At 47.5% G+C, this 71,150-nt stretch overlaps 1 protein-coding gene and 1 long non-coding RNA gene across 3 annotated transcripts; both read right to left on the bottom strand.

Moving 5' to 3' along the window:
• Positions 1–28,194: 28,194 nt before the first annotated feature.
• Positions 28,195–36,772, bottom strand: LOC148592472 (nuclear receptor subfamily 2 group F member 1-A). 2 transcript variants are annotated; one of them, XM_088534671.1, is made up of 4 exons: positions 36,264–36,772; positions 33,066–33,593; positions 28,500–28,687; positions 28,195–28,415 (listed from the first exon to the last, which is right to left on the bottom strand). In XM_088534671.1, the coding sequence occupies exons 1-4, from the start codon at positions 36,709–36,711 to the stop codon at positions 28,407–28,409; spliced, it is 1,173 nt and encodes a 390-aa protein (XP_088390797.1). In that variant the 5' UTR covers positions 36,712–36,772; the 3' UTR covers positions 28,195–28,406. The 2 variants fall into 2 exon arrangements, with proteins under 2 accessions (XP_088390797.1, XP_088390796.1); XM_088534670.1 differs by having other exon boundaries at positions 28,195–28,687.
• Positions 36,773–37,647: 875 nt separating this feature from the next.
• On the bottom strand, positions 37,648–38,027 carry LOC148592471 (uncharacterized). Its single transcript, XR_015913928.1, has 2 exons — positions 37,986–38,027; positions 37,648–37,822 (listed from the first exon to the last, which is right to left on the bottom strand). It is a non-coding gene; the product is annotated as an uncharacterized LOC148592471 (long non-coding RNA).
• Between the last annotated feature and the right edge of the window lie 33,123 nt (positions 38,028–71,150).

Raw genomic sequence — 71,150 nt, 5'->3', positions numbered from 1 at the left:
TTCAAGAGTCTGACTATTATCCTCTAGTATTGTTTCATGTGGGCGCTAATGATGCCATGGGGAAAATGAGGGATGTCAAGCAAGACTTCAGAGCCCTAGGGATGGCCATCAAAGGTACAGGTGCCCAGGTAGTGTTCTCCTCTATTCTGTCAACGAGGGGAATGGATTCAAGGAGGAGAAGGCGAATATGGCAGCTTAACAACTGGCTGCGCCGCTGGGCTTGGCAACAGGGTTTTGGCTTCTATGACCTGGGACTCTGGGCAACAGGGTTTTGGCTTCTATGACCTGGGACTCTGTTTGACGACCACCAGCTAGTGGGGAATGATGGGACCCATCTTAGCAAGAGGGGCACACATTTCTTTGCCAAAAGGCTGGCCAACCTGGTTAGGAGGGCTTTAAACTAGGCAAGAAGGGGGAAGGGGAGTGGCACACTGACACGGCAAGCAGTACCGCACAGCCCAGGTCAGATGGTGTCCAGCGGGAGTATGTTAGTGGGGAAGTGAGGATAGGAAATGATCACGGAGGGTCCTCTTCCACCCCTCCTGGGAAACCTGTGGCCTCTGTTGCTTCCCTGAAATGCCTGTACACCAATGCGCGAAGCATGGGGAATAAGCAGGATGAACTGGAGATCTGTGTGCGATCCCAGCGTCATGATCTCATTGGAATCACAGAGACATGGTGGGATAGCTCGCACGACTGGAGCGCTGCCATGGAAGGCTATGTGCTCTTTAGGAAGGACAGGCTGGGAAGGCGAGGTGGTGGAGTTGCTCTTTATGTGAGAGAGCAACTGGAATGCATGGAACTCAACCTGGGAGTGGAGGATGAGCGAGTTGAGAGCTTGTGGGTAAGGATTAGAGGGCAGGCTAATGTGGGAGACACTGTGGTAGGTGTCTGCTACAGGCCACCTGGCCAAGACAAGGAGGTTGATGAGGCCTTCTATAGGCAGCTGGATATTGCCTCACGGTCACAGGCCCTGGTTCTCATGGGGGACTTCAACTACCCCGACATCAACTGGGAGGACAACACAGCCAGGCACAAACAGTCCTGGAGGTTCCTGCAGAGCGTCGACGATAACTTTTTGACGCAGGTTGTGGAGGAGCCGACGAGGAGAGGTGGGCTATTGGACCTCGTGCTATCAAATAGGGAGGGCCTAGTAGGAGATGTGAAGGTGGGGGGTAGCCTCGGCTGCAGTGACCATGAGCTGGTGGAGTTCAGGATTCAACAAGGAGGAGGCAGGGCTATAAGTAGCCTTGCGACGATGGACTTCAGGAGGGCCAACTTTAGCCTCTTCAGAGACCTCCTCGGTAGAATCCCATGGGCTAGTGCTCTAGAAGGAAGGGGGGCCCAAGAGAGCTGGTTAGTTTTCAAGCAGCACTTCCTCCACGCCCAGCAACAGTGCATCCCTGTGTGTAAGAAGTCAGGCAGAGGGGGCAGGAGACCTGCATGGATGAGCAGGGAGCTTGTGGCAATGCTCAAGCAGAAGGCAGCGGTATACAGAAAGTGAAAAAAAGGACAGGTCCCCTGGGAGAAATACAGGAACATAGTCAGGGAATGCAGAGATGAGACAAGGAAAGCTAAGGTACAGCTGGAAGGCAATCTGGCAAGGGACGTTAAAAATAACAAAAAAAATTTCTTCAAATACATCAACAGCAAAAGGAAAATCAGGGAAAACGTGGGTCTGCTGGCCGACGAGATGGGCACCCTGGTTACAAATAACACAGAAAAAGCAGAGTTGCTCAATGCCTTCTTTGCTTCGATGTTTACCAAGGGCAGCCCTTTAGAGCCCCAGGCCCTAGAGACAAGAGAAGAAGCGGGTGGAGAGGAAGACTTGCCCTGGGTAGAGGAAGATTGGGTCAGAGAGCACCTAAGGAACCTCGATACCCACAAATCCATGGGCCCTGATGGGATGCACCCCAGAGTGCTGCGTGAGCTGGCAGATGCCATAGCTAAGCCGTTCTCCATCATCTTTGAAAGATCCTGGAGAACGGGGGAGGTGCCGGAAGACTGGAAGAAGGCCAATGTCACGCCAGTCTTCAAAAAAGGCAAGAAGGAGGACCCAGGCAACTACAGGCCAGTCAGCCTCACCTCCGTCCCCGGAAAAGTGATGGAACGGCTCATACTGGCCGTTGTCTCCAGGCACATGGAGGACAAGAAGGTGCTCAAGAGTAGTCAGCATGGATTCACCAAGGGGAAATCTTGCCTGACTAACCTGATAGCCTTCTATGATAGAATGACCGGCTGGATAGATGAGGGGAGAGCGGTGGATGTCGTCTATCTCGACTTCACCAAGCCTTTTGACACCGTCCCTCACAACATCCTCCTGGTCAAGCTCTGGAAGTGTGGGATAGATGAGTGGACAGTGAGGTGGATTAGGAACTGGCTGGATGGCAGGGCCCAGAGAGTGGTGATCAGCGGTGCAGAGTCTAGTTGGAGGCCTGTAGCTAGCAGGGTCCCCCAGGGGTCAGTCCTTGGTCCAGTCCTGTTCAATTTATTCATCAATGACCTGGATGAAGGCACAGAGTGCTCCCTCAGCAAGTTTGCTGATGATACCAAACTGGGAGGAGTAGCCGATACCCCCAGAGGGCTGCGCTGCCATCCAGAGGGACCTGGACAGACTGGACAACTGGGCGGTGAAAAACCTCATGCAATTCAACAAGGCCAAGTGCAAGGTCCTGCACCTGGGGAGGAATAACCCCAGACACCAGTACAGGCTGGGGACCGACCTTCTGGAGAGCAGCTCTGCAGAGAGGGACCTGGGTGTCATGGTGGACGACAAGTTGACCATGAGGCAGCAGTGTGCTCTTGTGGCCAAGAAGGCCAATGGAATCCTGGGCTGCATTAAGAAGAGCGTCTCCAGCAGGTCGAGGGAGGTGATGCCCCTCTACTCAGCCCTAGTGAGGCCGCATCTGGAGTATTGTGTCCAGTTCTGGTCTCCACAGTATAAGAGGGATGTGGAGCTGCTGGAGAGAGTCCAGCACAGGGCCACAAGGATGGTCAGGGGCCTGGAATATCTGCCCTATGAGGAGAGGCTGAGGGAGCTGGGCCTGTTCAGCCTGGAGAAGAGAAGGCTGAGAGGGGAACTAATCAGTGTATATAAATACCTCAAGGGAGGGAGTGCAGAGGACGTTGCTGGTCTCTCTTCAGTGGTGGCCACTGATAGGACTAGAGGAAATGGCCGGAAACTGAAGCACCAAAAATTCCATAGGAACTTAAGGAAAAATTTCTTAACAGTGAGGGTGACAGAGCACTGCAACAGGCTGCCCAGAGAGGTTGTGGAGTCTCCTTCTCTGGAGATCTTCAAAACCCGCTTGGATGCAGTCCTGTGCCACATGCTTTAGGTGACCCTGCGTATGCAGGGGGGTTGGACTAGATGATCTCTAGAGGTCCCTTCCAACCCTAATCATTCTATGATTCTATGATTCTGTGAAAATTGGCAGGTATTCACCCATTGTGCTTTTGGCCTTTCCCTGTAGGAGTTGCTAATCTTCATTTTTGCTTAGATCTTTACAAGATCCAAAAAAGTTCTCTCATGTTTTAACTGTTTCTGAGTAAGTTTTCAAGCTGAAAAAATTGTTAAGTATATCTTAGGATTCAGAAAAAAAGTATTGTCCTCCTTATTGCTGAAATGTATAGCATTGGCATATAACTCCTTAATAAATAAACTGGAAGATATCATATAAGAGTGGCATAGTGGAAAAAATTACAGGCAGAGTGGCTGGAGAGGCAGTAAAGGATCTGAATATGAGCCAGAAATGTGCCCAGATGGCCAAGAAGTCCAAAAGCATCCTGCCTTGCCTCAGGAATAGGGTAGCCAGCACAACTAGGGAAGGGATCGTGAGCACTCAGTGCTGGTGAGGCCATTCCTCGAATTCTATGTTCAGTTTTGGTCCTCTCCCTACCAGAGGGACAGTGAGGTGCTGGAGCATGTCCAAAGAAGGGCAATGAAGCTGCTGAAGGGCCTGGAGCACAGAGCTTATGAGCAGCAGCTGAGGGAGCTGAGGTTATTTAGTCTGGAGAAGAGAAGGTCCGGGGGAGTCCCTCTCTACAGCCACTTGAAAGGAGGCTGTAGTGAGACGGGCATTGATCTTTTCTCCAAAACAACTACAGGACAAGAAGACAAGACCTCAAGTTGCACCAGGGGAGGTGCAGACTAGATATTAGCAAGAATTTCTACTCGGAAAGAGTGGTCAAGTGTGGGAACAGGCTGACCAAGGATGTGGTGGAGTCACTGTCCCTGGCAGTGTTCAAGAAATGTGTAGATGTGGCCCTTTAGGGACATGGTTTAACAGGTATGTTGTTGAGGAGCTGACAGTTGGGCTCGATGATATCAAAAGTCCTTTCACAGAATCACAGACTGGTTGAGGTTGGAAGGGACCTCTAGAGATCATCTAGTCCAACCCCCCTGCTCCAGCAGGGACACCTAGAGCACGTGGCACACGGTGGCATCCAGGCAGACAGTCTAGCTTAGATGAACCTACATTTTAAGTGTTTGTCCTCAGAATCATAATTATCCTTTGCACATTATCCTATTTCATTTTCTTCCAAGCATATCTTAAACTGAGAATGTCCACTTCTTCCGAATAGCTTATTTTCTTGTAAATATCCTTGTAAATTCAATGAAAATAGAATCATCCCTATGTATCAACCCTTTTTTTTTTTCTTTATCAAAGCAAATTCTAGTGCCAAAATGATGTAACAGGGCTTCTGTTCTCAGCATAGGGCAGCTGTGGTAGCAATATGTCCTTGGTTCCAAAAAATGAAACAAAACTGCACAGCTTTCAGTGCCACCATATCTAACAGTGTCAGCTTCTTTCTAGCATATACCTGAGGTAAAGTTAGAGACTTTTCTATTTTCACTTTCTTTTCTTTTTTTAATCTTTTTTTTTTCTCACTGTCTTTTATACTTTTAGCTAAATCTGCCCGATATATATATGTACAATTACTGGGTAGAACAGAATTTTGAAAAGTAGATTTATTTCTTTTTCTTTTTATTTTTTTTTCTTTCCAGCCATAATGATTCTTTGATTCTATGATTCTATGAGTGACAATAACTGAATGCCACTGAGAACTAAAGAATTAGTTTAAGTACAATATTGTTGATTCTACTCAGCATTTACAATTTATTGAGTGGGAAAGTAATGTCTCCCTTTTCTATATTATTGTTTTGTAGAACATTTTTTCTCTTCTGCTTTTCAAAAGGATGAAGTTCTGTCTTTTACAGTTTCTTTCATATAGATTTTTTTCATGCCTTTAAGCACTTCTATCTCTTTCTGTTGGATCTTCTAGATTTCTGCTACATACTTTTTAAGAAAGGATGGCAAAATCTATTGTTTTCTCTTGTTGCTTTTTTTCTTATGCTCCCATCACTCCCTGCACCATCAGCATACTCCTTGATATATGATCAGTACGTGTATTTAATTATATTCTTGGTATGCGAATTCAGCACCTTTCATTGTTGTCATTTTATCATGATGAAATAAATAAAAGTCATTGCATAAGCCATATATGTTGTCAGTATTTGGATTTTAATTGCTAGACTCCCTATATTTTACACAGAACTGTGCAAGAGTTCCACAGGAACTTAAGGAAAAATTTCTTGACAGTGAGGGTGATAAGAGTACTGGAACAGGTTGAGAGATTGTGGAATCTCCTTCTTTGGGGATATTCAAAGCTCGCTTGGACACAGTCCTATGTAACATGCTCTAAGTGACCCTGCATGTGCAAAGGGGTTAAACTAGATGATCTCCAAAGGTCTCTTCCAACCCTAATGATTCTGTGATTCTATAGCTTACTCTTGGTTGGATATTTAGGACTAATGAAACATGATTTTTTCCTCCTTGCAAAAGCTATTGTGGTTAGACACTATGTAGATCAAATGTGTGGATCTCTGCCATTATATTTGTAATTTCTTCATTTAGTTTACCACAGAAAAGTGGTGGAAACTTCTGTCCTGCACAACTGTTAGTATCTAAATGCAAAATATCTACATTTTTTCTATATTGCAGGACTGTGCCATCTTCACTTTCGTTCAGCCATTGCAGGACCACTCTTCTGAATGTATTCCTGTATTCCTCCAGTGTGAATCTGCACAGAAAATGCAATAGAATAACCTTTAACCCAGCAGATGTTGTCTGTGAGACATGCCCCCTTAAAAACTACTTGTACAACAGCTGCTGTACCATACAACACTTGTTACAGAAAGGGAGCAGGCCAGTAACTATATGGTCTCATAATTCTAATAAGTGAAAAGAAAAATAGAGTCATCATGGCCATGCTCCCATATGCTAAAAGCCGAACAGACCTTTAAGGAACCATTGAAGAAACTAACAAAAAACAAAACAAACAAAAAAGACAAAAAGCACTTTTCTCCCTACACACTATGTCCTAAGGAATCCAGATGGGTCCCTCCCTTTTGATCTAAACACAGTACGTATAGAAGTTGGCCTGAGATCTGCTGCTAAGGGAGTTTTGAGACTCCATTTGCAAAGTGTGGGATGAAATATTTGCAGAGAGAAAAGAACAAGTGAAGTAGTCCACTGTTTGGTACTTACAATTATAGCCCTACCAAATTTTTACTTCTGTTTCACCAAGTTTGACATGAAATTAAATCATTTTAACCAAATGGTAATTCAGATCCAAACCTTGCATATTTATGGTGCTCTTTATCTATCTAAATTTAGATTGGAATCCACATCAACCTTTGAGAAAGCATAAATTGAAAGAAAAGACATCAGGTGCTGAACAGAGCTAAAAGAAAAGATGTCTATTTAAAATCTGTCTGCAATCACTTTGAGTGATTAATAGTGATTGTTCTTTTTCTTTTCTTTTTTTTCCTTCTTTTCTTAAATAACAGGCTTCTGGGACTGCTAGGGGAATTGGTGACAAGATGATGGATCACTTTCACCATGTTGGCTTGTTGATCCAGCATAACTAAAGTGGATATTGGCATTTGTCATTCAGCATTAGACCCCCACAGACTCCTCCTGCTGATTAGTCAAATACTTCACCTCTTTGTAATTATTATTTCAACAGCAGAGTCTTCAAGAAACTCTCAGGGGAATGAACTTCTACAACATAACTGCAGAGTGCTACTTGGTACTAGCTGTGTGAGAAGAAATGAGCATATGGGAAAAGGGGAGAAATCAATGGCAGTGTTTTAACAGCTTGAAGCTGTTGGCTCATGCATATTAATAAATTACTTACACCTCACTTATACAGTAGGAAGAAATTAGTGTGATTACCATTTTCTCTTTATTGACTATGAATCACAAATTGGAAAGACGGCTTATGCATTTTTGCGTATCTTCCAATTCCATGCATCTCACACAATTGCTATCTTTGCAGCTGTCCAAAGGTGATGTAAAGATTTGGCATTCCTTGCAGCTTGACACCTGGATGGTTGCATGCTTTTTTGGAAGTGCAGTTGGGCCTCCTTCCCTGCTGGCCCTGCCTATGTTGTGTCAGAGCGGCCTGAGGCTGGGGATACCTTGCTCTCCCTGCACTTGTCCCTTGGCTTCACAGCTTTTGCTGTGGATTTACACAGTACAAAATGGATGTGGAGCTGCTGGAGAGAGTCCAGCGCAGGGCTACAAGGAAGATCAGGGGCCTGGAACATCTGCCCTGTGAGGAGAGGCTGAGTGAGCTGGGCCTGTTCAGCCTGGAGAAGGCTGAGAGGGGATCTAATCAGTGTATATAAGTACCTCAAGGGAGGCAGTGAGGAGGATGGTGCTGGCCTCTATTCACTGGTGGCCACTGGCAGAACTAGAGGTAATGGCCACAAACTGAAGCACTGAAAGTGCCACAGGAACTTAAGGAAAAATTTCTTAACAGTGAGGGTGACAGAGCACTGGAACAGGCTGCCCAGAGAGGTTGTGGAGTCTCCTTCTCTGGAGATCTTCAAACCCTGCTTGGACGCAGTCCTGTGCCACGTGCTCTACGTGACCCTGCGTGTGCAGGGGGGTTGGACTAGATGACCTCTAGAGGTCCCTTCCAGCCTTAAGTATTCTATGATTCTATGATTTAGCTCCTCTGTGAAAAGTTGCCCAGTGTGAACCTCTGATCCAGAGCCATTCCCTTCAAGGTCTCCCACTGAATCTCCCAAAACATCCTTTTGTGGCTGTTAACATAAGTATCTGCAATTTACAGAGTTACATCATATATCCTGAATCTCCTCAGTCCTCCCCCATACACTTCTGTAGCCTGCTTCTGTTTTACTATAAATACCTTTGTTTCTTTTGCCTTACTCTTCCTTTCACACATGAGCTGCTTGGGGCATTTGCTTGCTAACCTCATTTTATGTATGTAGTTTGACTTTGTAGTTATTAGAATTATTTTTCTAGAGAGTTAAGATTTCATACTGAGACTTTTTTTTTGTAAAAAACTAATTGAATTGACTAGCAGACAACAATGTCCAGAGTTTTATATGATGATATATATTTGAGTGTTTGGAAAAAGAGCTACGAAGATACTGTTGTATGTGCTTCTTCCTTCTCTCTCTCTTTGTACTTCTTTCAAACCACACAAAACACCAGTGGGGTGGTGCAAGAGACTGTTGTGGATTGTTTGTCTCGATATTGTTGCCGCACCATTTACCTCAGAATCCTGTCCCTGGGAAGACCGTGATATCAGCTTGAGACCCGAACAATGATGTTCTCAGTGCCTACTAACCTGTGCTTACACTTGAGTCACATGAAGAGGAGTACCAGAGCACGCAGCATTATGGGTGCAATCTTTAAGGACTGGGACATAAAAAGGATTCAGTATTCCTCCCCTCTGCCCCATGTTCACTACTTCTTCCCCGGAATTCTCCTTCAAGAGATCATCACCTGCACTGATGTGGACCTAACGAAACCTAGCTGGAGTGGTGGTGGTGGTAATTAATTTTGCTGCATCTCTCCTGCTTATCTTTCTTTTTACCTTCTTCTCTCTGCCCCATCATGATTATGAGAATAGAGGCTATAAGGTTATATGGCATTGGACCCCATGTGTGTCTTATTCTCGCTCTTGGGGTCGTATTAAAACCTTCCCCAACAATGGATCAGGACAAGCAGATTGGTTGGGAGTGAGGTGTCAGCATCATAGTCACCTTGGAGGAGTTGCGGAGAAAGGGAGGCAGCTACTTCCTTGGCAAGCCCCTTCCTTGATGGTTGCTCTCAGAGGAAAAGAGGGATTGTCCTGTTCAGTGTATCCTGAAGAGCCTGCAAGTGCTCTAGCGTGTGGGAGGTGGCTGTGCCAGAACACACCCACTTGCTTCCATGGTTGCTGCAGAGCCATGATGCAGTGCAAGAAGAAGGGCTGGCTGGTTTGGTGATCATAATCCCCAAGATCTGCCAGGCTCCAGCTTCTGGTGAAAGAGGCTGGGGGAGAATCCAATGCCAAAGCACAAAGAAGAAAGAGAGGGGACTGGAGCAATGTCTCTGTATAGCAAATTATGGAAACGGAGGAAAGTGGAAAGATTGAAGAACTGCCCAATCAGTGCATGAAAGGAAGCAATTTGCTGCTTATGAGAACATCCACAAAATGCTGTGATCCAGACCTAAAGTCAACAGCCACACTACTCTTTCTTTTCTTTTATTCTTTTCAATACAAGTTGTCAACATTAATGTGGTGCTCTTCTTCCATACACCTGTACTTGATAAATGCAGGTGAAGTCTGGATTTCCCCAGTTACTCTCAACATCAACCTGTATGTATTGAAACGCTTTGCGAAATTCACTCTGCAAACAAGAAGGTGAAGGTGGGCAAAAGAAACAGCATTACTGGGATGTCAAGACCAACAAGAACAAGCAGCATAGTCCCTTTTTAAACACTGATCATGCTCAGGAAGTGAGGTCAGACCTCCCTCTCTCTTTACCCTCCTTTCATCAGGCTTGCAAGCATTCCGCTGCAGTTCAAAAGCAAACCCCTGCTCACTGGCAGGTGGCAAGAGCAGTTGTGGAAACCTGACACTCAGTAATGCTGCCTGCTGTTTTTAGCCATCAGACACCTACATTTCTGGACACAGCACAGGCTCCCTGCGCATGAAGCACCATGGGCACAGCTGGCTCTGCCAAAAGTGATGGGCACAGCTGAGGAGCTCTGGGGATGTGGGTGCCCATGCCTTGGCCCTGTACTCTGTTTTCCCTAACACAACTGGCCTCTGCTCAGCTCTCAAACTGCCACGTGTCTTCCTCAGCCGGGGCTCAGGATGCTCTGCCCCTTCAGCCACCCAGTGTGGGCACTCGCTGTGCCACAGACTGGCCCACACACCTGCCTTCCTCCCCAGCGTTGTCCGCCTGCCCTCACCGTACCTTCAATGGGAAGAGCTGAAGAACCTCTCTTTCAATGTCATAGACAAAGGTGCCGAGCAGAACGGCGTCTCCTTCGTCATCCAGTCCCTGTGAGACAAGCAGAAGGGCAGCAGGTGAGGCACGACGCCAGCACGGGCAAAGGCACTGCATGCTCAGGACCCCTTATGCCTCCGGCCCTACCCTTGCCCTCACTTGCAGCAGCAGCCTGCCGATGGGCTGTGGTGCAGCTGCCTCTCCTGCAGGACTTCTCCCCTCCAGCCCTCCCCTCAGAGGCGTGTCTCCAAAGCACTGCACCCACCCTCAGAGGGTGAATGGCAGCACAGGGATTGGAAAGTGCCCTTAGGGCAGTGCGGGCTCAGCAAGGAGCAGCACACCACCCCTAGCAGGTGGACAGGGACAAGACAGGCCCTGCTCAGGCTTCTCCCCACAACCAGCTGGCGGGTGGCTCTGCACAACGGGCACTTACCGAGACAGCGATATCTTTGGGGGCACTGCTGACACTGCCAGATGGTGATTCTGCTTTCGAGATGTGCTGCACAGTGAGTGCAGTCGGCCAGACCGGTGCAGGCAGCTTAATCACCACGTGGCCCTGAGAGCCTTGGAAAGGCCAGCACTGCCCTGGAGTGAGTTCTGTCTGAAAGCCAAAGGCAATAGCAGTGAAAGTTGAAGGAGTGATGGCGAGAGCACCACTACTCCTGTGAGCAGCAAGATGAGCAGCCCTTTGCCACTGGCTTGTATTGGTGCACCTCGATGGAGATGCAAATGGGAGGCAAGGGGCAGAAGCAGGAGGCCTTTCTCCCCACCTACTGAGGGCACTCTCAGCGTTGCTTATAGCAGGAAGCTGAGTAGGGCATGGAAAAGGGGCCAGTGCGCAGTTGACCCTGGGCCCATGCACAGAAATGTCCTCCAAGGCACTGTTACAGAGCAGGTAGCCAAGTGAGCAATGTAGGGAGAAACTGCTTCCCGCAGCTGTGAGCCAGGGCCATGAGGCTTGTGGGCACACTGCAGCCACACAGATGAGTTCATGTGAGCCCCACGGCAGAGGGGAGCACTGCTTTCCAGCAAGTCAGTCTTGAGGTGACAGGAGCACGAGCAATGGCAGGGAGTCGAGCAGGAGTGCTACACGGAGGGCCAAGGCCTTGGGCTTTGCCTCCTTCCACTTCAGAGGAAGTAACTCACGCAGCAAGGATGTGGTTTTCTGCTACAGTACCTTTAGAATAGTCTCAGGAGGATTGGTGGTGCAGAAGAGCCAAAATATGCTGCAGAGCCAATTGTCTGCCAGTACAGCGCTGCTGGAGGTTCTCTGCATATCGATCGTGGCACCTGAAAGGAGACTCATGTGCTCACTGCGAGACAGCGCACGCCTGGTGCTTAAGAGGTGTTTGTGAGCCTGTGTGCCAGCTGTGCCTGTCACTGTTACATGCAGTTACATCCCTTGTGAGGGGCTCTGCTGCCTAGGAGAAGGGGGATTCCTTGAGAGCAGCCTCGGCTTCTCTCCCACAGAGCCAGGAAAAGAGAGCTCCTGCAGGTGGGGGAAGACAGCAAGCGTTCACCCCGTTGAGAAGGAGAGGAGAGCAAAGCGCACGGCCTGCTGTACGGACAGCAGAGGCTAGGGCAGCCCTTGTCTCTTAATCGCCAGAGAAATGCTGTGAAAAGCAGGAGAGCCTCTGTCAGCGCAGAAATGTGGTATGGCGGTGCCAGAGGCACCAGCAAAGAGCGCGAAGGCAGCATGGGGCGGCAATCCCAGAAAGCTTGTCGCCCTCCACCTGTCTCTTCAGCCCCTTCCCATGGGTCATGGCATCGGGCAGGCATTGCTGAGCAGACCCTCCAGCATAGTCTCCTCTGGCAAGTGCTGTACACAAGCACAGCCCCAGCACGCTTGCCTTCCTGGCTCCATACCTGACGTTTGCAGGGCCCAGTCTGCCATCTGCAAGCAGTCTTCTGCAGGCCCATCAACCATGGCCTCCCTCATCTGGCGAATTTCCTGGAAAGACAGACACGGACACTGGAAAAGCGGTCCTAGATGACTCCCGAGTCGTACCACAGAGGCGAGGGGAGAGCCTGCGTCCACAAAGCCAACACAGACCTTGCGGCAAGAGCCCAAAGGCCCAGCACTTTTCCCCTTGGTCCTGGGAAGAAACCTGTATCTCCACACTGCATCTGGAGCCAGGACACAGTTCTGAGAGGCCCAACATCGCAAGAAAAGGATGTCAGGAGTCGTCTGCTCCCTGAAGGGGACTAACTAGGCCTGCCTCAGACACGGGGCTTTGCACCAGAGAAACTCCATCACATGCTGGGAAAAGAGTGTGTGTGCGGGGACAAGCAAAGTAGTTTGGGAGGGCTAACAAGAAAACTCCACCAGCAGGCTGCCAAAATCTCCTCTCGGTGGCTCTGCTTATCCAAGCCTTCTTGCACAAAACATAGCATCACCTGCTTCATACGAATAAGATCCACAGAGAGAAGAGACACCTCCTTCCTAAGCAGTTTCATCCTCCTGACTTGCTCCTCCAGTACACTCAGCAAGTCCCTGCAGATAGGAGCGGCACGTGTTAAAGAGGTGCATAGACCCTTCCGGAAGCCTCCAAGCGCAGACCAGACGGGCGTGTTTGGGCCCCTTTGTCTCCGTCCAATGTAGCGGGACTCCCCTCCACCCTCTCTCCAGCCTCAGCAAAAGGCAGAGACAAGGAGCCCTGGCGAAGGCTCTGCTGACACCACTTTATCCCATCAGTCCTATGCCAGTAAGTGTCTCACAGTTTGACATTCATGTCCGGTGTAAGGCCTTTCAGGATGCCCTGCAAGGCAAAAGGTCTCTGTTAGCTGAGTCACTGGAAGACCTCCCAGTAGAGAGCCTTCAGGAGGAGGGAACAGCAGAAGGTGCTACGTGCCTTTGGCAGAGGGAAGCTTTGCCAAGCTTCACTCTGCAGGCCCCTGGCGCACTTGGGCCTTGAGGCCACCCCTGCCGGCAAGGAGCCTCTGCAGGAGGTGCCAGTCCTGCAAGAGAAGGCACTGACCTGTGACATGTCCTTGGCCCATCGTGTCCATCTGTTCACACTCTCCGGACTCATTAGACAATAACCAGCCACTGCAATTCACAGCACCAAGAAACAACTGTGTTACTTGGCTTTCTAATGGCCCCTAGAGGGCTGGCGCTTCCCACTAGGCCTGCTCGCCAACAGCATTGCTGAGGCAGTAGGGAAATGCTGCAGAGAGAGGCACAGTGGCACCCAGGGCTCCCAGCCCTGCCACTGAGAATCTCCTTTCACATGCTTGCAGACAAAGCAAGTGGTTTGCTCTGCTGGCAGCAGAAGCATGGCTGGCAGATGAGCAGTCTGGCACTGATTCAAACACACTCAGGGAGCCTTTGGGCCATGGGAACTCCTACACACGCTGCGCAGAAGGGGTAAGCTGTAAAGGAGGAAGCAGCTCTGTGCCAAAGCTCCTCTGCTTAGGAAGGTCCCCTTCCTAACTGTGACTGCTTGTAGAGCATGTCCTAGGCCAGCTGCAACCTACTGGCATGTGGAGAGCGCCAAAAAGCTAAGCTACCATGTGCCCTGTGGACACTGCACTGCCTCTGCCTCTGGTGGCATCCAGCTCCTTGGTGCTATTGCTCTCTTCTGTTTGCTCACCAAGACTCACCAAGAGCGACGCAGCTCAGGCACATGACCACTAGCAAGATCTTCATTATCTTCAGGACCAAGTTTTTCCTAGAAAGGGGGAATCCTCTTGTTACTCAAATTTCATGGTCTGTGTCAACACAAGCGTGTGTATTCTTCAAAGCTGAAAAGCTGCTCTAGCAAAACTTTGAAAGTCCTGTGGGCAAGCCAAACTTGCATCTACCATGTGTAAAGAGTCTTGGAGCTGTGCTTGCTTTCCCTTTCACTATGAAAGCTGACTTGTTTCTCCCTGAAATCAAATGCTTTGGTTTTCTGGGCAAGGAGGTAGAAGCAGTACTCACAAGGCAGAGATTCCACTGATGAAACAGCTCCACAGGAACATACAAATGTGCATAGGGAGCCAGAAGATCAGTCCTGAGACAAGAAACGAGCGGAAAGTGAGGTCTGGCTGCTAAGGTCCCCTTGGCAATTCATTTGCCCACACTGGGTCAGCACTGCGCTAGTTCCACCAGACCCCACAACCACATGGCCATTGTGGGTATCAGCTGGTGGCTCTAGAAACCTCACTCTGAACGTGACTGTGTGGTTGGCAGGACTGCTAAGCCCAAGCAAGGCATGCTGAGTTGGCCCACATGGGGAGCCTCTCCACAGAGGTTGTGAAGCTGCAGTATAGCCGAGTGGGGCCTGAGGGAGCACAGCACTCGAATTGCACTTGAGAGACTTGGAAGAGACTCTGCCATGCAGCGCTTACCTGCAGTGGCCCTGTTCTCTTGGCTGAAAGACTCTGGTAGGTCTTCCATCACTGGGCAGAAATGAGTAACTCCCAGATTCCTTGCTCCTTGGGATCCCTTGCCAGTTGGGCAAAAAGACACCAAACAGAAAGCACAGGAGCACGTCTGCTAAGGTTAACGAGCTGTGAGGCCACAGCCAGTTCCCTGCAGCAGACCGAGAGAAAGTGTGGCCATGTGGGCTGATAAAGGGCGTCTGGCTGTGTGCTCACAAAAGCCTGTGAGGTGGCATCATTCCTGGTGAGATGTCACACTGGGACATAGCCACCCCGTGCTGGTGCCTGCAGTCCCATGTCCACCAGCCTGCATGAGGGCCCCCAACCAAATGGTCCCACTTCTAAGCCCATCACTTCTCTATTTCTTGTCAGAGGACTTGTTCTCAATGGTTGTAGAGGTTTCTTCTTGTCTTTTGGAGATTACTGCATGAGCTTGACTATCTCCTGGCTGAGCAAGGAAACACTGTATTTTCTGCTTTGCGTGTCCTCCCTTTTCAAGCTTATAGGGAGCTTCCCCTTCATCATTTTGCTCTTTATGCTTGCACTGCTCAAGTCATACCATTTTTGACAGCAAGAACTGCTGCACAAGGCAGCAGTGTCTTAAGAAACAGCTGCTGTCACTCCCTTTGCAGGGAGCCTTCTTGGAGATTTCACCACTGGCAGAGTCAAATCAGGAATGATCCGTAGGAAGGTTTTTATTGTTCTCTTCTTGTGTCTCTCTCTTGCCTAGTATTTACCTGCTGCTCTGGCTTCTCTTGTCTGTGTGCAGCCACAAAAGCTGCATAAGTTTTATTCTCTTTGCCTTGACATGCAGAAACATCCAGAGTCAAGGTCCTGACAATTCTGGATCTCCTTCCCTTCAGTCCTCTGTCGGGTGTGTGTTGTGTCAATATAAAGAGATGTATATGTCTGCTTCCCAAAGTATTTCTGAAAAGTATCTTCTTCATCAAACTAAGCATAAGAGGTACAAATATCTATGTGCAAAATCAGCAATCAGCTGTCCTGATGGACTGCCTCATTTCTGTCATCTCCAAAGATCATTTGCATTATAACTAGATTCTTCTCTGCCAATGAGGTTTCTTTTTCATTTTTTTCCTCCTTCTGCATTTTATCTTATTACATGTGTGTGCAATGTCAAGAACCGAATGTCCAAGAAGGACAGAGGGGAGTCCTAATATCCTATAATGATTCAGATAAAGGGAGAGTCCCCCAGGGCACCCCTGTGGGGTATCTCAGATTGCTGGGAAGGTATCCTCATTTTATCCTAGTTTTAAACCCAGGTACACCTTCTTCTTTTGCCCATTGGCCAAGGTACTCAGAAGTTTGCGGCCTGCCTATACTGAACTCCCTGCCTCCCTCCTTTTGTCGCCTGAAGTCAGCTGACTCCTTTGTCCCCCTTACCAAAGAATGGGGAGCAACTTCCTCATTTGTAAAGGCACCAACTCTTGGCTCTGCTCAGTCTGCCCTCCTGCATTTACTCCTTTTGCCACTCATCAGCCAAAGAATGTGGGGTAACTTTCTTATTTGTAAGGACACAAACTTGTTTGTTCTGCTCACCTGAAAAGGCGTCTCATGGTGGAAAGCATTTCCATTCACCTGGCAATTCAGAGTTTTCTCCAGGCTCCAGTGTGTATTGCACTGCATTTATTACTGGGGTCCTTTGCTTACTGGTAGAATTTTATGGATGGAAGCAGGCGTAAATTAAACTTCTTTAATAATGTCAGTCTCTGGTACTTCAGCAGAATAATAGTGGACCATCCAGACTGTTTCTGTTTTCAGTCATCTCCAGAGTGGAGGCTTGTGCTGGGGGACCTTTCCTCGAGGAGCAAAACCATGGCAAAAGCTGCAAAGCACAAAACGCAGGGAGCGAAAGGCAGCCCCAGCGCCTCTCCTACTGCCAGGCCAGCAGGCAGTGCAGACCCCGCAGGAGATTGGCCTCTGAGGCAGTGTGGCTGGGATCAGCAGTGACAACCGGCCAAGGCCGGTGTGTACAAGAGCAGCCCTCCCCTGACAAACAGCCAAGGCCGGTGTGTACAAGAGCAGCCCTCCCCTGAAAGGGAACGCTATGGACCAGGAGAATGGCCATTAGCAGGGCTATTAAGCCTGGAGCAGTCCAAGGAATGCAGGCAAAGTTCCCACTCCCTTCTGTTTTCAGGGAGAGATACTGAGAGGAACAAGAAGTGCCACCTGTTCAATACATGGCTAAGCGGATGGTGTCCTCATACTTGTGCAGCCCTGCCTGAGTGAACTGGGTCTCTCCTCCATAATCCAGGCACATGTTGGACACTAACAACCTGTCCCCATCTCTGCTGCCTTCCTGCTTGGAGAATTGCACACCTCTCGGCAAGGGGTTCCTGCAGCAACACTCACAGAGGCAAATGCAGGGTCTAGCCTATGCAAGGCACAGGTGCAGCATCTGCATATCATTTCTGAAGGAGAGAGGGATCTTTTTCACCGTTAGACACCCATGTTTCTGGACGGCACACAGGCTGCGTGCACCATGAGCACAGCTGTCTCTGCAGTTGTTTTTGCTATTTTAGATGTTTCTTCTTGTCTTGCAGAAATTGGTCCATGAACTTGACTATCACCTCTTGGAGCAAGGGAACGCTTTATTTTCTGCTTTTCCGGAAGTTTTTAGAGATTGCATCGTCCATTGTATTGTTAGAGGAGAAATGAAATCTTTCACCTAATTATTAACAATTGTTATTGATGACAATCGTCTCTCAAAAGGAGCTTTCTTTTGCCAGTATGAACATTTATATTTGAGTAGGATACAGTCCTGAAGTAAAGGAAGCCCTTCTCTGGGAAAGTGATATTTTTTATTTTGAAGTTGTAGGCATTTGAACCTTTGCCAGTTTATCCATTTCTAAAAAGAACCAGACAATTGGTGCTGTCCTTTCTTTCAGGGTTATGTGACTCAAGGCCATGAGGCAGGTTAGCTCAGAACTAATTTGAGTAACAAGCATTCCTTCTGAGTCAGATTTGCCTGCTTCTGTCTAAAGCCCCATGTTTTTCTTGTACAGAGCACCATATTTGCACATCAGCAGGACAGGAAATATCCCGGTTTCCTCTCTCTCATCTCTCCAGCCCTGAATTAATACTCTGCCCCTTCACCTCTCCTCTCTTTATGCTTGCCCTGCTCAAGCCCAGCTCCTCTTCACAGCAACAACAGCCCAGGCGGCACGTGAAGGGAAGCAACGTACCCCTTTGAAGAGCACCTAGCAAATGCCGTGCTCTTTCCAAACACAATAGACACGCCACTCCTTCTTTTCTTCTTTTCTTTCTTTTATTCTTTTGAAGAAAAGCTGGCAGCATTAGTGCTGCGATGCTCTGCTTCCATGCACCTGCACTCAATAGATGCAGGTGTGGTCAAGGTTTCCCCAGTTGCTATACACTGCAGCTCAAAAGCAAATTCCTGCTCTCAGGAAGGCGGCAAGATCACCTGTGGAAACCTGAAGCTCAGTGACTCTGCGTGCTGCTTTCAGTTGTCAGGCACCCATGTTTCTGAACAGAGCACAGGCTTCCTGCGGGTGCCTCACTTCCTCCACCCTGTATGACAGCCCCCAACCGAACTGTCCCCCTTGTAAGTGCATGGCTCCTCTGTTTCTTGGCAGAGGACTTGTTCTCGAAGGCTGGAGAGGTTACTTCTTGTATTTTAGACACTGCTGCATGGGATTGATTATCTCCTGGGCGAGCAAGGAAACACTGCATTTTCTCCTCAGGAAGGTGGAAAGCTGTGGAAACCTGAAGTGCAGTGACGCTGCTCGCTCCTTTTGCCTGTCAGGCACCCATGTTTCTGCCCTGGCTTCCTGTGGGTGAAGCAGCTGGCCTCTGCTCAGCCCTCAAAAAGCCACATGTCTCTCTCGTCCGAGGCTCAGCATGCTCTGCCCCTACAGCCACCCAGTGTGGGCCCTCGCTCTGCCACAGACTTGCCCACACACCCACCTTCCTCCCACGCGTTGTGTGCACGCTCCTAGCGTACCTTCAGCGGGAGGATCCCTTGCCCTCGCTGCAGCAGCCTGCGAGTAGGCTTTGATGCAGCTGCCTCTCCTGTGGAATTTCTTCCCTCCGGCTCTCCCCTCAGAAGCTTCTCAGCAGAACACTGGAGCCATCTTGAGAGGCCGAAACGCAGCACAGGGCTTGAAGGGTGCACGTAGGGCAGTGCCGGGCTCAGCAGGGAGCAGCAGTCCTATCCTAGAAGGTGGGCAGGGACTAGACAGGCCCTGCTCAGGCCTTTCTCCACAGCCACGTGGCAGGTGGCTCTGCACAACAGGCACTTACAAAGACAACGATGTCTTTGGGGGCACTGCTGACACTGCCAGATGGTGAATCTGCTTCTGAGATGTGCTGCACAGTGTGAGCAGTGGGCCAGATTGGTGCAGGCAGCTTAATGGCCACGTGGCCCTGAGAGCCTTGGAAATGCCAGCACTGTCCTGCAGTGAGTTCTGCCTGAAAGCAGAAAGCAACAGCAATGAATGGCGAAGAAGTGACGGCAAGAGCACCTGCTCCTACTCTTGTGAGCAGGAATGGGGGCAGCCCTTTGTCGCTGGCACATGTTGTTGCAACTCAGGGAAGATGCGGTGGGCAGGCAAGCGGCAGAAGCAGGAGGCCTTTTTCCCCACCTACTGAAGTGCTGCATGGAGCGCCAACACCCTGGGCTTTGCACCTCCCCACTCCTGAGGAAGCAACTTGTGCACCAAGGATGCTGTTTTCTGCTACAGTACCTTTAGAACAGTCTTGGGACCGCTGGTGCTGCAGAGGAGCCAAAGAGCTCTACAGTGCCAATCACGTCCCCCTGCGTAGCTGCTCTGCACATCAATTGTGGCACCTGAAAGGAGACTTGTGTTCACTGCGAGACAGCACACACCTGATGCTTAAGGTTTCTTTTTGAGATGGTGTGACAGCTGTGCTTGTCACTTGTACTCATCAACACCCTGTGTTTCTCTAGGCTGGGCTCTATTGCCCAGGAAGAGGAGGACTCCCTGTGGGCAGCCGCGGCTTCTCTCCCACAGAGCCAGAAAAAGAGAGCTCTGCAGGTGGGGGAAGACATCAAGCACTCACCCCAGTGAGAAGGAGAGCAGAGCAAAGCGCAGGGTGCCTGCTGTGTGGACAGCAGAGGCTAGGGCAGCCCTTCTGCCTTGGACCCCAGGGAAATGCCGCGAAAAGCAGGAGAGCCTCTGTCAGCACAGAAATGTTGTACAGCAGTGCGAGATGCACCAGCAAAGGGCGCAAAGGTGTCACGGGGCGGTGCGCCTGGAGAGCTGGTTGTGCACCCTCTGTGCCTTCAGCCCCTTCCTGTGGGTCATGGTATTGCGGTGGGCGCTGCTGAGCAGAGCATACAGCACAGTCCCCTTTGGCAAGTGCCGTACACAAGCACAGCCCCAGCACATTTACCTTCCTACCTCCATACCTGAGGTTTGCAGGGCCCAGTCTGCCATCTGCAAGTAGTCTTCTGCAGGCCCATCAACCATGACCTCCCTCATTTGGCGAACTTTCTGGAAAGACAGAAATGAATATGGAAAAGGCAGTGCTGGATCACTCCTGAGTCATAGCACAGAGGCGAGGGGAGAGTCTCTATCCACAAAGCCAACACAAACCTTGTGGCAAGATACCAAAGACCCAGCGCTTCTTCCTGTAGGTCCTGGGAAGAAACATGTATCTCCGCATTGCATCTGGAGTCAAGACAGAGTCCCGAGGGGCCGGACATCCCAAGAAAAGGATGTCAGGAGTTCTCGGCCCCCTGAAGGGGACTGACTAGACCTGCCTAAGGCAAGGGGATCTGCATCAGAGAAACTCCCCCAGGTGTTGGGAAAAAAAGTGTGTGGGGGTGTGACAAGCAAAGAAATTCATTTGGGACAGGCAAGTAAGAAAACAGCACCAGCAGGCTGAGAGAGTCTCTTCTGAGGGGCTCTGCTTATCCAAGCCTTCTTGCACAAAATGTAGCATTACCTGCTTTACACAAATGAGATCCATGGAGAGGAGACACCACCTTCCTGAGCAGTTTAACCCTCCTGACTTCTCCTCCACTCCAGTATCCTCAGCAAGTCCCCGCAGACAGGGTGAGCACGTGTTAGAGAGGTGCCCAGACCCTCCCGGGAGCCTCCAAGCACAGACAAGACGGGCATGTGTGGGCCCCTTTGTCTCCGTGGCAATTTAATGAACCTTGCAATACTGCAACTTTTCCGGGTTTTAGGTGGCCCGTCCACCTCGTCAAATCCGGTTAATAAGACGCGTCATATGGGACGAGATGTTAACTCCCACTGTCTCTACCCACTACCCAGCGGGGAACGGTGCAAGGACCAGAGCCAACAGTTCCAAGAGATCAAAGAATGATTTGATCCCCTGGAAGGTGGGTCTGGTCGTTGCAAGCAGACCAGATGTTATTGGTCGGGGAAAGAGGTTAATAACTTTAGTACGGAGCCAGGGCGGAAAGGTGTTAATTAGGGGAGAATGCCAATTATATATGCCAATTCTCACCCCCCCGCGCAGGCAGATGATTACATCTGCCTGGCCCGGCTCGCGAAAATATGTATTATATCCACAGAGGATAGGAGGGCCCTTTGAGAAAGAATCCTCGCTATCCTCCTCAAGCAGCTAGGGGAGAGCCCAAGGTCGGTCAAGAGTTTCTCATTGCCATTATACCACTTCCCGCGTGCTCCTAGCGGGAAACCCACAAATTCTATCTCCGAGACAGATGTTAAAGCTCGGACCTCCTCAACTGGATGTTTATATTTGCCCACCTTTTCTGCCGCTGCGTCATTCAAAGTTGATAACCCGCTTTCGTAACGGACTGTAACGTCCACTACGATCGCACGGATCCCCTTAACCAAAACCAAATCAGGCTTAAAGAGCTCGTTGGATTTATCCCTGAGGTGGGGCTCTAAATATACCACCCACCCCAGTCCTTGAGCCTCTTTAGCCAACAAACTACAAAGGATGTTATGCCTCTTGATCCGTGCCTCTTGAACCGCAGGGCAGTATCCAATTATGTGGGCACAAGTCTCCAATTCAGCAGGACAATGCCTGCACCCTCTTACCGCACCCTCACCCAATCCACGGGCCAAAAACTCCCGAGTAGGGTATACATTAGCCCGCAGTTGGATGGCTGTTATTAGTTTGCGATGTGGGATACCTTTATAATGAATTAACCAATCATTACTAATTTGATCCTTCTCGAAGTTCTTAATTCCGCGGCCCTGAGATTTTAGATTGGTCCAATTCTCAAATTCTCTTTTCCTCCATCTGCAGGGAACGGGATAGATGACTCTTGGAGCAATCTTCTCCCACTCGGACGAGGGCTCGCCGGTCGTCGAGGACTCCGCAGCCGCCGTTGGGAATTCCTCCGTCACTGCTGGTACTTTGTCAGGACGCCCGCCCGCCATGATCCAAACCTTCCTCACCTCCTCTTGGATCCCTTCCTGGCGGACTACATTCCGAATGATGGTATCTTCGGAGTGGGCAATCCGTAACAATCTGCGAGCCTGGATGTTAGGAATTTGGCTCGCCAGACGGGGGAGTCCCAGTCCACCATCCTTATACCCCACATAAAGGATGGCGTCACACGTACTCGGTGGCAGATGTAACCATCCTTTGACGGCCGATCTAATTTCCTGGTCTAGGGAATGGAGGTATGTGACGTTCATTCCGGCATGATCGGCACTATACAGCAGCCTTGGGATCGCATAAATCCTCAAGATATCCACCTTCTGAAGTGGCTTTAGTGGGGCTCCCCCGATGTTTCCAATCCAGTGGGTCAGTGTCCCTCGTAGTTCGGGCTTGGATATTCCCACCCAGGGGTCTATCCCTAGGCCTAAATATTTCTCCGAACTACCCAGATCTATCATATCCAATTGCATTTCCGCAATTGACCATGGGTTACAGTTATTGATGGTATAAGAGTCTTTAGTAGGCCTAATAAGAAACCCATGGCATTTAGGGGCCTGTACCCGCAGCCCGGTAAGCTGGCAAAATTCTTCAACCACTTCGATATTTTGTCTCATGCCGTCCCAAGAGTCACTGAGAAGTGCCAAATCGTCGGTGAACGCTAGTGATGTCACCACCTGGTCACCATACTTAAAGCCCACTCCTCTACTTTCCAGACCACACAACAGAGGGTCTAAAGCCAAATTGAAGAGCACTGGGGACAGTGGATCACCCTGCTTCACTCCCCCGAGAATCTTAATCCTTTCCGTACACCGGCCTCCCACCTCCACTCTGGTTCCACAGTTGGTGTATAAGTCCTTCAGTAAGTCGATAATGTGTTTATCGACCCCCTTTTGGGCCAAGACCCGGAAGATGTGTTGGTGGTTAACTGTGTCGAAAGCCTTAGCTAAATCGACAAACACGACCCCAAGAGTCCTATGGTCTTTCTTGGCACTTTTAATCAGTGCCTGAAGGAGTTTAAGATTTTCCGAGCAGCCCGGAGCTGCTATGAAACCCCTTTGTCGCGCATTAATTGGGCATGCCCGCCGGAGCCTATTGCTCAATGTCCGGGAGAACAGCCTTAAAATGACGGACCCGATGGTAATGGGCCGCCAGTTGTTAATGTCCTCCATCTTAGTGGGATCCGCCGATTTCGGTATTAAAACCGTTCTAGCTGCCTTTAGCTCGTCAGGGACTTTTCCGGCCAACAGCCAGAGGTTGAACACCTCCGCTAACCGGCTGCCCTGGGGGTCAATATTAAGAACGTCCCCCAGGGAGAGGCCGTCTGGTCCCGGGGCGGAGCGCTTGGACATCTCCGCCACGTTCTTCCGGATCTCACCCGCGGAGATCATTAGCCTAAAGGCAGTATTGTCGGCCCTTCCCACACTACGGAATGAACATAAGCCGGAAAAGGAGGCCACCTCTTCCCATCTCTCCCTATAGAAGGCGTAAACGTCTTCAGTCGGGAGAGGGCATTTCACTGCCTCGATGTTATCGAGAATGATACCAGCAAGCTTCTTCCTATCCAAAGCGAAGAGCCGCTGATATCGGAGGTATTGACCCCTTTCAACCGCCCTGCGTTTCATCCACCTTCTCTCCTTCTTCGCAGGCCCGGCCTCGGCAGGATGTTTCTGACGGTACTTGGCTCTTTTAACGGCGAGCTTCCCTTGCGCGAGGGTTTCCAGCTCCTTCAAAGGACAGCTGACACACTCGGGGACGTTTTCCACACCTTCCAAGATCCCGCGGAACCTTCCCGGAGCAGTTGGAGAACCGTCTTGGAGCCATTCACCAACAACCCTTCTATACTCCTTCTGGATGTTTCTCACCTCTTCCATCTCGGGGGAGGCGTCCTTTTCGCGCGCCGCAGTTGCTTTCATGGGCGACGATGTTTTAGTCGCGGCCGCCAACTGCCTTCGCTTATCGCTGATCTGTTTCGCCGTTTTCGTGGGCAAATTCTCCGCGATCAGCTTATTAATAAAGCGCGCACCCTGAAACCATCTCTCCAATTCGACCAGTTGTGTGGTTTCCTCATCTGTCCAGGTGCTCTTATGCATACCTCTCAGTCCCTTTCCCTTTGGGCGAGCTTCTTCAATCCGCTCCACGTTCCGAACAGATGGATGCATAGCTCTTTTATGCTGAGAGAGGTCGCTTTTTGTCTTAAAGGCCTGATCACATTCCCCACATCGCCATTCAGGTGCATCAGAGGGACCCTCTACAACTACCTCTGTGGGTTTCCCCTTGCACTTTGGGAAGTGGCACGCAATGCTATGATGTTTATCACCAGTCTTCCCGCATCGGGAACACTGGTAAAGCACTCTTTTCCGACCATGCGCCCTCCTCAGGTGTTCATGCAAAGCCGAAATTTTTCCTACCCTGGCGCCACAGCATGGACATGCAGGATGGTCTTGGAGGATCTTCACGACCGGGGTCGAAACCTCAGTCGCTCCTCCCACGGCTGCCAGGGTAGGGGTTGCCAATTCAGTTTGGATTGTTTCGCCAGGGGGAGATGGTCGTTCTGGTGTCCACGCCTCCTCCTCCATCACCTTTTGAGGCGTGGCAACCGTCACCAGCATCTCATACACCTCCGGGAGATCTTTCAAACAATCCAAGTCAGCAGGGGTAGCAGGGATATCCCTCCCCCAATCGCCATAGTCCGAATTATAAAATGTCAAATTTCCGGTAAGGTGGACCTCAGACTCAGGGATAGATGGCAATCGAACAGGACTTAACCTGGCCCTCTCAGTAGAGGTTTCTCCCGTTTGAGTCGCCACCGAGACATAGTACACGTATGTGTGTGCGTGTGTATATATATATATATATATATATATATATATATATTCTTTAAGACACCACATAACTGCCCAGGAGCTGGGAGTGTGACAAAGGAGAACATCCACGAACACGACAAAGACCAGCGACTGGATATTTGACACTTCAGAACACGATACCATCTTATAAGCAAAGTTTAATAAGGGATTGAAACACTTCTTTCTAGGCACATACATGGAAATAAGTGCATGTCGTACACCGCCTCTACACCTGCAAGTTTCTTGGCAATCGGTGGGTAATTATTCATAAATATGAAAATTAATTGAAAAAATACGTTTCTGACTTACGAAAAAAAAAAGTTTATCTGTTTTCATCAGTGGGATAACGCTGTAATGAATATATTTACATCTCATTGGAAGAAACCGAGAGCTTTTTATTTTTATATATTTTTTTATTTTCTTTTGACCCCTTTCCCACCCCAATTTTCCCGCCACGGGTCCCCAGCTCCCTGTCCCACCCAAGAGCATTGCCCAGAAGCTAATTCAGCACCTCCGAGTGCTGAGCAGCGCCGGGGACCTCCGCGCCCATGTGAGGGACAAGACTGTCGCCTATAGCGTCCGTTGGAGCAGCAAAGGGAAGGGAGGGGGGGGGTGTCCTCGTGTGCCCAGGTTTGAAGCCTCTGCTCCCCGTGCCCCCCCTCTACCTGCCATACAGCGCCTATGGATAGAGATACAGGCCGCGTCTCCATATAGTAAGACGGCCTCTACCCCCATGGAGGCTCTGCCCGCGATGTTGATAATCCAGCTATAAGTGCCTACTGCATAGAGTCGCTCTCGCCTCTGATCTGCTGCGCCCAAAATATTAAAAACCCCAAGCGGGTTGGATTGAAGGATCTTGTTAATGAAAAAAAAAAATCTGGAGAGTATGGAGGACAGCAAAATAAAAGGAAAACATTGCCAATGACTCCACGAATTGAAAAGTCGGCCTCAACTGGGTTTGTTTGGAGGGCGTGGGACGTGTCTGCATGTGGGGGGGAATGTTATTTTTAAATAACCAGCTTTATTAGTACGTTAAGAAAGAGCTCCCTTGGTAGTATGTGTTCTTACAGCTCTGTCTCAGAGCCTATAAAACATTAATGCACTGAAAGCTGTTACAGAGATCTGCACCACCAGCTAGCAGCATTGTGAAGCCTTCACCTTCAAAGGAGCTCCATTACAGCAGCGATTTTTAATTTTCTTTAAAAAAAAAAAAAAAAAAAAAAGCGGCGGGGGGAGGGGGGAGATAAAAAGGGAAGGGAAACAAACCCAAACGACCCCGGACTTTCTGCACCCATCGCCGGCCCCGCTGCAACCCTCCGCGTGGGCTGCGCGCACCTAGAGCTGCCACGCGTTTTGCACACTCAGGTTACCCGCGCTCGCTGCCCATGCCGCGGGCAGCCCCCCCGGCAGCTTTCTGCAGGCAGGGACCCGGGAGACCCTCCGTACATGGCCCGGGGTGGCCGGGGCGCGGCGACACCCACGAGTGGCCCCTCGAGTCCCTAGGGAAAGAAACAACAAAAAAAGCACAATCAGGCAAACAAAAAAAGCACCTCCAAGCCTGTAGGAAAAGGATAATGTGGGTCTCAAGGTGCCGTGTTTTGTATCGCTCCACACAGCCACTTCAACCTACACCTGAGAACGCAAGGTGTGAACTCAGCAGCAACTCCGGCTGACGGGAGAGGGGGGAACAAAATGGGGGGAAAATAGGTGTTTGGAAATTCGCAGGCCGGGGGCAATCTGCACGTAAGCACGTTGGCCCAAACTCTCCCGTACAACCTCGGTTCAGCCAGGGCACTGCGCTCTGCCTGGGCCTGGCAGGTCAGGCCGGGAACAGCACGTGAGTTATAGAGCTTGGCTACCCCTTGCACGTGTTTTTAACTTCTTCCTTCTCACACCAGTACATAAGTTAAAAATGGAGGGAGTACTTTTTTTTTCCTTTTTGCTTTCAGTGAACTGTTGGCATGTTTCAAGCAACAAGACTCAGGGGTTGTAGGGGGGGTGAGTTGATTATTTTCTGATTAATTCTTTTATTTTTGTTTAAATTCTCACTTCAATTTTAATTCTTGAAGAACAACTGTATTGGAGATGGAAATTTCTGTGATCTGTAGAGTCATAAAAATCTCCTGTGAGAAGAAGAGGCCAGACCTTGGGAAAGATGTTTGCCTCCCTAGGCTGAGCGATAAGGAGCAGGGATGCAGTTGCTCAGCCCGGTTCACAGGCAGCCCCCTTGGAAACCTGTTGAAGCCGGCCGCTCGGCTGGGCTTGTAGTCAACTTAACCGCAGACGTCCTCCAAACTAGCTTTGGAGGTCAAACACCCGGAAATGAGGAAGAAGAGGAGGAAGGCAGGACCCTCAAATTGAGGGCTGGGACCCCCGACTGGCATGTGCACCTGCGCACCCGGGGGGGGGAAGAGTTGCGCAACTAGAGGCGGAGTTTGTCCACCCCCCGGCCTGCCTCCTGGGTCGTACTGACCCTATGTGCCAGGATGCACCGGGCATAGAGAGGACAGTGCGGAGAGAGCCGGGGGAGAAGAAACTCCTCACTCTGAGGCCTGTGCTGTCTCCGCGGGAGCCGGTCAGCAACTCTCTCTGATCTGCCAGCTCGAGAGGATGTTCGGGTCCAATATCCCGCCGGCAGGTATCACCTCGTGAGTAGTTATCCATACTTTGCTTCTTTTATGTGCTTTCACCTGAATAAATGCTTGATGTAGTCACCTCGTTCTGCGTGATTATTGCCGAATCCCGAGCCCATCCGGAACAACAACTTCGACAACATATATCGCACTCATAAGAAGCAAAGGGTTATATCAAAAATTATTAGCATAGGATCACAGAAAACCTGGTTTGGAACCAGAAAAAAATACAAAACAGATATAGATACATAGACACAGGACATTTTTTATCATTATTTGGAAAATGTAATTTTCCCCTAATTTTTGTTTCTTTTTTTATGCGCATAAGATGCTTTAAGTTTTACAAAAAATGAAAATAAAGACTAATATTTTACAGAATAAGTAACAATGTTCGTGGTAAGTGTTTGCGTGTGGGGTTCCTTTCTTGTTTGCTTTTTTTTCTCTCTCTCTCTACACAAGGTTCAGTTCAGCTCCAGCGCTTTTGTTTGTCTGATTGTTTCTGTACAGAATATATCCACAGTTCACAATAAATTCTGGAAGATCCATTATTTTCCTCCTTCTGTTTTTATTAAAATTACCTCTCGGTCCTTTTTCTTACTTTCTTTTTGTCTTTTTTTTTTCCTCCTCCTCGCTCTCTCCTCCCCTCTCCACCTCCCCCCCCCCCCAAAAAAAAAAATCTCCACAGACACAAGGTCCTTTATTTCTCTGCCTCCCAAACGCGGCCACGCATCTGACCCTCCTCGGGGCCGTCGTTTGTGTCCTGCCCGTGGCCGGGCCCCGTTGCAGCCCAGCTCGCTCTCTGTGCGTGCGCTCCCGCCCGCGCTCCGCAGTGTCTGTACCGGGGGTGCGCGCCACCCTCTAGGAGCACTGGATGGACATGTAAGGCCAGTTGAAGCTGCTCCCGGACAGCAACATATCCCGGATGAGCGTTTCAATGGGCGTTTTACCTACCAAGCGGACGAAGAAGAGCTGCTCGATGACGGAGGAGGAGACGGTGCGCAGCGAGGGCAGCCGCAGCAGCAGTTTGCCGAAGCGGCTTGGCTGGTTCGGGTACTGGCACCGCACGTACTCCTCGAGCGCGCACTGCGACTTCTCCTGCAGGCTCTCGATGTGCGCAGAGTCCGACAGGCCGCACGCGTCTGCTCGGGCCGCGCAGCGCGGCGCGGGGCCGGGCGGAGAGCAGCGGAGAGCAGCGGAGCGGGAAGACGAGTCAAGGGAAGGGAAGGCAAGGGGGGCAAGCGGTTAGTGGCGGCAAAGCGGCGGGAGCGCTCCTCCCCGCCGGCAGCCCCGACCTCCCGCCAGCAGGTAAATAGCCATAAAAGTGCATAAATAACGATAAATAATTAAAAATAGACAAGTTTGGGGGGAGGGAAAGCAGGGAAAACACCGAGAGTCGCGCTGCGCACCCGTCCCCCCGCTGCGCACGACGCCGCGCCGGGCGCGCTGTTGACATGGAGATGAAGGCGCGGGGCGCTTTGCGGAGCAAGGGGCGCGGAGGGGGCAGTACCCCTGAGACCGGCTCGTGTCCCCGGAGTCGCCCGCATCCCGGCGGCTGCATCGCCATACGGCGGGATGCGGCAGCTCCACACAAAGCTGGAGGCGCCTGCGATGGGGGACGCTGCGCGAGGTGGGGGGCAGAGATGCACCCCTCGATCAGCGGGTAGCTCGGTACACACGGATGAAAACAGAAATCTACCCCTCACACCTTGCAGACTGCGAGCAGTCGGGCACATGCGTGCGAACCTGAACCCTGCAAATCCAGGCGTTTAGCTATTTGCACGTCTCCGTGTACATGTGTGCATATACACACACACACATACATATACGTACATATAGATAGGGCTCTGCATGTCTACACACACCCCTATCTGTGTGTAGGTATCACCCCAATAGAGGAAAATTGTGCAGGCTGCTCAGTGAGCGGCTTGCACAGCATCCTGCAGTCAGAGCAACGTGGTGCGTTTGCCTCCATGGTTCATATATATCATCTACATTGTTTCGCAGATTAGTATTTAAAAAAAAAAAAAAAGCATAAGGATCACAGGGAAGCAGTCAGCTGGCAGTGCGGTTTACTATAGATCAAAGTCAGACTTTGCTAATGTATAGATCTGTATATGAATTAATGCATGTTAATGGCCCCAAAAGGACATTACAAAATTGGGAATGTAAAATTATGACCTTGGAAAGACACAACAAATTATTCAGATCAAAAATCTGTAGCAACCACATTTTTTGAAGTTGAAGCCTTTCTGTATCAAGAACCATCTTTACAAAGATTTCTGAACACCTTCATCTACAATACTATGTCCTCGAGCGAAAATAAAAATAAAACAAGCCATAATTCAATAACTTTTAAAGAAAGGACCCTTTGACCTGTACTGCGGACTTGGCATCCTTCAGATATACAATTATCTGAGTCAGGCTGCTCTGCTAATCCATACCGTGCCTTTAATGCAACATCTAAAGCACCAGGCTGCAACATATATATGTATCAAAAGCATAGGCCTGCTCTTGTTTCCAATATATATCAGAACCACAGGCTTGTTCATATGCTGATTGCCACAAATCACACTCCATATTTACATATATCTTGCTATTTTACATGCGTTATCTGCTCATTATGCATTAGGATCCTATTCAACTTCCAAACAATGCAATATGAAAGGGACTTATCGACACCTTAGCAAGGCTTTTTTTTTTCTTTTTTTTTTAATGCCCCATATGTCATACCCTTAAGGTTAGTAAAATATTTATCAGATATTTACGATAGGAACCATCTCTACTGCAGGTCACTGGACAGTGCAGATGAGCAGGTTACTTGCTGCAAAGATGACAGCGAGGGAGAGAAAAATGAGTGTTGGGTTTTGTGTTAGATCTCCAAACGCTTAGGATTTTCTCACATCGATAATATCTACTGAGCTTTAATTATTTCAAATGTTCTGGCATATGCGCTTATTTGGATTTTATTTCGCATCCTTAAAGATGGCTGGGAGGGGGAAAGGAGACTTAATTCTCCATTTAAAACGGGATTAAAATAATAATTGAAGGATGAAAAGGTCGAGTGAATTATTCAGCCCAGAGAGGTGGTATCTGTGGAAGGGATCCATGGAATAATAAATAAATAAATAAATAAATAAAGCAATACGTGTTTACCAAAGGTGAATTATTACCCCATCTAAGAAAGTGGGCTAATGCGAAAATCCTGTGCGCCTCACTTTTTATATGGCAGTGTTTCAATAAGGGAAAGCTCTATATTTCTTCCTGCAAGCTATGGAAAAGAAATTATTTAAATAAATATCCATTACTGTTCAGCACACTCCAGACTTCCCCCTTGTAGTAGTGGTGGGAATGTATTTCATGTTACAAGTTCAGAAGAGTTTAGTGTTCAGGAAATATAGGTGTAATCAGCTGGCACCTAACTAGAAATCAAAGTTCTTATTGCACTGCAAATAGATTTATTGGATTTGCATTACCTAGCCACAAGGGGAGAAACCCATGCCAGCTTTAAATACTTAGTCCTCAGCGAAGGACTTAGGACAATATGCTTAAAAATGTCTTTTCCATCAGTCAAAGTTTGTTTAAAAGTTGGATGACTGAGTTGGATGACTTTGAGAAAGGCTTCCCATGAATCCCCGTCTGGCTAAGCAATCAAAACAAGTTTAGTCAAAAGTGGAAATGTGTGGATGGGGGTAAGGGGTAGATTACTCCTGACAGCTGTATTTCCATTTTCTGATATGCCCCACGCGATTCGGCTTCAAAATATTATTGTTCTCTTCCTAAACTCCATTCAGGCTCCACTCAATTGTTGGAGGAGGCTTCTCCCCTCGCAAGCATTTAATGATGACGTTTGGTTTTAAGCTATGGAAATGAAATGCTCTCCTAAAGCCACGTGCTGCGGTCCTAGCCAAGGTCGATCACGTGAGGAAGGTAAAAGAAGAGTAAGAAAAGAAGAGAAAGAGAGAGAAATCCCCCCTCCCCAAAGTGTCCCCATTTGGGGCAACCGCCTTCTTGGGACCTTTTTTTTTGGAGCAAAGGAGCTAAGACTTAGACCAGTCTCTCTGTTTAGGGGTAATCTCTCAAAGTTGGATCTGGAGAGAAAAAAATGTTAAAAAAAAGTTTAAAAAAAGAGTTAAAAAAAAAAGAGTAAGGTTGGCCTAGGTTGGCTCTATTTATTGATGAACATCCTGAAATGAATGGGCATGGAAAGTATGCAAGTTTGCACACCGGCTCTGGAGTTAAATCAGCCTGATAAATGCTGCCAGGTCTCTTTGTCACTTTTGAAAAACGTTTCCATCAGGAAGACTTATTAAGATAAAATGCATTAAAATGTCGATCTGAATATCCAGTAAATCTTCCATTTGTTTTAAGATCTGCACTTTATCCTCTGCAAAGAAATATTCCCTCCAACACTAAGACTGCATTTGCACTGGAAGTAAAAGGGGGCAGTCACAGTACATGTCTTCACCCTGCATACAAATTAGATACTCCTGTCTAAATAAATTATCTGATGTTCAAATCGATATTAATACTACATTTGCTACATTACAAGATTGTGCAAATTTAAGAATCATTTTAATACAATGTAAATACTATTTTTCATGCATGAGAGGCAACAAATATTGATGGACTATAAACTGCTTACTGTTAAACAAGGCCTTTGAATGATTTGCCATCTTTGTTCAGGAATGCTTTTAAATTTGCCTCGGCCTAGTTTTAAGTCAGATTTATTGGGACTATTTATTAGCAACTCGGAGGCTAGTCTAATAGCAAAAAAAAAAAAAAAAAAAAAGAGAGAGAGAGAAGAAACCGAAACACGAAAAAGAAAGGGAAGGAAAGAGGGGAAAAAAAAGGAAAACAAACAAGCCCCAAAAGTGGCAATTAGCCCCATCGTGGCAATAATTAGAATAATAATTAAAAAGTGACATTGCAAGGTTTCTTATCTTGCCTCATTTCCCTTCCCTACGTTCCATACATATTATTCGTCTTTGATGTTTATAAATTTCTCTCGCGCAGGTTATAATAATAAAAGATGTATTATATTCTTATAGGCTACAACTAGAGCACTTCAAAGGCGATGCTAATGCACTTTCCTGCCAGTTAATTTGAACCATCTATCACAAGGAAAAATTGTTAACATGCACACACACACGTTTCCACCGCCTCCACTTAATTTGGTAGATTTTTTTAAGGTGATCTATTAAAATTACGATATTTGCGTGGCTTTGCACGGTGGAAAAAGAGAAATAATAATAATAATAATAATAATAATAATAATAATAATAATAATAATAATAATAATAATGAGGAGGAGGAGGAGGAGGATTTATCTGCGGACTGGCTCATGCCCCCTCAGATCTGCTGCTCTTGTGCTGTTGCTATGTCCCCCGTCCCCCTCCCCCCACCACGAGTCTCGCAGGAGTCCCCAGCGCTGCGGGCCGCCATGTCCCCATCGCCGAGGGCGCCCCGCTCTCGCCCAGGGAGGCCGAATCGAGCGGAGCCGAGCGGAGCCGCGCTCACCTGAGGTAAAGAGCACGATGGCCTTGAGGCAGCTGTACTCGGCCGAGTCGACGTGCAGCGCCTTGAGCTTCTCCACCTGCTCCTGGAAGATGCGGATGTGGTCCATGAAGGCCACCACGCGGTCGGCAGACATGGGCGAGGCATGGAGGCCGGCGGCAGCCAGAAGCGGCGCCACGTGCAGCGGCATGGAGCACTGCGCCGCGTTGAGCACGAACAGCTCGCTCCAGGTGAGGCGCAGCAGGGCCACCTGGTCGGTGATCTGCAGGTCGGGGAAGAAGGGGATGTTGCGGGCCCACTCGACGGCGCTGAAGAGCAGGCGCGCGGCCAGCTCGCAGATGTTCTCGATGCCCATGATGTTGTTGGGCTGCATGCACTGGCTGCCGTAGCGCGACGTGGGGTAGGGCTCGGCGCGCAGCAGCAGCGAGATGTAGCCCGAGAGGTAGCAGTGTCCGTTGAGGGGTTCCCCGTTGGTGAGCGCGTACTGGCCCGGGTTTGGCTGGCTCGGCGGCATCCTTCCTCGCTGAACCGCTGACAAAAACAAGGAGACAAGGAGAGGAAATGTGCACCCAGGAGGCTCGCGGGCCCGGCCGCGCACAAAACCGCCCTCCTTCCGCGACCGCGGAGCTGCCCGAGCCTACCGACCCTCCGCGCATCGCCACGGCCCCGGCAGCAGCCGCCGCAGCCAAGCGCCCCCCGCCACGGGCAGGCTCAGCAAAATAAACACGGCTTAAAAAAGCAGAGGGGACGGGGAGAAGGAGAGGGGAGGGAGGTCAAAAAAGAAAAAAAGGAAAAAAATAAACCCAAGGCAAACAAGGCAAATCCGCCCCCCCCCCGCCCCCCTCCCCGCTCGCGACAAAAGGCAACCCCACACATAAAAAAATAAAATCAAAAGGCGTCCTCCGGGTGGTAAGAAAGTGGGGTTAAAAATCACAGCCAGCTGTTAAAAATATAGGCAAGCTCTGTTGTGTATCCTAGCCGAGTGCCTTGGCAGCACTGAGATTTACAAGTGAACTGCTGTGATGCTTTTTTTTCCCTTCTTCCTTTTAAAGCGTGAAAATAAATGCGTCCATATTCTTCAAAAATATCTCATCGTTAACCTTAAAACTGGAACAGGTCACAGTCCCCCAGCTCCCAACTGCTAACTTTATTTCACAGACGAAGCTTTCCATGCAGGACCCCCCCTCCCTCGCCCAGCAAAGTTCTCCCTGCTGAAAGGAAGAGCAAAGTTAAATATTATCAAGGGGAGAGGAGAAATAAAACAAAATAAAATAATTAAAATAAAAGCTCTGAACTTACAATAGCCAAACATTCGTGGAAAAAGAAGGGGCACGGTGTAATTAATATCTTTGGCGCGCGGTTGCCACTGCAAAAGCCTGCAGTTAGCGGTGCACAGCGAATGCACAAGCTTGCAACTGCAAAAACACTGGATTCATTAACCATCTCCACGCAGGGCGCAAGCAAGCCTCGAGTCCCGAAAGCTGACCAAAGTTGGTGCTTTTTTTTTTTTTTTTTTTTTTAGCGTGTGTGCTTCATTCCAGCAGTGCCAGCGTTTTAACCCGCATACCATGTAAACAAAGGTAATTTAAGGAGAAGACAGGGCTCCTCAGGCTGGTTTCTCTACACACACAGAGAGAGATAATTCATCTTTCCAGCATGCCACATTTTGCTCAAGTTTCTCTTTTATTCCAGTTTAGCAGAGCACACAGCGAGCCCTGCACTTCTGTCATGTCCGACCTTCCTGCTCCTGCCCTCCAGCCCCTCCCTCCCTCCTAAAGCTGCTTTTAACCTTGGCAGTTATTTTTCAATTAGCTGCAAGAACAAATGTCTCTTCCTCTCCCGCCCCCCCCCCCCGCCCTCAATCCTTTTTCTTTCTTTCCAGGCGCCTACCAACAGCCCCTGGAGCTACCAATGAAGTCGTCATATTTGTGAGCTCCTTTAGATCTAGAGCAGCTCCATGGCTTTCTTTGTGGCATATAAAATATATTAATAATAAAAAAAAGAAAACTCACAATCAAGGCAGTAGTAACCCCCACTCCGCAAAATTGACCCTTTCGCTGAGGTGACTCTCCAGGCGCCTCCAACGAGAGTCACAGGGTAAACTTTAACTGCAAAGCGAGAGATACGTTTCGAAGAGGGAAGAGGCAGGAAATGTTCCTACGAGAAAATGAGCCCTAATGCAAGGAAAAGCACAGCAACTCTTGGGAAGGAGAAGCAATAAATAAATAAATAAATAAATAAATAAATAAATAAAGGAGCACTTGCAAATGGTGAGGAGCCCACTGCCAGATGCGGGCTATGAATTCTGCTAAAACGAGAAGGACCGGTAAATAGGTTAAAAATCACGATTTGTATGCAGGCTTTAAGGAGAGGGTGGAGTTTGATGGAGAAAGAAAATGAGCAGCGTGGTTAAAAAAAAAAAAAAAAAGACTGAAGTAGAGAAAGTAGAGAAACCCGGTTCAGTCAAACTTTCCTTTGAACGCGTGGAAGGAAAACAAAGCCAAATCCCGCACAGAAGCCCCCTCCAGGGCATCGGGAAGCCACATAGAGTTGCACATCCCCCCTCTCTCCTGCTTTTTTAATTTCCTTCCCCTTTTTCTTCTTTCCTACTTACACGACTTTCATCTTTCTTTCGGGAAAGACGAGACTGGGAATGGCTCTAGCGGGAAGAGGTGTGGGTTTCGAAAGAAACGATGGGGCGGGGGGAGGGGGAAGCTGAATGGGAGCACATCTCGTACGGAGAGCTGCGTCTCTCACCACCTCCTCGCCACGCTCGTGCCAATAATAGACAAAAACACATCCACGCACGGAGACACGCGCGGGGACAGCGGCTCCACGAGCTCCATTTATCGAGCGACCGTAACGCGGGATTGCGGGCGCAATGAGCGGGGAAAGGGGCAAGCGCGGTGGGGCCGGGGGTGGGGAGGAGCGGGAGGAGGCACGATCCGAAAAGCAGGAGAAGCCACCAGCAGCCACCATCGACAACAACAACAAAACCCGGCGCAGGGCTGTCAGATGGAGAGCAGGCGCGGGCAGGGATTGACACGGGCACGCAAACAGAGAGAGTCCTAGGTCGCCATGGAGAGCTGCGCATATATATGTGTGTGTGTATATATGCACGTATGTATGTATACAGTCACTCGCACACACGCACACAGAGAAGCAGAGGGAGCGGTAGGGTAGTAGGGAAGAGATATTCACCTTCCCGCCTCATGCCCACTTTGAGGCACTTCTTGAGGCGGCAGTACTGGCACTGGTTGCGGTGGTGCTGGTCGATGGGACAGTTCCTGTTGGCACGGCATGTGTACGTTAAGTTCCTGCGCACGCTCCTCTTGAAGAAACTTTTGCAGCCCTCGCAGGTGAACTGGCCGTAGTGCTTGCCGCTCGACTTGTCCCCGCACACCACGCACTCGATGTGCTGCTGGCTCTGGCCCGAGCCCTGCTGCCCGGGGCCCTTGTCGCCGGCCGTGCCCGGCGTGGAAGGGGGTCCTGGCTGGCTGGGGGTCTGTGGGGTGTGCGGCGCGGCCGAGCCGCTCTGCTGCTGCGGCGGCTGCTCCCGGGCCGGCTGCACTGCGAGGTTGGGGCCGCTCGGGGTGCCCCCGGCCACGTCTTCCTGCGGATCGCGCCAGCTGCTAACTACCATTGCCATATCTCGGGCCCACAGAAGTGCTGGGGAACGGCGCTTCTCGCTGCGGGCTGCCGGGCAGGGAGGCGGGGGGCGGGCGTCGCGCGCGGGGAGCCTGCCTGCTGCCGCTGCCCGGCCGCCTGCCGCCGGTGCGCGGCCCGTCTCGCTATTTTATTTATTTCGGGCCGCGATGAACCCCTCCTCCTCTCGCTCGCTCGCGGATTTCGCCGCTTTTATTTTTTTTCCTCTTTTTTTTTCCTTCCTTTTTTTTTTTTTTTTTTGGAGGGGGGGCGGGTGGAGGGCTCCTTTCGGCGCTCTCCCCCCTCCTAAAATGCCCTCGTCTCGCTATTTCGCCCGCGCTTGCTCCGCCGCGCGCCTCCGCCGCGCTCCCTGCCCACCCCCCCCCGCCCCCGGCCGCCACTTCAAGTTGCGAAATGCGTGGGGGCGAAGCGGGGAGCGGCATCCAGGGGAGTCGCACGCCGGACACGCGCACACATCCCCCCCGCACACACGACGCCGGCGCTAGCAGCGCGCAGCCTGCGCGGGCATAGAGGAAGCCGGAGCACCGAAGAGGAGGAAGAAGAGGAGGAGGTCGGGGCCGCCGCTGGGGCCCGGCCGCCGCTGCTGCTGCTGCTGCCGCCGCCGCGGGATCTCGGAGCGCTGGAGGCTCGGAGAGGATCCGGGCGCCGGCGATCAGGGCATGGAGGTGTCCGGGGGCCAGGTGCAGGGCAGGGCGCCGTCAGCCATGCAGGACGGAGAGCCGCGGAGCTGGAGGCGGCCCGGGAGCGCGGGCGCTGCAGGTCGGTGCTGCCGGCGGCGGCGGCGGAACTCGCTGAGCGCTGCTCTTTCTCTCGCGCTCGCGCTCTCCTTTCGCTCGCTCTATTCTCTCTCTCTCTCTTTTTTTTTCTTTTACAAAAAAAAGGGAAAAAAAACCCAAAATTGATTTCACTAAATTCGCAGAGGAGACGAATTCACAGCGAAGTGTAAAAATAGAGAACGGCGATAATAATGACACACGCAGGCAAAAGAGAGATCCAAAGTAGGTCAGGTGAATAAATCCTCTTCTTTTCCTCTTACTTGCCCCTTTCTTCTTCACCTTCTTTTCCTCCTCCTTCGTCTGCGAGAACACACGATGCTGGTTGCAAAAAAAAAAAAAAAATCAGTGGAAGTCGCCCCCCCCAAAAAAAAAAAAGTTCTCTTTTTTGTTTGTCTAAAAAAAGTATTTCGGATAAAAACTCCTCAGCTAGAATCAACCCCCCCAAAAATAATAAAAAAGGCAAGAATAGTCAAAATAATACTGGTATTAAGATGTGAACGCGTTCTCTCTCTCTCTCTCTCTCTCTCTGGGCTTTTTTTTCTTCCTCTCTCTCTTTCTGCTCCCCCCCCGCCTTTTTCTTTCTTTCCTTTTTTTTTTTTTTTAGTTTCACCTCTCTCCTCTTCTGTGGGAATGAAGCGAAAGACACAAGGAGGAAGGGTACAAAAAAGAAGAAAAGGAAGGAGAAGAGGGAGATGAAGGGAAAAAAAAAACTAATAGAATATGCAAGAAAGGGGGGGGGAGGAGACCCCAAAAATGAATGCGTTTAAACGGGAAGCCTAGCAGAGCAATGTTTCCGAAAGGGGGGTCTGCGCGAATGTCTGTATATAGTGAACTTTGACACTACTATTGAAACTGACACGTTTCTATGGAGATCGCTGCCTTATATGGAGCTCATGTCAAGGAGCCAAGAGAAGGGCTGCTGGCAACTGATAATCAAAGGCGACTGACTGGTCAGAGCCCTGAATTGGCGGGGAGAGAAAATGGGACGCTAAGGTTAGCCAAGCCCCCCGCACTCCATTGCCCCCCCCCCCCGGACTTTATTATTATTATTTATTTATTTATTCTCTGCTACCTACTGACTGGGATGGGGAAGGGAGGGAGGGGAGGAGAAGAGAGGGGGGAGCGAGGGAAGGGAGGGAGGGAGAGGGGATTCTTCTGACAAGCGCAATTTACATTGAGATCGCCCCGCGCTGCTATTTACTTTGAAACCTGATTAGTATGGATCGCCAATGGTCTCCCTCGCTCTCTCATACACACACCCGTGCACACACATCAAAAGAGGAGGATGCATCGCGATAGGCGGAAAGGGGGATTAAAAGGCAACGGTTTGGGCTCTAGGTTAAAAGTTTTTTTTTTTTTTTCATATTCGAAAATGGGATTTCTGGGTCTGATTTCAATTGCAGGAGCCAGGCAAGAGCTCGTAATGGTGCAGAAGAAAACGAGCTGTGTGCAATAAGGAGTATAGGCGCTTGTGTGCCTCTGTGTGTGTGTGTGCATATTCACTCACACATTCACATCTGTCCGTGCTCCGATCCCACTTTGGGCTATTTTTGCTGCCGGGCTCCCCGGCTCTCGCTCCTCACCGCTTATGCCCCCCCGACCCCTTTCACCAGGCTGCCCCCGCCCCAGGGGGGCGGCAGCGCCGCGGAAAGAGAGCAGGAAGCAACGGTCTGCTTCGCCGGGGGAAAAGCGGGATTTGGGGGGGCAGCGTAGGGGGAGGGAAGGGGCCAGACAAGGCGGGATTCCCGCATGTCCCCTTGCAGAGCGCGGCGGGGGGAGCCCCCGGCGCGGGCGAGGAATCACCGGAAAGCGACTCTCGCCGCTCGCGCGCCGAGACTGCGCACCCGCGGAGAGCGGCGCAGCCGGGGGGGGGGGTGCGGGCGCCCCCTCCGCTCCGTTCCCCTCCGCACCGCTCCGCGGTGGTGGCGGCCCCGTGGAGCGGCGCGGGCGGAATCGCTGGATCCGGCTGCCATCTAGCGGCCAGGCCGGCAGTGCCGCGGCCTCGCCGAGCGCCCCGCTCCTGCCGCTTACCCCTCTTTTTATCCTTCTCTCTCTCTCTGTCTCTTTTTTTTTTTCCCTTCATTTAAGGAACCCGCGCTGGGATAAAGCCTCCTCCTCGCTTTCTTTCCAGTTACATATCTTTGCTCGCCTCTTTTCTCCCAAGCCTCCTTTCCCTGAAACTGCCCCCCTCCGCCAGAGGTTTGAAATTCGCTTAGGTCAGAAGCCCGGCTATGACAAAGCAAGGACAACCTGCTAAAAAAAAAAAAAAAGAAAAAAGAAAAAAAAAAAAGAGAAGTGAGTCGCACTACCCTCCTCTCAGCTCCCATAAAAGTTTATAATCAGATTGGGAGCCAAGGAGGAAACCTGCAGCGGAAAAGGGGATGATTTTTTTTTTCTGTAAAGAGATGTTGCTTTCATTAAGGAAAAAAAAAAAAAAAAAAAGCCCTCAATTTTGATGTGCCGTGGTCGAGGTTTTATCTTTGTGTCAGCCCTGAAACCCGAGCCCGAGAGCCGCCCGCAGAGGAGAATCCTTCATCATTTCTAAGCTCAGAATAAACCCCTTGATTTTGCCCCGAAATAATGAAGAGATTTTCAATGAGTGCCTTGGCGAAGCCGTCCCTATTGTATTTCGCATAGATAAGAAGGATATTACTGACTATGCAACAGTGGGCTCCTTTCCTCCCTCGTCTTCTTGCCGCATAAACTCTGGGTCCTGTCTCCTGGTTAGTGAAAAGGTGAAACGAATAAGATTAAAGCGGACAAAAAAAGGCCGGCTTCGTATGTATATCACCCAGATTCTACTCCTCGGTCTCTGAGGAGACGGGGAGCAGAAGAGGCAGAGCGAGATACGGGGAGGGAGAGGCGAGTGACAGGGAGGAGGGCGGCAGCGAGCGGCGCGCACGCGCACGAGCCCTGCGAGAGGCTGCACGCACCGCACCGCGGAACCCGCTCAGCGCGCGCGCCCCAGGCAAGTACCTCGCGCCGCGGCGCTGCCCTCGCAGCTCCGCGCGGCGCTCAGTCCGCCCCTGCCTTTCCCCCCGGGCTGCCCCCGTAACGCTGGGGCTCGGACAGAGGGGTCGGGGCAGCCCGCAGGCGCTTTGCACCGCGCACCGATACAGCGCGGGGGTATCTACACCCCCCGCACTGCCTCGCGGGTCTGCGCGAGCTGAAGCTGCAGTCGCAGCCCAGGGGCGCGCGCCGAGCCCGCGTAAACAGCGCGCGCAACTTGTGCCTCCCGTGAGGGCGCCCAGCTGCGCGCTGCAGGAGGGTGAGCACCCTCCTGGTCTCGTCTTTCACCTGCTCTGTTTGTTACTTGATCACCTAATGAAAAGATCGATAGTAGCCTGTTTATGCAGGCGATAGTGTCAACAGATGAAAGGGACGGCAATCAGATTCCTCTGAGTCGGAAGGGAGCTCAAACCCGCTCGCATTGCTATGGTCTGTAAGGGGGTGCGTGTGTAGGGGAGTGTTTTCTTGCCCGCCTTGGTGCGAGTGGTGCTCGTTTTCATTTGCTGCGTGCAGAAAGCAACTAGTAATTTTTTTTTTTTTTTTTAATGCTGAGGTTTGCAGGGCCGGAGAAGTTTGCGGGATTCCCGAGGAAAAGACCATCTCCGTGTCCTCCTGTTGTGCACGGGCGTGGGGAAGGAGGCCGGGAGCAGCTGGGCTGGAACGCAGTGCATCTAGCGATAAAACTAGTCCAAGGCCTCAGCTGCCCAGGTTAAAGCAAAGTTCAACAGACAGGATGCATTTCCTCTCCCCAACAATTACAGGAATACTTAAAAAATGCTCGCAGCTCCCCCTGAACCGAGGGATGAGCTTTGGTTGCTTTTTAACCTTTGCGGGTCCGCGGTGAGCAGAGGAGAGCGCGCTAGAGCCTGAGGACTCGCTCAAACTTAATCCCCCTTTTACCTTGCGAGACCCCTCTCTCCTCAGGCGAGGGTCCAGGCTGGGACCTGAAAGTGGCCAAGTTCTGTGTAGGGGGAGGGGGTAAAGTTTGCTCATTGAGATTTTTCTTTCGCCTCCCTGCTGTAACCGTAGCCGGGACCACGCTAGCTCCTCTCTCCTCTGCATTACTCTTGTCCCCTCCAGGAAAGAAAAGTTAATTCTGGTGATTAGTGGTGACAAATTCTAAAACCTTTTTCTGGAGGGAAGCGGGAGGAGAGTATAAGATACATAAAAGCCGGTCGAAAGTAGTATTCTTATTCTTTAAGTGGCCCGGGAGAAGTCTGTGTAAACTGGGGGTTGAGGGTTGTAGTTTACGTTTTTCGAAACAAATGTGAAGTGCCTGCTTCACCTGCCATGCTCCACAAAGCAATATATAAAAATACACATACACACCACATGCGCACGTACATATGTATATATACATACATACGCAGAGGAGTGCATGAAGGACAATAAATACATAGACTGCTGTCATAGGACCTAGCTATCAGCTCTGCCGTGTAAAAATATATTTCTCCTTCCCAACTTCTAGCATTTTTAATCGCCCCCAGCTCTGACAAGAAAAATGCATTAAATATGGGAAACTATATATGTGTGTATACATACATGTATGTATATGTGTTATATATATATAACACCCTGGCATTTTGAAAACTCCCTTCCGAGAGCCCATGTGCTGCCCCCTCGACCCCCGGTACCTTTGGATAACTAGTGAAAGGCGACGGCAGAGAGTAGGCGGCTCGGGGTGCAGGGCAGCGCGCATCTGAGCCCCATTTCCCGGGCTGGAGTGCATGGCAGGCCCGAAGCGACGGTTAAGGACGCTCCCAGGCTTGAGCACCCGGCCCGGCTCCCAGATGGGCCACTCGTCACAGTGCCGCCGGGCCGGGCCTCGACAGGTAGCAGTGCCGGGCAAGCCTCACTTCCCATCAGTGGGGCTGGGGCTTTTCCTCCCAGACCCCTTTTTTCCTCTCTCCCTCTCTCTTTTTTTTTTTTTCCCTCCCTTCTATGCCTTTATTTTATTTATTATTATTTCCTTCCCCCACCCCAACCTCTTTGGGCAGATCTGAAGGACAACCGAGATCTTTTAACAGCACAATAAAAGCTATATGGAGTGGAGGTTGTGTTTTGTAAAGACAGACGAGGGCTCCTTACTTGGGGAAGTGGTCTCAGGTGGACTAGATCACCCTGCGCGCCTGCGGCGGGGGGGGATGGTTGGCCCCTCATCAGGTTTTTAGGCTGATCATTTGCAGACGGTACCTGCTCTCCCCCCTCGGCGGGTGTGTGTGGGAGTGTCTTTATGCGGACTTCCCCCCCCCAGTCCCAGTCCCAAAGGGAACAAACCACTGGGAGAGAAGACCCCCCCCCCAAAAAAAAAAAAAAAAGCTCCTTCGCACTGCTGGGTGGGCTTCTCTTCAGTGTGATCATTTAAAGCCCGTCCAGTCAGGCCCTTTCTGCCTTTTTTTTTTTTTTTTTTTTTTAAGCCAAGGTCTTGGGGGAGGCGGGCTGCACCCTTGCCCCGCTCGGGCCGCCCCCCCCGCGCATTTTCCAGCGTTGCTTGTGGCGATCGCTGCTCGGGCTCGGCAGCACCAGCTCCTCGGGGCCGCCGAGAGTCGTGGGGGGGGAGTCCGTGTGCTCGCCCCCCGCCCCCCTCCGCCTGCGCTCCGAAGAATGAGCTCCCGGGAATGCGGGGTTTAGCTCGTGTTGGCAAAACGCAGCTTGACAGCGACTCCCGCTCCGCCTTGTCCCCGCCACCCCCTCGGCAGAAAATCTGCCGCGAGCGCCGAATGCGCTGCCGGGGCAGTTGCGAGCGCGCTTCTTGCGGGGGGGGGGGGGGTGGATTGTCATTTGCGCGTTCTCTCCAAAGTCCCGGGCTCGGGCGGCAGCCTGCGGAAAAGCAAGGCGTTGAATCACAACTTTGCATTCGCCACCCATTCACCCATCCACACGGCAACGCCTGAAAACCCGATGCCAGCCTCAAAGAGGAAAAAATTAAATTAAACTAAACTATGTGCGTGGACATTTTAAAAAGCGTGTGCGCGTTGATGACGAATGGGGAGGACCCAAAGCCAAGGCCACTTGTCTCACGGTGTAAAGGAGCGTGGCAATTGCCAAGCGAGCCCCAGGAAAATAAAGTGATGACCTCTCGATGCAAATCCCACCTTTCTATATAAGGCAAATCTAGGAATCATTTTCGACATGCTGATGAATCCGGGACCAAATATTTACTTTCGGCACAAATAAAACTGCGGTGCTCTAAGCGCAGGAACCAAAAGCAACAAAAGTGCACAAAATCCATTAGCGACAGGCTTTACACTGAAAGGCGTCTGACTGTATTTTAAATCCCCGACTTCTGTTGGGGATGAATTCGGTGTAATTTATTATTCGGAATTGGGCTTGAGCTTTCGGCGAGGAGCAGACGTTTGGGAAGGAGTTTGCAAGTTGCTAGATTGTCCTGCCAGTGCAATCGGCGGCACAGTATAATCGTTTCCTTTAGTTACCTGTCAAATACGCTATTTCTTCTGCTACAGGGATTAGTCCATCATAAGTAGGTTTGAGTTGGGTGTTTTTTAAGAGCAGAGATCGCCCGCGTAGGTTGCAGCATTTCGTGACACTTTCTAAGTGCCTCTAAGACAAAACAGGGCAGAAGTATTTTGCTCGGGAAATGTGGCTGGTGATAAGTGATGATCTAGCCATATTCGCCTCACCAGAAGTTGGTCTAAGTAATAAACCTTATAGCATTTTCTCTTAAACTGTCAGCAGAGAAATAAGTTTATTACAGCGCATGGTGGCTGCGTGGGGAGGACGAGGATGTGCTTTAGGTAAAGTTTAAATGAAACAGGATAAACATATCAAAGTGCTGCAGCCCGGCACAAAAGCTGCAAGGGACTGCTGTGTATTTTATCATGCAAAGCCTTTTTTATTCACACGTTTCTAGGGGCGAAGCCCGGCCCTATCCAGCGGTGTCGTTAATAAAGTATACAAAATTGCATGATCCCACCAAACTGGCCTAGAGTCATATGTTTTATTGTTAACCCCTTGCACTGAATCTTCTGAAGCCGAAAATGAAAAGGAAAGGGCTTTTGTCCGGGTTGATCCTTGGCTATTCTGGGGCTCAGGTTGGCGTGAAAGGGACGAGGAGGTCACTTGAAATCTCCTTTTATCTACTCCTATTTTCTCTCTGGATCAGCAACTTTGAATAGACACCCTCTAATCACTCATAATGGGGAAAAAAAAAAAGGCGGGGGGGGGAATGCTCTGGGAGCAAGGAAGACGCTTTTGCCCCGCCTGCAGCGATGCGGCTGCGCGGGTGGAAGAGGGTGCAGCCCGCGGCCCTGCGCGGGCACTCAATACTCGCTGTAACTCGCGGATCCCGGTTTTTATTTATTTATACGCTCATTAATTTCGCTGGGAGCCGGGCTGGCCCCGTCCGTCGGTGTGGGCTGTCCATGTGCCCGAGCGAGCAATGAACCCGGGCTTGTCGGTCCTCCCCGAGCCCGGTACCGCGCCAGCTGCGGCGGGAGGGCAGCGGGGCTCCCCTCCGCACCAGGGTCATCTCTCAGGCTGGTTAGTATTTTTAGAGGCTTAAATGGTTGAGGAAAAAAACAACCAACCAACCAACCAGACAGACCAAATTACCAAATTGGGAGCCGATGGCGAATAGGAAACGCTTTGTTCTGGGGGCTAAAGACCTGGCGATCCAAGCAGGGCACTATTTCTTCCCCTCCTGGCCTCTCAGAAATTGGCATTTCTCTCCGAGCCCGGGATGCTTTCGCTGGAAATTCCTTTAAGTGACTTCTTTGTTGCTAAGGCCCACAAATCTGTCGCACTCCAGCACCAACTCGAGCCCTGGGCAGGAGCCTTGACTTAAGGAACCTACTCCCAGCCCCTTGAGGTGGCTCCTGTTAAATACCGCCAGTTCAGACGAAGGACTAAGCAGCCCCCACCGCCCTCCTTTCCTCCCTCTGCTCCCCCGGGCTACGTTTTGCTGGGACTTCTGGCCAAAGGACGGCAAGAAGAAACCCACTCCAGTAAAGATTAAATTAAGTAGAAGAAATCCAGCTGCTCTATATTTTGAAGCTCCAGTGGGGCGTCAAACCGATGTTTAACACATTTTTTCCACTCACTGTGCACAAGTCCTGAGCCTGCACCGCCTTTTATTTTTATTTCCCACCTCCGAGGAGCAGGAGGCGACAGTTGCCAGAATTGACAGAAAAGGCTCCCCCGAGCCCAAATCTTGTCCCCTACTCCGCTGCCACCGAGGGGCCGGGGTGCTCCGGTGCCCACGGAGGAGCTCGAGAGCGAGAGACAGGCTCGTTTAATAATAATAATGATAATAAAAAAAAAAAAAAGGAGAGGGGGGGGGAAACGACACCAGCCCCAGAGAGCGCCTAAGGCTTGGGAAAGTTAGGCGCGACTTGGAGTGCGCTCGCAAATGCAAATAGCAATGAATAAATAAACCTCAAATCAGGTAGTTTGGGTATAATAGTTTAGCAGGACTAATTGCAGACAATGGAGCTGAAATGACTTCTCCAATTAGCTGCTGGTTGGAATTTAGTTGGAGGAACTGTCAGCTCCAGCGATGGGTAATTGCTTTATTGCTCACAAAACTATCATCTATTTAGAACATATGTGCTAATTACTCTGGATGGGCGTCGGAATAGAGATCATAAATCTATTAGCATTTTAAAAAGTCTAGGGTACTTGCAAGCAACCAAACTCCCTGCCTCAGGGTATTAAAGGCGAGAGTCAGTCCTGGGTGACAGTCTATCTAGAAATAAAATGAAATAATAATAACAAAAAAGAAATGTCACAGTAAGCCGCAGGTATGTTTGCGACCTCGGCGGGGAGAAAGTGGTCATCTCCAAGCTAGGAAAGCCTCGTTTCATAGATCAAACTGGTGCCATAAATCACTGTAATAGGAACGATTTTCCTCCTTATCTTTCCACTATTTTTTTTTTTCCAAAAAGATTAGTTTTAGAAAACTCTTAATTGGATTACTCTGGAAAAATAATCTCCTTCAGACTTGCTAAATTTGTGTACCAAATATTTGGAATGAATTCGTTGTTATTAAAAGCATCCAGGATGCCTTTTGTTGGAAGCAACTAAGAAAAAGACCAGGTAGGGAAGGTAACATTTTAACGTATGCATTCGTGTGCACTCAGAGCTCTCCGTGCATATTCACTGCTATATATGTCGCATTATAGCGCATAAAATTACTATTGTCAGGAGATAAAGAGCGTGTTTTTATTTTATTTTTTTTTGACTGCTGCTATGGATCAGGGCTCCATCACGGGGTGTTTGGGCACCTGTTGAGAGGAAAATAATAATAATAATAGAAACTATAAAAGGATCTGCAATGAACGTGGAATTAAGTTTTGCCCGCTCGAGGAAGAGCCCCCCGGGCTCTGCTGTGAAGGAGCGGGTTCGGGTCTGGACTAGGGCTGCCCCGCTCACCCTCTGCCCCCAGGTCCTACCCGCTCTCCGAGGTGTCGGAAGCACCTTCTGACCCTCTAATTAGGCTTTGGCATTTCAGAGCCGGCATTAAACTTTTAGCATTGGCCACTGCTGAACTGCGAGGCACCGGCTGGGATCGTGTGAATTTAATGGGCTACAGACGCACACATGCCCATACATCAGCTGCGCGGAGACGTGATAACTTCGCACGTTCCTACTCGGACTCACGGATAAGCCCCAAATGGGAAACTCTCGCACGCACGCGGCGCACAAACGTTCACAACGCGTAGACAGAGCCACATATGTGATCCGTGGGCGAACATGCACAAGCATGCGGCTATTTCCAGCCAGAATTTATATCTTTGCTAAACTCTATGGGCTGCAATGAACTGATTATTACAGTCCTAATCAGACCGTAAATCTGTTCGCTGTTTGCTCACCTTTTACCTCCGGCTATTTTTCCCCCTTCTATCTCGTGGTTTTCTACCTCGTGTTTTTATTTTATTTTATTTTTTTCTCTCTCCTCTCTCCTCCCCTGCTACCTCTATTCAGTTCCACACAAGTAAAAAGTTTCACATCCCTGCGTTGTAGCTAAACAGATCAATACACGTTGACAGACTCTTTATCCCTCTTCGCACACCGCTAAATGAATCCTAAAGTCCCTTCTGAGGCGAACAGGGAACTCCCTGTAATTTCCCCTGTCTGTCTGCTTACGCTTTGGATGGGCCCTGTGGAAATTATTTACGCTTTGAACGGTTCTAACCTTGATTTCCCAGCTTTGAGCTCCCTCTGGAAACGGAAAGAGCAATTACTCTGCCTTACGGCACATATTTTATTGCGGTGATAGATCGCAGGTGTTTCAGCCGCCGCTATTGTCTGCAACCCTCCCAGAGCCTCGATCTAGGCGGCAGCAGCTGCAGGAAGCTCCGAGTTAGGCGGAGCCCCTGCGTGCTCGCGGAAGCCCTGGGTCGGCCCCGCACTGCCCTCCCGGCCCTGCGGGCACTAACGGGCGGAGCTGCCGGAGCTCGGGCTCTGCCCCTGCGCGATCGGGCGAAAAAGCAGCCTCGATGCTAAATTGATGAATTTTTTCCCCTTTATTTTTAATATATATATTTTTACCTTGGAAATGCCTAGGGCCGCGGTGTTTGGGCGGGGAGGGCCAACCGGATAGGGGGGCGCGCAACGCCCCTGAAAAGCAGCGGTTGCCGTCGGCTCTCGCTGCAGCTCCCAACCCTTTGCCTAAAGCTCATAGCAGCTCCGAGCTCCGCAGCCCGCGGGGGATGAGGGGCTGCGCGTCCCCTCCGCGGCCACTCTCGGAGTCGCGGAGCAGCCCAGGCGCTGTGCGGAGCGTCGCGTCGCGTCGCGTCGCGTCACGTCACGTCATGTCACGTCACGAGCGGCAGCGCGGAGGGGGGACCCTCTGCAGCCCGAAGGTGGGAACGGGAGGGCACGGGGAGCTCCCTAGTGCGGGAGCCCAGGCTAAAAGGCGAGAGAGGGGGTCCAAAACAAAGCCTCGACCCAAGGAAATGGCAAAACCCCCAGGAGAGCGCGGTTTGGCCAGAAAGTGCCCGAGATGGTCGCTTTGAGTGTGAGCGGTATAAGGGTCCTTTTGAGAGGAAGCCAGAGGATTCATTTCCAGCGAGTTACAAAGGTGTGGGGTGGAGGTAGCCCGCTCTGCAATGCCGAAGCATCCCCGAATAGCATTAAAGTGTGTCATGGATCAGTGTCACAGTGACGTATGCCACAACACCAGGGATCATGACGAGTGACTGGCATAACAGACAGCGCGAGCGGACCAAAGTCTCCTTGACAATTCATAGTCCTGTGTCCTGGGGGGGATAGTTTTACACTGGTGATCCGTTTATTTGGAGCCTATTCCAAGAGAGGTACGCACACACCGAGCATATGACTCTTCCTCAGGAGGATGAAGGTGGGCTTACATGGCATAAAATATTGTAGGGGAAATATATGTAAGAGGTCACCGGTTTAGGTGCAAAGCGCTTTGCAAAACACCTGGTCTGCCTAATTAAACAGGACGCGTCTGCCTCCTCCTGTGAGCCTAGCATGGGGCGGCCACACTGCGTGCACGGGCAGGATGGTGCAGAGCGAGCGGGGCATCGCCCACCCCCTATGGGGATATCCCAGAGGGACGCAGCTCCTCTGCGCCAGGCTGCGGAATGGTGGAGCAGCGCAGGGCACCAAGTCGTGCTTCGATAGCAAGTGGGAAATACGCAGAAGTGGCACCCTGGGGGTCTCTGCGAGCACGCTAAGATAAGGCTCCCTCGAAAAAGCCAACAAACCGGAGTGGGTGCCGTTTCCCAGCTCCGCAGCCCAGGAACATCCATCATCTCTAAAAACACCTAGGGCGACGTTTATCCCGCCCAGGGCAGGCTGAAGAGGGGCAGCCCTGAAAGGGGGAGTCGTGCGGGGAAACCCACCGCCTCGCATCACCTCGCAAAAGCCGCTGGTCCGGGTTGCGAGCGAGGTTCACCGAGTGTGCGAGCAGGTAACGCGAGGGAAGAAGAGTGACGCTGTTAACAGAAAACACGTAATTAACAGTGACTTCATTTGGTTGGGAGGATGGAAAAGCCTTTTAAAATCAATCCAGATTTACTGGCCTAAGCGCGGCTGATTTATGAATATGGAGGCTCTCCGGAGCCTGCCTTCCTTCAAGATGTCACCCGAGGGGTAATAGTATAGGTGAAATCATTTAGTTACACTGTGGAAACTTTTATAGTCCCTTTCTCGGGAATTTAATTCAGTGCTTCTTCATTTTATTAGGAACAGACTGACTCCATCAAGAGCGCTCTCCGTGTTTAGAGGCAGGACTACTTGAAGCAATTAGGCTCCCCAATTAGCATAGTTCTCCTGACCCCGGCACCACCACACCACCGCCTCTTTACATTATCCATCTCCTCAAAGCAGGGGAAAGCCAGGATAAAACATTCCTCCCAAGTGTCCGTGGAGGAAAAAAAAAAAAAACAAACTCCTAATAGCACCCTGGTATTTATGTATCAACAGAGCGAACAGCCCGTCCCTGACTCATTCCCTGCGGTTCTTCCCTGGATTTTGCACGGATTTCGAGCGCGTTGCGAAACCACCGAGTAACTAGTACTTGTTTCATTTGCCCCCCCGCCCTCGGTTTGTGAAGCGAGGCCGCCGCTCGAGCCGGTGTGTCCCCTCGTATCCCTGCGTGTCCTCAGGCCAGGGGCTGCGTGGAGCCACCCCCTTCATGGGTCACCCCGGAGCCACTTGCTATCTCGACTAAAAGGACCTGCTTTTTTCCCCCCATCCGTCCTGAAATCCCAAGGAGGGGACGCAGGGAGCCGGCGTTGAGCAGATAGAGCCATCCGAGCTCTGCAGCACTCTGGAAGAAAAATCTGTATAGAACGAAATAGACAATCAACTGAAATCTATCCTCTTTAATTAAACTGATTCATTAGTATTTTCCCAATGCTGCTGTGAGTTGTTGTCTATGATGTCCCCCAGGGCTCTTTGCTCTCCGATTTGGTGTATAAAAGCAGCTCTGAATGATGGGTTACTGTGTCATTGCAGCCTGCGAAGGATTGTTTCATTGATTTCTCTTTAGGCAGATTGCCGGAATTCTCTGCTTCCCACCTTTCCTCGGGACTTCCAGCAGTAATAGACAGTAATAGCCTAAGACAAATCAGCCCATTCTTGTAAAAATAGAAACACACAATCCTGAAGTCCCAGGAAAGCCATAAAGAAATGTATTATTTCCCTCCTCTCACTGTGCTGTAAAATTACCAATTCTTAAAAGTGACTTGGACTTTTCTGCGTCCCCTGTCCCATTATAGAAAAGCTAGCAGAGTCCTTCAACAGGGCTGCTTAGTTTTAATAGCAATTTCAGCAAGCGGCTGCATGCAAAGGATGGGTGTTTGACAGTCTCGAGGCAATGTTTTGCTCATGTCTAACAAAAGGGGTAGGTGTCCTGGAAGGACTAAGCAAACCTCACTGTTCATTCTTCCCTAAAATACACGACTCGCCTATCTGTTATTGATCAATCCACTTGTCTGGGCTACGGCCAAGAAATGTGGTTTATGTCAGGTCTCAGAGAGCCTGGCCTGCTGGGGGGTGCCTGCGATCAGCCTCCCTCCGATCAAACTGTCTGCTCTTGGGAGAGCAGATCCCAAAATAAGGCCACACAGCACCGGAATGTGGCAGGAGAAGGGAGCCGGGATCCCTTTTCAGTGCATGTCATGGGGAAGGGCGAGGGAAGGAGAGAAAACCCTCCTGTTGCAGCCTGCTGCTTTCCCATCCGCACACGGCAGTCAGGCGTGCTAATCTATTTGTTTTCACAACACAGCGGTAAAAAATTGTACTGATTTAGTGCTCTCAAGTTAAACTTTAGATGTAATTAGTTGTGTGGTAAAAAGTAATGTTGTCACGTGCTAATGCCTCTCCAGCTCGGGCTCGTGGCAAGCTATGCCGTGCTGAAAAAGCACTTCTGGATAGCTCTGAGAGCAGAGAGCATTTATTTCACTTCTGTGTTTGTCTTACAATGAGAGTAGCTCAATAGCTACTTTCAAAAGGACAGCAAATTTATTGTGCTGCATAGCACAGACACGAGTGCATTGCAAACCTATGGAAATCTTTGAGCTATAACCCTGTTTTTTCTGCTTTGCAGGAGGATGTTAGCCTGCTACTTACTATGCTAATTTACTGTAATTTCAGTTCAAACCCATTGCTTGGGTCAGATCATGATTTCCTTGCTATAAAGCCAGAAAACGTTCCTTGCCCTGCCTGAGCACCGTTCGTATATTTACTTGCATGAGATCCCTCTATGCCATGTAGAGTCTGCCTTTTCTCCATCTAATGTAGCATTTGAAGGAATTACAATAGTTGTAAGAAGGGTTATGTGCTTGGGGACCCCTGCAAAGCTGAAGTTCTCCAGGGAATGCCTTCCTGGCGCGTTAGCCTGTGGTAAGGAAAGGGCAGCTGCTGCAGGCATGGCAGCCTGGAAAACGCCGGTGTCCTGGGGAATGCCACAAGCTTCCCTTCAAAGGCTCATCTGGTGTTACAGATCCTCCCCTTTCCTGGTATAATACAGCTTCATTCTGCCCAAGATCACGATGGCTTTTCACTGTCAAGCAACTTTGAAAGGAAAGGCACAAAATGCAGCAGCTGGCAGCTTCCCTGCTCTGCCAGCCAGGCCCAGAGAGGCTGGCGTGTAAAAGCAGGGCTTGTCTTGCTTGGGAGCAAATGCTCTACTCTTCTCCAGCCCTTCCTCCTTGCTGATCTTTTTCGACTCACGTAGGGCAAAATTTCTGCTCCTTTGCCAGACACACATACACACACACACACACACACACAAAAAAAAAAAACCCCAAACTTTTGCTCTTGGCAAACAACAACAACAATATTCTTGCCTTGGAAAGTCTGAGTTACAAATGGAGACAGATTTCCACCCCTGTCCTTCCCATCTGCAATCAAATGTGCAGAATCCCTCCCAGATCAAACTTGAAAAGCTTAAGTGAAGCTCGCATCCTTTCATCCCTGCAGGACTGCAGAGAGACAGAGCCTGTTAGATTAGCAAACACTGACCTCTCACATAGCTCTGGATGTAGGATTAATATCTACTGAAGGGACAGCTGTATAACCCTCACACATATACACCAATGATACATTAGGGCTGCCACTCTATCAAGTGGGAGAAGTTTGCGGGAAGATGTGCTTTCCACCAGGGAACAAAACGGGTGCGAACTAGTAAAGCCATTTGTGCTCTGCTGGGACACATTCTTAAAAACTCGGTTCTTGTTTGTGGGATTCAGAGTGCAGCTTAGCCCAGGTCTGTATGCTTTGCCACGAGCTTCTGCTGGATAGAGACCACACACACAACTTCCAGCTGTGACCCCAGGATCAGTACATCTTTGGGCAAAAGACTTATCTTCCCATGCCAATGCTGGATTTGCACATAGCAGAACGTTACTTAGACTCTGCCCACATAAAGTTTAGACTCCCCATAGGACTCTTACTGGCTATACGGTATTAGCAGTTCTATTCCCACATAGATCATTTGGAAGAGATCTGTTTGTCTCCAGGATTTTCCATCTCTCCCTTTATCTAAAGAAGAAATAGGGGTGAATATTATGTTTGTCAAACTCCCTTTCCATTAAAACAGGAAAACCTTATGCTCTGAAAACAGAGGCCCATTGTTTCCTAGGGTTCCCTGGACAAGATACAAACACCGGGTTTAACTCTGGTTACACCCTATTTTCACGTTAGTCAAGTTGTTTTCATAACACATGACTTCCACAGATGTAACAGCAGATTCAGGGCATTTCTGAAAACATACTTATTTTAGTTATGCAGATGAAAATAAATGCTTATTGCTTAATCCTGCATATTAACCTTAATGGCTTCTTGAAGTTAGATCCATTAGATCCATACAAATATGGTTGTCCAATACTGAATTTCCAGCCCTTGATGCTAAGAGAAATGACAGTGCTGTGGGCTCTCAAGCCTGCCATAGACAAAGAGGGGTATGTAGCTCAGAACAAACTCCACCAAAGCCTGCACACCCAGCAAGCAGCCCTTTAGGGAATAACTACCCTGCAGCATGGTCCCTAGCGGATTCACGCCTCCTGCCACAGTTTGGTGCCTGAGCTATTCCCTTCTCATCCATGTGGAGGAAAAGGTAATAGAGGTGATGAGATAAAACCTTTATTATCCAAGAGTGCTGCAGATGCTTACACTTGGAATATGGGAATCCTTTCTCCTTCCTAAAGGGACCCACAGACAGACATCTCTCCATGCTGTTTAGCCCAAACAAAACAAAACACAATTACAGAAAATATTAAGCCCTGATTAATTGTCTCTCTGGATCACATCAATAGTAACTGCCGATGGCTGGAGAGAAAGGTCTTGTGGACAACATATTGTTCGGCTGGTGCAAGTCATATATTCTTTTTTTTTTTTTTTTTTTTTTCCTGCTGAAACTCCATAGACTGACTCCAGACAACTTGGCCAGGGAGCATGAGAAAGCACACTGGAGCTTAACTGTTAAGAGCTTCCTTTAAGGGGACAATATGGAGTGGACGATGAATATTCAAATCCCTTTGGGCAGAGGAAAAGTTGACCTTACATCAGGTTCCAATTTGCAACAACCAAACCAAATGCTCATCAATACTTAAAAATGTGGTAATCGCAAATGGAGGCAGATGGCAGAATCCCAAATCCGTGAATCCTAGACCAGAATAAACATGAAATCTCAGCAACTGAGCTAAACATTGCTAAGACCTGCACACACATTGGCAGTGCTACAAGGCCAGGCACTCTAGAGGCTCATCCAAAAGCACAAATACTGCTCAGTGTAGCGGTGAGCTCCTTCCCATATTGGAAGCTAGAGATGCTACTTACCTGACCCAGAAGTTCATACAGAGCTGCCTGATTCCAGAAAACTGAGGTTGAATGTTAGATACAGCAGACGGGGCTGCAACATAGGCAGTAGGGCAGTGACAGCGTACTGTGACCTGATCAAGCTGTTCACGGGTCAAAAATTATCCAACAGAACCATTTCCAGAGACAATGCTGATTTGTCAGAAAAATGGTGCAGAAGTATAGCCGATTTTTCTTTTTTTTTTTTTATTAAAATGGGGAAGCATCAAAACATTGTGTAACAGCAACCTCAAAATATTTTTCATTACTTCTAGTTCATATAAAGACAAGAATCAAGACTAAGGTGCAAGAACCTGTTTTAAAAATGAAATTTTCATTACAGTTAAAACAATGTATTTTGAGTACATTTAATAACAATTCCCTGTCATTTTCTGAGAGCCTTATTTTATATTTTATTATATTTTTTATTATATTTTTATATTTTTATATTATATTTATATTTTATTATATTTTTCCAGTCTGAAATTTGGAAATCTGCTTTTAGTTGCTAGAGGCCCAATATCTCAGAGTTCTGGATGATTCAAGTACTGTCTTTTGTTGGCCCTAATCAGAACAAACAAAACATATAAAAAGAGAGACAAAGCCACCCTTTCTGACAGGTACAACGGGGAATAGTGTCTTGACAACCATGGATCTATCTCTTTATAGAATCATAGAATCATAGAATGCTTAAGGTTGGAAGGGACCTCTAGAGGTCATCTAGTCCAACCCCCCCCTGCACACACAGGGTCACCTAGAGCAGGGGTCCTCAAGCTTTTTAAACAGGGGGCCGGTTCACTGTCCCTCAGACACTGTCGGGGGCCAGACTACAGTTTGGAAAAAAATGAACGAATTCCTATGCACACTGCACATATTTTATTTGTAGTAGTGCACAAAAAACAGGAAAAAGAATGCAATATTTAAAATGAAGAACAATTGTAATCAACAAAAACAAATAATATTTCAATGTGAACTATGGGCCTGCTTTTGGCTAATGAGATGGTCAATGTTAGGTTCCATATTTGTCACTGCTAGTCGTAGCAAGTGATGCCAGCGTTCATCAGTTAGTCTGGATCCGATTGGAGATTTCAGATGTTTCATTCGGGAAAAAGTCTGCTCACAGACATAGGTGCTGCCAAAGATGGTTGCAATTCGGAGTGCATGGTTCCTGAGATTATGATATGTCTCTGAGGGGAGAGATGCATAGAAATTAGTAAGGCTGCTTGATTTGAATGCATCTTTCAGCGAGTCGCAAGTCTGTAGTTCGGCCAGTTCCATTTGGTAAATCGGATCAACAGTTTCAATGTCAACAGAAAATGGGTACCGGAAAAGCTGTATGTCCTGTTCATGGAGACGAAGCTCTTTAAATCTAATTTGAAACTCCTTTTGCAACATTTCTAGTACATCCATACATGTTTTGTTTGGGAATGCAACTGCTGTTTTTTCTGCAGACAGGTTTTGAGTTGTGGGGAGATGGCAGAAGTTTTCCTCCTTTACTTGGTTAATGAGCAGGTCTAATTTGACTTGAAATGCTTTCACACGTGAATACATATCACAGATGAGCTTCCCCTTTCCTTGAAGTTGGACATTGAAATTGTTGAGTAGCTCTGTTACATCTGTCAGAAACGCAAGGTGCCATTTCCATTCTGCATCTTTGAGCTGTGGTACTTCTTTGTTTTTAGAAAGCATAAAATCATAAACCTGTGGAAGTAAGTCATAAAATCATTTCAAAACTCTCCCTCGACTCAGCCAACGGACTTCTGTGTGGTACAGAATATCTTCATAGGCAACATTTAGCTCAGACAGAAATTCCTGAAACTGTCTGTGGTTTAGTGCATGAGCTCTAATGAAGTTAACACAAGAAACTACAATTTTCATGACAGAGTCCAGCTTCAGTGATTTACAACACAGTGCTTGTTGGTGGAGGATGCAGCGTATGGCTATTGGATGTGAATGGTTGCGTTTGTCCATCTCTTTGTTAATGCGTGCAACCACTCCTTTCATGGACCCCACCATGCTAGGAGCACCATCAGTTGTCACACTGAATAGTTTACCCCAGCCCAGCTCCAAATCATTCATAGTTTGGCAAACTTTCTCATAGATATCCTCTCCTGTAGTTGTTCCTTTGATGCTTTTCAGTGCAGCAAGCGCCTCTGTGACTTCGAAAGAATCATTTGTCCCACGAATGAAAATTAGAAGTTGTGCAGAATCACGAACATCATTGCTTTCGTCGAGTGCCAATGAGAAATAGCAAAGTTTTTTTTGAGGAGTTTTGCAACTGCAGATTCAAATTTTCCCCCATTTTTCAATCCTTCGTGTCATTGTAGGCCCTGAAAAACTCACTGTACTAAATAAATCCGCCTTCTCTGGACACATCTCTTTGGCAACAGAAAGAAGGCATTCTTTAACAAATTCTCCCTCTATGAATGCTCTGCAAGGGGGCGCTATGAGCTTGGCAACTTGATAGCTTGCTCGAACTGATGATATATTGAGCTGCTTTTGCTTCACAGAAGTATTTTGCCAAGTTGTCAATCCATGTTTCAGTCTTAATATTTTATCTTTTCTCACTTGTCCGACCAAAGCATCATATTTATCTTTATGTTGAGTTTCGTAGTGTCAACGCAAATTGTATTCCTTGAACACAGACATTGAATTCTGGCATATCAGACAAACAGCTCTTTCTTTGTACTCCGTGAAAAAATAATCAGAAGTCCACTTTTCTTGGAATACCCTGCACTCGGAGTCCCCAGCCTATACTGGTGTCTGGGGTTATTCCTACCCAGGTGCAGGACCTTGCACTTGGCCTTGCTGAATTGCATGAGGTTTTTCACCGCCCAGTTGTCCAATCTGTTCAGGTCCCTTTGGATGGCAGCGCAGCCCTCTGGGGTATCGGCTACTCCTCCCAGTTTCGTGTCATCAGCAAACTTGCTGAGGGAGCACTCTGTGCCTTCATCCAGGTCATTGATGAATAAATTGAACAGGACTGGACCGAGGACTGACCCCTGGGAGACACCGCTAGCTACAGGCCTCCAACTAGACTCTGCACCACTGATCACCACCCTCTGAGCTCTGCCATCCAGCCAATATACTATATATTATATACTTTGTATATGAAAATTGCTAGGCTCTGGGCCCAACTTCTGGATAATATTAATGGGAATATGCTGACTGCAAACATAAACATGCAGTCAGACTTCTGACAGTTTATTTTTGCCATGTTCAACAGCAGGGAGTAGCTTTCTTCTTTACTAGAGACCGTATATCCATAACTATGCAAGTGAGTAGAAGGGAAGTATAAACACTAACCGATAAATGACAGTAATGGAGATCTTCAGGGCTCCTTACAGATGGGAAAGCTGAGGGCATCTCACCTATGTTGCTGTCAGTTTACATAATTAAGCTCAAAATGCCCAGTAAAAAAATTAGAAAAAAAAAAAAAGTATGCCAGGGTACAAACACAGTCAAACCTGCCAAAAAGTGGGCACCATCACTTCTATGGAAAATATGTTCTTGCAGCAAAGACCGATAATTGCATTTTTCATTGAAACAGACAACGATAAGCAACAGCTGGTGTGTTGTGGGTGTCTCAAAGTCTGCTGCAATTTAACTACTGTACGCCTTTCTTTTTCTTTGATATATTCAGCTAGAAATTTAAATGAGACTGCCTAATGTATGAAATGGCATTCAACTGGTTAACACCCCCAGACTTCTGAGCAGTATTTAGAGAGGAAGTATGGTCTCTTGCCCACCCATTAACCTCTGCTATTGTGAGGCATTTATACTGACAGCAGTAAAATTCACCTCCCTGTCATATGCATTGTTATATCAAAGATCGAAGTTAGGTAGTTTGCAAAAACATGTAAAGTACAGCATAATTAAATCTATTTGTTTAGCTAAACCTCAGTGTTTAATGAATAACAAATTTCTACTTCTCTATGAAGGGCATGAACACAGACAGCATGTGAACGCGCACAGATTTCTCATCTTAGTTTTTACGGACATCCATTTATTTTCTAGTGAGCAACAAGTTAAAAACACCTGGCTCACTACACTGGGGCCTCATTATTATGGTTAAAAAGGGGAGGATCCTATACAGCTCCAGTGCTTTGCGTAGCTATTAAAATTAGCTACCCCAGCCATTTCTTTCATTTTACACTAAGCTAAACGGTGCTAAAGAAATACAGTTCTGGCTCCAAGCAGCTTTACTGCATTTCAGAATACTGAGGAGGCTGCTGCCAGTCAACCAGATAGGAAGCTCCTTGCGGTTGCTTGTCCAAAACCATCTTGATGGACACCACAACCATGGCAAGGAGGCTTTGCCGAGCACATTCCTTTCTAACAGGACAACCCTGAAATTTCTGTGAGCTCATGACTGCTTGAAAACGATCCTGGCTGGGCATCCATTTCTAGGGTGGTCAACAAGAACTTACAACAACTGCTAAGGGCCTCTATTCAGCTATTCAGCTGGAAACTTATTGACAGTGCCTTTGGCCAGAAAAAATACTGAACCTAAAGTCAGTAAATACTGCACACTGGATTAAAACTATGTTTTATTTATTTATTTATTTATGTATTCTAAGCCATTTTTAAGGTGACGTTAGCAGGGAGAAACAGCAGTAAAGCAAACTGTTACTTCTTCAACAAAATGAACTGCATTTTAACTCCTGAGTAACAATTTCGGGATTTCCCCTGGCAGTTGAATAGTAAAGACAAAACTATTTCAGTATTTTGTTATTTCTTTTTTTTTCCTCATCTTAGTTGATGAGTCAACTTAATCCAGTCAACTTTGCTATTTCAGATTTCAAACTTCCGTTCTTGCTTTCATTCACTGATACTACAGTATCTCATCTGGACAATAAGTATTTCCATAAATTTATGTTCAGAATGCTATGTTTTCACCGTGAAAAAAAGATATTCCAATATATGAATTTTACAGCTGGTTACATTTCAATTGTAGTTCACATTTGATTTGATGCTGTTCCTTTAAAAACACAGTGGCCTTAGAGATGGTGGAAAAGGTAGGCTCTGATCCATTGTGATTATTTTAAAGTAGCATGAGAACATCTGTAACAGTAGGGACGACCACCCTAGCACCTTGGCTATATTCCAGTCTGGCTAACTGCATCCTGTTTTGCTAACTTCAGGTTTATTTGGGAGCTTGTTCCAAAGCCTGATGATATCACTGAAATAATTTTTCTACACAATTTCAGTGGAGAGGTCCCCTACAAAGGATATTCCTCCTCTCATAACAAATTATGTTGTACTGGTCACAATCTAGTTTGGACTAGATGCACTTTACTGCTAGGTGAAGTTATGTGCATGTCCTGTGTATTTTTTTTTAATGAAGAAATAACTTTTGGTTTTAATAGGAAAGTCTCAACCTCACATCTGGATTGCAGATACAGGACCAGCAATATACTTAAAATCCTTCTGTTTAAAGTATTATTAATGCAGTTGTAAAAATGTAAATTAAATCAATTTTATTAGTTAACACTTCTTTTTCTATCCCACCTAAACCTCCCACCATGTAAAACAAAATTACAACAGCATAAATGTAAAACAGAAAAGGAAGCAAACATTTGTTAATGGATCTGCTCTGTACATAGGGGAATATGCCAGGAATAAGGTAGCTCACAAAGTGAATGCACTTACCATTTTTAGATCACAACACCATCTGAGTCAGTTTTCAGAATGCTGAAAACATCATATTTAGAAAATTAGAAGATAACAATAGAATATCAAAATGGTGAGCTGAAATTTCAATGTTACCTGTGTGGCTGAGAAGTTTGCTACCTTTAGCAAGAATCTGGAAAGGAAACTAAGTATATTTTAAACCTGCACTTTTACATTTAAACAACACGTATATTAAGCTCTGACTTCTGCAGAAAGGGTTTCCGATTTAGAATGTTCATTTCTTGTTTATAGTTCTACAAGATCACTGCTAAAAATACGAAGCTGGAGATCACATCTTATTAGATAATCATACTGTGTAAGGTTTTGTAGCGCCTTAGCTACTGAAACAGGGTAAAGCAGCTGCTCTTAAACAGATGCTATGGTATATGAATTATGTCATTTCTATAGTTATAAAACAACTTGAGAAAATTTACTGTAACAATATGATCTGCCCTAGGATTGATTATCCTAAAATCCTTTCAAGAGGAAAGACAGAGGTGAGAGGAAGAGAAAGACGGTTTCCATCTAAGCTTCATATCCTAAAGGTTTAGCTTTTGTGGAGAAAAATCTCATATTTGGTCATTACATACAGCAGTCACTCGATTTGTATATTCATTATGCACATTAAACAGTCAAATATATTCCTTCCAGAAAATATGAATAGTTTATTTTTTTCTACTGAAAGAGAGACAACTATCAGAAATAGCAATAAAAGTCACATAATGAAATAAACATTCTAGAAAATAATAGAATAAGCATACTAGCATACTAGATTTTAGTACGGTCCATTATTCATTCAATTCCTGACAGCCTTTTTGATTACAAATCACTTGATTGACTAGCTAGACATTCTCAAAGTGAATTATGAATCAGGTTCATTTTTCCTGCTTGAGAGTTGATACATGCTGTAACTCTTCCACTTTGTGATATATCAAGTTCTTGTAACAGTAATAACAGATATAATCGACTCTATTTCAGGACAAATAAATTGCCTTCTCAAAAATGAAATGTGGTTGCTAACATTTTAACAGTGTGCAATGTAATTCCTTCCTGCTCAGAGTGCAATCTGCTGTGATGACATAGCTTTTGAGTATTTGACTTGGCTGAAATTATTCAAGCGTCTTGCACCCTCAGTCAATGCACATTGACCCCAGTGAAAATATGGCACTGGGACTCATACCGGCCCTTTGCCTCAAACATCTAAATAGCGGGCCCCATTTTGCCCTTTTGTGACCAGCTCTGATCTAAGCTTGGAAATGCTGAACAGTTTTAAAGCTGTTTAAGTTTACTTTGAAAAAAAAGTAAAATGAATCTCTTCTAAAGTGTGCTTGACCCTCAAGTCCTTTTGCATGAAAAACTCCCTCAGGCTTTTGTGGAAATTATGCAAGCAGAATGACTGACAAACTGGGGTGGGAGTTATTTGTAGAACAAATGCACAATCAGATCCTAAATCCCCCCCAGAATAGGTTTAGTGAGGTGCATTTTACTTTCGAATGGCCACAGAGAACCCAAGGAAAAAAAAAAATCAAGACCAGATTGAGGCTGCCTGAAATCTGTGTGAGTGTCTAAGGTGAAAAACCACTATTAAAAGTGCTCATGCCCTGCATCTGTGCATCAGATGTAGCCACAACTGCTGGCTTGGCATTCTTAAATAACATCTCTGAACACTTGTGTGCAGGGGGAAGACTGTAGGAGTGTCTGCCCCGGGCAGCAAAGCTCACTTCCATACAAGGAAGCCCAGGATAACATGGACTGGCAATGGTGCAGCTGTGGAGTACACGATATACCGTAAGGTCTGAGAGGAAGGGTACAGAACGTCCTCTGGTACACCCGCTGAACGGTACATCTTCCCACACTGGGTTCTGTTCAAAAGCCTCACGAGTCCCTAATTTTGCAGATAGGAGAGGATTTTTCTTGTGGTTAGAGAGACAATCCCAGTGCTTGGGTGCTTATTTTGGCTCCGGTAAAGGGACAGACTGATACTCAATGGGTCCACATTATTTATAGAACAATTTCAAAGACTTTAATTTCCTCCCCTTCTCTCCAAACACAAAAACACATTTCTAGAGCAGGATTTTGTGAGAGAGAAAAAGAATGTATCACCACTTGCTTTTTTGGAAAACCTTAATGTGGTCATTCATTTTAAAAACAATGTTTAAAGACTTCAGATTTATTTCTTATTCATCTTTCTATCTCAGTTCTAATCCTCTAATAACCTTAATTAAATGCTGAGTCATTTAGAATATTATTAAATAGCTTTCACAGGATTTTTTAAAATTCCTGATCACATAATGAATACAGATTATTGAATATTCTATTCATTTAAAATTATGATTAAGAGCATAATCCCCTAAAAGATGTTTGCAACAATTTTAACTAAGCTGTATTAATTGAGTTAGGGGATAAGAAATGATTTAAAGGGTGACTAAGAGGTAAAAATCAATGCCTGCGTAGTTTTAAAATCAAGTGGATTAAAAGATTGGCCAGAATGGAAAATGTGACAGATCAAAAACTGAACTAATGGTTCATCTAGAAAATGTACTTACCTTTAGGCTATGTGCCTGTCTTTCATGGGAATCATGTGGAATGGCACCCGATGTAACATGGTGAAACATGAAAGAGAAAAAGGGCTCGTTGCAGGTCACCAGCCGGCGCATTGCTCAGTGTCAGGCCAAGGTGTGCAACATGAAAGGACACGCAAGAGTCTACTAGAGGGACACCACGTCATGCCATGTCCCCTGGCATGTCCAAGCAGAGCAGGACAGGGCTCAGGCATTCAGGTAGCCCTTGGGCTAGCTTCCCTTTGCGGGAAACTATGCGCCGAGCAGCGCAGGGATGGCAATGACGCAGATGCATTTGGTGTCCATGCTGCATGTGTGCCCTTTCCCAGCACTTGTTCCCATGGCCTTGCACTTGGTTTGCAACTCCCTAGTTGTCAGCACAGCATAAATTTTGCTAGGCTATTTTTCCTATTGTTTTGAAATGTTCACTGGGGATTGATTCAGCTTTTCTGGGGATTTCCTGGTGGTCATCTCCTTCCTTCTAGCCGCATACAGGGCTTTACGAGTGATGACTCGAGCACGCCACCTCTCTTAACGGGAACACTGCTCTAACGTATTTCAAACCTGACCAAGATATTTTTACTTGTATTCTTTAAACTTTGGAAGTAACCGAAGCTACTCACATATGAGAGGAATTTCTGGAGTCACTGGCTGTGAAATGTTGCAGTTTGAAAGCTGTAGTGGTAGTGGGGGGGGGGAGGAGATATCAAATCAGTATTGGATTCTCAAACAGTCTGTGGACCGTAGTTCCGATCACCTTCCTAGGAGCGAATCGAGTTCCCATATAGTGTGATCAACTATAAGCTTGACCCTGGCAGTATCGGATTCACGAACAGTCCATCAACTGTAGGTCCGATCACCTCCCCCCAAACAAGTAGTCGAGTTCACAAACAGTATGATTTATTCAAATGCAACATTTACAAAGCAGGTTTCGGATGTCAGTACAGGAAATTCTCTACTACAGTGTGGGGTTTTTAGCTAGCTCTGATGTACAAATGTGCAATCATCACTCACCCCAGAAGATGGGAGAGGGCTCTCGGTCTCGAGTCTCCTCAGGCGGTGTCCCGACTCGAGGGGAGGAAAGGGAGCTCAGCCTGTTGACTGAGCCAGGAGTTACGATGGTTTCTTCCCCCTCCTTTTCATCCTTAGTTCACCTTTTATACTTTTCTTTACATTCAGGTGGAGCTTGAGTGACTAGAGTCAAACTTAATATTGTTATGGATTGGTGAAAAAGTTTCTCGCTTTTATTTAAAGGTACAGTCAATCAAAAATCTAGAGCGCATGCTCAGTGAGGGGTGGTCGTACCTCGGAGGTGGGTAACATTCGGGATGGAGGTGTGGTTTTCACATTATAATGAGCAAAGTTCAAGCAAAGTTCATCTGAAAGGAGTGATTTGCCACCTTTGCTGGCTCAGCACCGGACATGTTATCGTGTATCTCCCATTAGAGAGCCACCGTGCGGCTTATCAGCAGCCCAGCACAGGGAGTGCAACAGAGTTTGGCCGCGGTGTCTTCACTCCGCTCTGTCCTCCATTACTCCCCTTTGCAGCTGCGAGGAGGGCAGATTGCGTTGCCCAGGGAACTGTGGAGGAGCAGAGTCCGTGCGTACCAACCATCCTGGAAGTGGCAACTGCGTTATCATCCCAAGCAAGCTTTTGTAATGCGAAAACTTCTGTTAGGCCCTAGTTTTCCTCTCAGTTCCTGCTTTCAAACAATTCTTCCACACTGGCGATTATAAAAATTACAGCACGCTCTACATTTTCTAAAGGGGACCTGAGAACAAACCAGTGCCTATAAGCCCATGACTGAAGAGAAGGAAGACACACAAGCAAATTAAAACCTTGATCCAGAATTTAAACTATCAGGAAGGGATGACCCGGGTCAAGTATCTCTGTTTAAAAGATGGACAAAGACAATCTGGTAAAAACAGGCTTAAATACAAGACTATCATCAGAGAGATTATTCTTTGCATATCACTTGCACATGAATTCCTTAACATTACACAAGCATCATTTGCGAATTAAAGCAATCCACACGACAGCTTTAAGGAAGAGCAGAATAAATCAGCCTGCATTACCAAGAGACCGATGAGACTAGGCCGATAGTTTCCTCTGTTTTGAAACTTCTTACTTGTTTTACAAGTTTGGTACCAGATCAGGGTGCAAAGGGGGATCTGGAACATAGAGCAGAGGCTAGCTGGGAGAAAGCATCTTTTGCACCCTGAAGAGAAAAAGGGAAAATGCATTTAAATTTGATCACGAAGGCTAAAATACTGCAATTACTGATGAAAGCTCAGTTATGTCATAGGCTGGGATTTAATCTATTTAGATCTTTTTCTTCCAAACTTAACAGCTTTAATTATTTTTGCAATGAAAAAAAAAGACACATCCTTACACACTATTAATAAAAAAACTATCATCATTCATATTTGAAAACAGAAATCATAAAGAACATATGGAATTTACAACATCTACATACAAAGCAGAACGTTAATAACATTAACCTTTATCAGAGATTTTCAAGAAATACTACTATATTTTTTTGCAACGGCTCGTATCTGTCATTTAACTGACATGTGATCTTTGCTAAGTTTGCCAAATCACTGAGGCCTGAATACCATTCAGCAATGTTAATTACACAATTATTCTCATGGCAATCATTCTAGCCTTGAGTATAAATAATACTTCAAGTGGTTTATTGATATCCAGAAAATGATGTGTATCTACATTAAGAGATTCTGGAATCTAATGGGAGAACTATGCATATTATTAAGCTGAAATGCCTATTTCTTTCCTCCCAGATGGGAAGTAGTACAGGGTAGTGCCATGGCATATGCATTAATTTTATTCCTTCCACAAATTTTAGCACATATTATTTTTGTAGATTTTGAGTCTTTGCCTCCTACTAAATATCCAGGAGATTTAAATGGGATTTTGCTGCAGAAAAGATCTCAATCTTAACATTTAGGACCCTGGATAATTTTCAGGTGAGCTAGGGAATAAGGGCATAAGAGCAGTTCTGTTCTGGAGAAGAATAAGAAAAGATTATTTCAGAGGAGGAATCCTTGTAGATTAACAGAGGCAAAAAGTGAGCCTTGGAGTAATTTTGTTAGCTCTCAAATTTCAGTTTACATCCTACAGATTGGCCATGCTTGTTCTGAAGGTTCTATTCTAGCAATAAATAAGGGGCACATTTTAATCAGGGGGATAACAGCTGAAATGCAACATAAAACATAAATCCTGTGTCTGTTTGCCAACAAGGTCGCTCCATTAATACACACAATTACTCTTATATTTAAAAAGGAGTCATCGGCAGTTTTCTTGCTAAGCCTATGGAATTCTTGCACACTCTCTTCCACAATTTTTATTTCATATTATATGCCTTTTCTGATCCTAAGCCCTTAGACAGGAAGGAGTACACTGCTTTACAAACAGTATGTTTACCTGGGAGTAAGTTATGTGGGAGCATTTCCTCCAGCACTTTACAGATACTGAAAAGGCCAAGTTCAAAATCAGGATTGTTGATATTTCCAGATGTACAAACATGGTGAGGCCTCAGCTGAAAAACTGATAGTCTGAGGAGAGATAAGACAGTATAAAGCACTGAACTTCGTCACTCTTTTCTCCTTTCTGCTTTTCTTTCTGTAACTTTGTCTTTATATATGTTTGGACTCCAAAAGTCCACATCCATCATCTAAACCTGCATACATATATCAGTTAATGTGGTTCTAGAGATCCCACTCTAGAATTATTATTCACTCTTATGAAGAGTCCTGTTGGGCACAGGTTCAGCAAAATGCTGTAGATTCAAAAAATGACTGTCCTGCCAAGAACTGGAGCAAAATTTTTCCTGTTCTTAGTTGAAAGCTAAGCTTACACTTCCAGCTATGAAGAGGAAAACAGAGATAATCACAGATTAGGAAGCGGGTGAAGCTATGCAAAAGAGTTGAGGGGCTAATAAATCTACCATGGATGGGCATTACCTTGTAGACAGCAGGGTGCATCCATGCCAGGACTTCATAACATTGAAAAGTTTTTTTTTTTTTCTGAGTCTTACTTGTTCCTTGTGCTGAGTGCAGAGAGTGCACACACTATCACTAAACCCAGCTCCTCCACATGCTAGAAGAGGTCGTGCACTGCATCTGAGAGCCCCACTGGCTAGAAAGCAAGAAAGCTGCCACTATGTTCTCCCCTGAGAAGGGGGGAAGTGGTTTAACCCTGAACAAAGTAACAAAGTAATAGATTTTAGGGCCCAAATGTGTTGCAGTTCCTCTCAGGGACATTTAAAAGGCTTTAATCTGGCAAAGCTGTTCTATGAGGCAAGGTATTTTTGCCACAAATGGTAGACCTATTGGCTTCCTGCACACTCAAAATTTATGGCAAACTGGCTGAGGAAACCCTACCTGTCACGCACATACAATACCTTCAGCAGACCGGCTCTATCTTTCAGCTCTGGATCGTGCCTTCAACAGGAATGGTGCTTCTTCTCACTCTGAAGGTTTTCTGCAAGGCCAGAAGCATCTGTCCCCAGAGCAAAGAAGGACAATACGACACGTTAGTACATACCACTGGATCTGGGCAGCATATTCCCCAGCTAGATCAGCACCAGCTACATAACCCGCACTCTAAAAGAACAGATTTGTCCGCAAAACACAGCAGTGCACAGCCAGCTGCAAATCTACACTGAAACCAAGCTTTTCAGTATCTGTCCAGTAGGTCTTGGTTCAAATTCATCCCATTTAAAATCTAACTTGGAACCCTCTCTCTCTTCCCACTGACTGGCTGGGGCTCCTATGGTCACCGCACTCTTAGTTTAGACATCTCAGTTAAGTGCTATCACCAAGTATGATGAAGCCAGCCTTTATTTTGGCAGTTCTCTCTCTCTTTCTCCCCCCCATCCGCATAGATGTAATCTTTGTCAGGATAACTGCTGTTGTGTCCGAATTCTTCTTTGTGCTCTTCCCAGCATTACAGGCAACGCTGTACTGCAGCATCACGCCCTGCTTTGGAATGCTATTCCCTCAAGACTTCCATGGCACAGAGCAATGGGTAATGTTTTCTGAGCTTCCTCCACTATTACCACATTTTCTATAGAGGATCAAAATGGATTATTTTCATCTTGACATGCAAATGCCTAGGCTGTGCCCTTGGCTGAGATCTTGGCATTGACTACAGAACTAAAAGATATGGAGGCAGTAGCTTTTAATATGACATGTGGAAGTGGCAGTCTTATTTCTTAACAACAACAACAAAAAAGCCACCTTAGCCCACTGTGCCTTGTAAAAAAAGCCTAAAGGAAATACTTCCTTATGCATTTACTGAATACTGTATTCACATGCAGTCTGCACAGAGGCAGATGAACATTATGTGCAACTCAAGATCTTACAATTGTACACTGATATACCCATTTGCTGTGCCAAAGTATTGGTGGGAAGAAAAGAAACACATTAGTAATTTTATCAAGTCAGATTATAAGCCTAAATATGAACATTTACTAAATGATGGATTTAGATCAAAAGTAGGAAGGATTTTTAAGGCTCTTCTTTACATACATATAGAGCTGAAAAGGTAAAACTCTTCACCAGTTTCCACTTAGTACAACCCCAGTTAGGTAAATAAAATAATATGACCTGTAAATCAGTACAGGATATAGTCCACAGGAGATGTCGATACGCTGTAAAAGTCATTGTGTGGTTTTGTGTTAACATGAAAGAAATTATATCTATCTAACCACAAGAGTACCAGCACTGTCTCACTGTTTCTAATTATTATTATATATTTTTTTTCTGAAACAACAAGGAAAAAAACAACATAAACCAATTGCCTCCTGCCTAGTATTCTCAGCAAACCCTCATGACTATTGACTCAAATGAGTAACCCAGCAAGTGAGATGTTAGCTTAAATGAAAATTGTAACAGAGACAAAAATGTCAGCCTGGGAACTGAACTAATAAGGGAAAGAATGTGCATGAAGCTGCTGGCACAGCTTTAAACCTCGGGAAGAATGAAGGAAAGCACAGCTACGAAAATTATCTTGTGAAGCTGAGGTAAACAAAAACAAAAAAAAAAAGGAAAAGAAAATCCACATCCATCTTTGCTTCACACAAAGCTGATGGGTGTAAGACTCTCTACAGCTAGGCAGCTAGGGCATGCGTATGCCTTTACATTTTAAACCTCAAGATAGGGTTCAGCATGCACAGCGAATTAAGTGAGGAGTGCCGGGTTAGCAACCCAGTGCCACTGCCAGCCAGCTGTTTTCCCTGCTTTTTGGCTTGCTTACAGGAAGAAGTCAGAAGCTCACTGTTTCTGTGACAACACAGGGTTAGGTGACCTGGATATGTCCTTCGGAGCAGCTCCTGAGGAATAAATAGGCTGTTTGTAAACAGGCTGGCAAAATCCTCTCTCCCAAGAGTTGGAATTCAGCAGGCGCGAGGCAGCGGGGCGCGGAGTCAGAGGGGAAAGGTGCTAAGCCATATTGGGCCTGTTCTGGGGAGCCCCTGGCTGCCATTCAGACTGAGGTCTTGGAAAGGCTCCACTGGCAGGCCTACTGCCAGGGGATTTGTTACTGGGAGAGCTTGGCTTAGGCAGGATTTTATTACAAAAATTGTCTTGATTCTTTTTTGCTATCTTATTAAAATCTAGCCCACCCTTCCTTTCCACCCCAGAAGGACGAATATTTTGTATCCCTCTTAGCAAAACACGCAAATTAATTTCCCATGGATAATATATGCTGAGTGATTTGCTTTTCAGAGTCAGAAGATCAAAATGATGAATTTATTATGCAAAGTAATAATTGCAAATTATATTGGCAAACTTCATTCCAGAAAAAAAATAGGATATTAATATAACTAAAAGGATTAAAAAATACTGGCTGTTAACTTGGGGCTACTGCAGATATTTTAGGAGGTTATCAGAGGCAGTAGCTTTCATTTTAAAGGTCTAGTGAGATACCATAATTAATGGACCCACCTAGCAGCGTATGTTGCACTTGAGTAGTAGGACCTGACGCATATCATGAAAGCAAGCACAGGCAGAGCTTAACCTCGTAAAAATTTGCATTTCCTTCTAGTTTAATTTTGAGTGCAAAGTAGTGAAATATAGGAGAGTCAAAACACAACAGAAATTCACTCTGTTTTTTAGGTCAAATTAGCCTGGCCTTTTAGTGGGGTGAGTGTGGGAGACACAAATAGCATTTTTTTTTTTACTTTCTGGCTCATTATAGGATCTTCAAGGCTACATTAACAAACCCTTGGATCTATATAGCACTTCTCAAGCATTTCTGGAGCAGTTCAGCAGCACCAGGTGAACCTGAGAGAAGATGGCTTTTGCACCTCCAAGTCGCCCAAGGATTGCCCTCCTCGTTTGGTTCTTTACTGTCTGCAACAGAAAGGTTTCAGGGTAGAGGTCTCTAATGTGCTTGTCAGCCATGAAATATTTATTTACTTTGCTGGATCTATACATTATGCCAGGGATACTCAAAGGATTAATTTGCAATCAAGGTGGTCTTCATAGTAAGTACAGCTCTCTGCTGCTATAGAATCCTTTTCATCTCTGACACACATGTCCCATTAGGAAGCACTCTGCAGTAGATTATATTCTCCAGGATAGCTGAAATTTGTGGGTAATTATGAAAAAAAAATATATATACTTGTAAATCCTGCAAGTAATAGCTGCTGCACTAATGCTGTAATTCATTGACATGTCACCATTAGAAAGTGATGGAGCTTGTTAATTTAAAACCCATTGGTGACATTTTTAGCATATTTTTCATAAAAGCACTATAATCTGAGCAAAAGGATGGACCTCAAGCGCTCCACAAGTTCCTAATCCTTAGTGCTTCACTTCCAGTGAGGAAAATGCTTTAGGATCACCTGCCATTCCTAAGTCCAGTGCAGTTCCTCAAGAACTTGCATTTTGGAGAGCCTTAGTATAGTTAGGTGCGGGAGGCCAGACATGACTCCTGAAGGCTTCAATATGAGTCTAACAGAAATCACTTTATTCGCGTTACAGCAGCCTATTTATCTACTACATTTCTGTTAAGTCATCTAGCCACGCGTACGCTTACATTGCGATTGGTTGCATACTACTGTCCACGCGTCTTCTACCGTACTAGGTTGGCTGTAGATATCGGGGCACGCGTTTACATGATTGGCCCACACACAGTCCTCTATCCTGCACTGATAAGCTTGTTTACAGGTTCTTCCTCTCCTACTTCTGTGTTCTTCCAGCTGGTGACTTTCCCACGATCTTTTTGCCTTGGTCTTAGTCTGGCTCATTGTATCCGTCTTCTATTGGGAAGCCTCTGTTACTTAGATATGCTCCCACAGTTAGGTTCTCAGGCAATGTCATCAGACATTTTAACCGTGTCTGCTTGTAGCTGCAGTCTTATGCAGTGTGCCTTTGGGAGGTGGAGTGATAGTTATTTCAATACGTGCAAAAGACTTTGAAGATAAAGATGCTGTGAGAAATCTACATGTCATTAAAGAGAAAACGGAGAAAAAACACATAACACTTTTTTTCCCCCCTCATGTCTTTTCTCTTAATGTATGTTGTCAACAGTCATTATTATGAAAGGAGTTTCACCTTGTGGAAAACTAAGTCATTGGAAAAAAAAAAAA

This window comes from Tinamus guttatus, unplaced genomic scaffold (genome assembly GCF_059628265.1).
Source record: "Tinamus guttatus ecotype Peru unplaced genomic scaffold, ASM5962826v1 Tinamus_guttatus_pri_ptg000583l, whole genome shotgun sequence".
In the NCBI taxonomy this organism is placed as follows: domain Eukaryota; kingdom Metazoa; phylum Chordata; class Aves; order Tinamiformes; family Tinamidae; genus Tinamus; species Tinamus guttatus.
The sequence above is the reverse complement of the archived record's forward strand: the minus strand, read 5'-3'. Positions and strand labels throughout refer to the sequence as shown.

Coding starts and splice junctions, on each gene's coding strand:
- LOC148592472 (XM_088534670.1), bottom strand. CDS start 36,711: ATGGCAATGGTAGTTAGCAGCTGGCGCGATCCGCAGGAAGACGTGGCC. Junction 33,594..36,263: donor AGTGGGCATGAGGCGGGAAG/GTGAATATCTCT, acceptor TGTTTTTGTCAG/CGGTTCAGCGAGGAAGGATG. Junction 28,688..33,065: donor CATCGTGCTCTTTACCTCAG/GTGAGCGCGGCT, acceptor CGGCCCGAGCAG/ACGCGTGCGGCCTGTCGGAC.